General features: G+C 45.0%; 1 protein-coding gene and 2 long non-coding RNA genes across 3 annotated transcripts in view; 1 reads left to right on the top strand and 2 right to left on the bottom strand.

Annotated features, from left to right (window-relative positions):
* Nucleotides 1-5,184, bottom strand: part of LOC117511885 — an 18,989-nt gene extending 13,805 nt beyond the window's left edge. The window contains exon 1 of the long non-coding RNA XR_004561118.1: nucleotides 4,960-5,184. This is a non-coding gene — a long non-coding RNA (uncharacterized LOC117511885). The remainder of the gene's footprint in view (nucleotides 1-4,959) is intronic.
* A 29,136-nt stretch (nucleotides 5,185-34,320) lies between these two features.
* ccm2l (CCM2 like scaffold protein) lies at nucleotides 34,321-59,704 on the top strand. Its single transcript, XM_034171805.1, has 11 exons — nucleotides 34,321-34,634; nucleotides 39,665-39,832; nucleotides 39,902-39,985; nucleotides 41,762-41,945; nucleotides 46,336-46,931; nucleotides 54,172-54,301; nucleotides 54,500-54,563; nucleotides 55,275-55,431; nucleotides 56,936-57,074; nucleotides 58,267-58,414; nucleotides 59,410-59,704. Exons 1-11 carry the CDS (start codon nucleotides 34,605-34,607, stop codon nucleotides 59,540-59,542), a joined length of 1,833 nt encoding a protein of 610 aa, XP_034027696.1. The 5' UTR covers nucleotides 34,321-34,604; the 3' UTR covers nucleotides 59,543-59,704.
* LOC117511887 lies at nucleotides 36,829-55,866 on the bottom strand. The gene is made up of 3 exons (XR_004561119.1): nucleotides 55,856-55,866; nucleotides 47,910-47,915; nucleotides 36,829-37,186 (listed from the first exon to the last, which is right to left on the bottom strand). It is a non-coding gene; the product is annotated as an uncharacterized LOC117511887 (long non-coding RNA).
* Nucleotides 59,705-60,948: the final 1,244 nt, after the last annotated feature.

Here is a 60,948-nt window from a genome sequence, read left to right on the forward strand (position 1 = left end):
TGCATGCACATGCTCTCACGGATGTTGAGCGCCACTGGTGCGGCTGAAATGACGGCACATTCTGCACACAACGTTCAGGACGGATGTGGACTCCTACAGTGTTATTATGTGAAAGAGGCTATGGAAATTCCCTGACTTCAGGCAGAAAAAGCACTGAAAATAATAATAAAATAATAAATAAATAATTTTTTAAAACAAGAAGAAAAGTGTGGACAGCCACTTACGGACTTACAAAATGATGTCCAGGAGCTGCGTCTCTCAGCTTCTATTGATGTCACACAGACAGTGAAAATAAAAACAATAAATCCAGGTCCACACGTTCACACAGGTGAAGCCTGCTGTCCCCGCATGCACGTGGGTTGCCACCGCCTGGCAGCATTACACTTATTCCCACTGCCGTCCTCAGAAAAATAAACAGAAAAACAATATGTCCGGTTCCGTGGCCGGTCATGATACGTCCACCCGGCTGGCGTGTGTGCGTAGCCGGTTGGTGCCAACCAACAAAATTAAACTTATTTCCACTTCGGTTCTCAAAAAAATAAATTAAGAAAAAGAAGAAAACACAATAATTCCAAACAGTCCGCCCTTCCTTCACTGCGCATGCATCATTTAGGAGCGTCAGCATTGATTCACTGATTATCACCTTGTTTCTGCTTCACACTGCAGTCCAGTCATCATCTGTCTCAGAGACAGATGTCTGAAGCTTTTGGACAACAATCACTTCCACATAACGTCAGCATTATTTCATCATAAAAGATTGAGGAAGTGATCACAGCGCAGCAGCCATGACAAGTTGCTCCTGCTGCGTTCACTGCGCCTCCGTCATTTCAAAGCATCAGTAACAACTCACTGATTATCGCCTTGTTTCTGCTTAAAACTGACTTTAGAATGATTTAAGAGGTTTTACTTTGTCATCTGATGGTTAATAATCACATTATTACCTTTGATCACTTTGGGTGAAGAGACTCAGAAGAGCTGCTGCGGTCCCAAATGGCGCATGCGCATTGAAGGCAGGGAGGATTTTTAGGGGGGGGGGCTGTTCAGTCTGCGACACCAGTTCATGCAGGGCCCTTGGGCAAAGCCTTTAATCCCCTATTGCTCCCGGTGTGTAGTGAGTGCCTTGTATGGCAGCACCCTGACATTGGGGTGAATGTGAGGCATAATTGTAAAGCGCTTTGAGTGTCTGATGCAGATGGAAAGGCGCTATATAAATGCAGTCCATTTACCATTTAAAACTTGCATTTTCTAACCTACATTGTTTATAAATGTAACTATTCAATTCTTTCTAACATTTTTCTAACATTTAAATTCTCTCTAATCATTTTACTTGTCGAAATTATTGTTATTATAAGTAATATTAGTAGTTGTAGTTAAAAAAGGCTTCAAAACTGGACCTTTAATCTAGGTGTTGTGGGGGGGCACATCCTTGTCCCACGCCCCCATTCCACCTGGATTCGCCCCTGCTTTGGCGTTTGAGCACAAAGAATGGATAACATTTATTTATGCAGAAAACATGACCAGATTTACAGGTAAGAAAGTTTTATTGCGTTTTCACATCATGTGGTTCTCAGAAAGAGAGTTTAGGTGCATTTGAGTGGAAAATAGTGTTAGTTGTTGATGCGTCGCAGAGGATCAGCTGTTTTTAGCGAGCAGATACAGAGCGGCTCAGCTCAGAATTCTAAATAAAGGAGAAAAAAAGCATAAAAATGTCTTTGTAAAGCTCAGTGCAGGTGTGCTGTTGTCACCACGCTTTAAGAGGTGAGGACGAGTCGTAGCTGCTGCAGAAAACCGCGGATGAAAAGCTCACAGCTCGCTTAAAGTGGGCAGTTCAGACGAACCCCCTGCCCACGGACCAAGTTTAATGCTGCTATCGACCCACAATTCAAAAATAATAGTAACGCACAGTGACTTGGAGAAGTAACTTTAATCTGATTACTGAATTGGAAAGATTAACGCGTTAGATTACTCGTTACTGAAAAAAGTGGTTAGATTAGAGTTAGTAAGTAACGCGTTACCGGCATCACTGGATACTAGCCTAAGGACTTGAAATGTATGGTGGCCATCCAGGGTGGTAGCTGTAGGGGTTAATGAAGAATTGCACCGAGATAAAAATGCTCCAGTCATATAGAAAACTATACAACACTATTTATCTGATCATAAATATTCCAAAAAGGTATAGTTTGGACTATCTGTGACTGAATGTTCTGGAGTTATGGGCTAAAAACAGCAAGAATGGTGTCAAAGGTCAATTTCAGTTTGTACAGAGATCAAAGATTAAAGTTGCTCCAATTTTGGTAAAAAAGTGATGCAAATTATTGGTTGAGTTAATGTGGTTTTTAAAAGGACTAGTTTGCACCATGTGTCATGCTTACGTGGGCTGTCCGTAAAGTATCAATCCTTTTTATTTTTTTAAAAACTATATGGATTTCATTCATATGTTTTTACGTCAGGCAAGTTTGAACCCTCGTGCGCATGCGTGAGTTTTTCCACGCCTGTCGGTGACGTCATTCGCCTGTGAGCACGCCTTGGGAAGGAGTGGTCCCGCCCCCTCGTCGGAATTTCATTGTCTGGAAATGGCGGAATGAAAGGGACTTTTTTTCCATCAGAATTTTTTCAGAAGCTGTTAGAAACTGGCACCTGGAAACCATTTGAAAAATTTATCTGGCTTTCGGTGAAAATTTTGCGGGCTTCACAGAGAATAAGGACTGTTAACTGTCACTTTAAGGACCCCTTTAAGGACGCTTGGCGCGCCGCGCCCCGAGCTGCGACAACGCGGCACAAAACACCGTATCATTTCTAAACGGATAGCTCTGTGGGTACGAGACGTCGTGTGCTCTTTCTCCGGTTATCACAAGAGCTGGACATCAGCCATTTTCTGGCAGATTTCACTTTTAAACAGAGATTTTGTCGTGGAACGCCGCACGGAGGCTTCGCGCGTCACGACCGATTCGCTTGATGAGCGAGACAAAGAACACCTCCGTTTCAGCGTGTCAGTGGACAAGTTTGGACATGTCCAGCTATCCACAATTTCTATGATACTTACTGGACTGGTAAGCAATGAAAGCCGAGATAGGCATGTCCTAACTTGTCCTCTGACACGCCGAAACGGAGGCGTTCTTTGTCTCGCTCATCAAGCGAATCGGTCGTGACGTGCAAAGCCTCCGCGCGGCGCTCCATGACAAAATCTCTTGTTAAAAGTGAAATCTGCCAGAAAATGACTGATGTCCAGCTCTTGTGATTACCGGAGAAAGAGCACACGACGTCTCGTATCCACAGAGCCATCCGTTTAGAAATGATACGGTGTTTTGTGCCACGTTGTCACAGCTCGGAGCGCAGCGCGCCAAGCGTCCTTAAAGGGGTCCTTAAAGCGACAGTTAACAGCCCTTATTCTCTGTGAAGCCCGCAAAAGTTTCACCGAAAGCCAGATAAATTATTCGAATGGTTTCCAGGTGCCAGTTTCTAACAGCTTCTGAAAAAAATCTGATAGAAAAAAGTCCTTTTTATTCCGCCATTTCCAGACAATGAAATTCCGACGAGGGGGCGGGACCACTCCTTCCCAAGGCGTGCTCACAGGCGAATGACGTCACCGACAGGAGTGGAAAAACTCACGCATGCGCACGAGGGTTCAAACTTGCCTGACGTAAAAACATATGAATGAAATCCATATAGTTTTTAAAAAAATAAAAAGGGCCGATACTTTACGGACAGCCCACGTAGATATCATGTTACAGGGTAACATATGTCACGTCATAGAATCCAATGTAAATTATGGGTAATGGTATTAGTGACACGCCCACTTTCAGGGGTCTGGCCAAAAGGCATCTCGTGGAAGATGGTTGGAACCCGTCAATGCCTCTGCCCTTGCTGACAAGGACAGAGGCAAGAAGAAAATACTTCCTGTAGCTTTGAGCAGCGTACTGTTTAGTGACATCATAAGAACTCATTGTAGTAAGCAATTCCATCCGGCTACCACTAGGGGGCACCAAAGCCCATTCCTCCCATACGCAGTTTTAATCACGGGTTACAAATGTGTCACGCTCCTTCAACTGCACTTTAGCGCGAGTCGAACTAAAGCCATTTTCAGCTAAAAATGTTTTCCGTACATGTGGATAACGGTGCTTTGAAGAAGGAACTAACTCATTCCTACATAGCGATGAGGAACTGGGAATTTATAGTTACTGCTGATGAAGGAAGAACAGTTGTTTCTGCAGAACGGTGTTGGTCTGAAAGCTGGGACTCTGGGACCTGCTGATGATATTTGTGTATATTTTCTGTCATTGCTGGGGTTGGCAGTGCCAATCCCATGAGGACCTTAGCTCAGTAGCTAGAGCAAAGGCATCAATGTCTGGGTTTGGGGTTGTATTCCCAACGAAGACGCCACGGTTAGACGCACTTTGGACATATTGTATGTATACAACTTCACTACGAGTTAGTCATTTTAACTGATGGATTTAGCACAAAAAGGGGGTGTGGTCAGTCATAAAAACTGATATTGGTAATAATTTGGAGTGTATGCGATGTTAATGGTGCTGAAAATAATTCCTCATGTCAGGCCTCTCCTGATAGGCCGGTGTACAGACAATGCACAGACTGACTGTCCAATCACGTGCAAGGGTGAATCATCTCTGACTGGGCAGCAAATTATGTTGTTAAATTGAAACTTAGAGTAAAAGTGGTGTGTTGATCATATATCAACTTGAAAAAAAAATGTGTAAAAAATGTGACTGTGAGATCAAGAACTCAAATCATCTTTTATTGATTAATGCAAGTAGTTATGTTTATTTATTTTTGTATTTGTTTTATATCTATTTATCTTGTTTACTCACTCAGTGGCCATGTCTTTGGTATGATTCTTATATTAAGATGTAAAAAGTGAAAATGCTTTTTTTTACTCATTCTCTATATCTGTATATACCAGAGTGTGAGTGTGTGTGTATTGTTTGTACAGTGTGTAAGAACTTTTTTTTTAGATCATGTTCCTGAAATATCTTCTGAGTGAGTGAGCAGAAAAATAAACCAGTGGTGAAAATATCTATGACGATGTTAAAAGAATTCCACAAGCTGTGCTGATAACTGTAGATGGGAATAAAAACTGTAGTAAACGCGGTCAAAATGCCACCAAAATCGCCTGCAGGGACGTCTTTGTCTTTTATTTCACACCACATTCAACACAATCTGCTAATAACTCTGTCTGTCTGTCTAGCAGAGGTTTTGGGGCTACCTCTCAGCAGTTGCTGGGCCGATGTACTCAAAACTTGGCATGCAGGTTCAGCTGGCGGTGGAGCAGTGCATACGTCAATTTTTTTTACAGTTGGCCCTAAAAGTTATTGGGGTCTGGAAAAAAAAATGTTTCCTGTGAGACACAGCTTAGCCAAATTTGGTACGTGGATTTGGCTGTGTGTTGCCAGGTACATGCTTGAATTGCAACCCCAATTCCAGTGAAGATGGGATGTTGTGTAAAATGTAAATAAAACAGAATACAATGATTTGAAAATCCTCTTCAACCAATATTCAATTAAATACACCACAAAGACGACATTTAATGTTCAAACTGATAGACTTTTTTTGTTTTTGTGCAGATATTTGCTCATTTTGAAATGGATGCCTGCAACATGTTTCAAAAAAGCTGGGACGGGCAACAAAACACTGGGAAAGTTGATGAATGCTCAAAGAACACCTAATTGGAAAAAGGTGAGTGTCATGATTGGGTATAAAGGAGCATCCCCAAAAGGTTCAGCCGTTCACAAGCAAAGATGGGGTGAGGATCACTACTTTGTGAACAACTGCTTGAAAAAATAGTCCAACAGTTTAAGAACAATGTTTCTCAACATTCAATTGCAAGGAATTTAGGGATTCCATCATCTACAGTCCATAATCAGAAGATTCAGAGAATTTGGAGAACGTTTGACAGGCAGCACTGCATTAAAAACAGACATCAATGTGTAAAGGATCTTACTCCGTGGGCGGAGGAACACTTTAGAAGCCATTGTCAGTTAACACAGTTCGTCGCTACATCAACAAGTGCAAGTTAAAACTCTACCATGCAAATTGGAAGCCATACATCAACAACATCCAGACACGCCGCCGCCTTCTCTGAGCCTGAGCTCATTTGAAATGGACAGACACAAAGTGGAAAAGGGTGCTGTGGTCTGATGAGTCCACATTTCAAATTGTTTTTGGAAATCATGGATGTCGTGTCCTCCGGACAAAAGAGGAAAAAGACCATCCAGATTGTTACCAGTGCAAAGTTCAAAAGCCAGCATCTGTGATGGTATGGGGGTGTGTTAGTGCCCATGAAATGGGCAACTTACTATGGCGTCTATGGCATTTTCAATGTTAAAGTTAGCATTAAGCTGTTCGCATCTCAGCAGTATAATGGCTCAGCATTTGTTGTCATAAAAGAGTCAAATGTATTACAAATTGTAATTTTTTATTTATTTTTTGTTTATATGTTAATAATAATAGCAACAATAACAGTAATAGTGATAATAACTAATAATGCTACAATACAATTTTAGAGAAAGAGACAAAAAGAACTGATTAAAAACACACAAGAAAAGATAAACCCAACTAACAATGAACACATGTTCATTGCTTTCCATTTCAATCATACTCACCGGTAAAACGTTCGTTCACAACCTCTGAACTGGCGATTTGCACAGTTTATAGCTTCACATGAAGGCTTTTTTTTTTTTTTAACAAAATCAAAAAGAATAAAGTTATGTGCTGTTGTGTGGGCCGCTGAAGAGGAGGTACTGCTGGCCCACCACCTGTCACCACTCATCTGATCTGCATCGGTATATCAGCAAGACGTCATCTCCACCTCTTTGCCGAGATATCGTTCTACCTGAAAGGTAATATCCTCAGCCTGACTGCTTGATAGAAAGCCCTTTTTGTGATTTTTGTGAGTGATAACAGACTTTTTCTCCAACGAGAGGTGGAGGTAGCTTCCCTGCCGTGCAGATTGCTGGGTGCAGACGCACCCACGTTTAATTGTGTTTTTGTTCCTCGCCAGCAGTACCAGGTCCGACACGCGGAGGCAGTGGCCACCTGGGAGTTCGGGACTTCGCGGCTCCAGTATTCCCGGGGTCTGGTGGCTGAGGAAATCGTGTGGTTCCGGTTCTGCTTTGGACAGGCGCCTCCTATCTTCGAGCCTGCCCACACGACACCTTGTAATTTGACCTCTGATCTATTGTGTAATCTGTTGTGTTTGTTGTGCACGTTCGCAACAGTAAAGTGTTGTTATTTGACCTATTCCATTGTCCGTTCATTTGCGCCCCCTGTTGTGGGTCCGTGTACTTACACTTTCCCAACAGGATATCTCGGCCAACGTCATGGATCCCGAGGGGCGTCAACCGGCTGTTGAACGGCCAATGGAAGAACAGGGTGCACAGGCGCCCGCAGGAGGAATGATCGGTGAGTTGCAGCGGATCCTCACCGTTTTCACGGCTCGGTTGGATTTAATGACCGAGCAGAACGTCCTCCTTAACCGCAGGGTGGAGGCTCTCGCCGCGCAGGTGGAGGCGCGCCCTCAGGGCGCTGCTGCGGCTCTCCCTCCTGTCGACCCTGTGCGTAACAGTGACGTTCCACTGGTCGTTCAACGACCCCTCCCACCTTCCCCGGAAGCATACATAAGCCCTCCAGAGCCGTATGGAGGTTGTGTGGAGACGTGCGCGGACTTCCTTATGCAGTGTTCGCTCGTCTTCGCACAACGTCCTGTCATGTACGCGACTGATGCTAGTAAGATAGCTTATGTAATTAATCTGCTTCGCGGCAAGGCACGCGCTTGGGCTACAGCACTTTGGGAGCAAAATTCACGGCTCCTTCTGACATATGATGGGTTTGTGAGGGAGTTCAGAACAGTGTTCGATCACCCAAATAGAGGAGAGACCGCTTCAGCCGTGCTGCTGTCAATGAGACAGGGGCGCCGGAGCGCAGCTGCTTATGCAGTCGACTTCCGCATCGCGGCTGCGAGGTCCGGCTGGAATAACACTGCCCTCCGCGCCGCCTTCGTAAACGGACTGTCGTTGGTCCTAAAGGAGCTCCTGGTGGCTAAGGACGAACCGCGGGATTTAGACGGGCTTATTGATCTCGTTATACGATTAGACAATCGGTTAGAGGAACGCCGTCGGGAGCGAGGCGAAGGACGTGACCGGATACGCGCCGCCCCTCTCCCTTCCGGGTTCGAAAAGGGGCTGCCCTCCCCACGCTCCACAGCCGCAGCGCTTTGTGGGGCAACAGCTCCCCCTGTTGACGTTGTTAGGGAGACGCACAGGGCCAAAATGGGAAGGCTGATCCGTGGAGAGTGTTTTCTCTGCAGCTCAACAGAGCACACACAGAGAGACTGCCCCAAACGGCCAAAACGTCAACACTCGCCCTTAGAGACTGGGCTAAGGGGGGGGTCAAGACATTCAAGTGAGACACACACAAATTGCCACACGACTCCCAGTCACAATCCTGAGCGGGGATTTAACCCTTCAAGCCCGAGCACTGGTGGACACGGGGTCAGAAGGGAATCTGCTAGACAGCAGATGGGCAAAGGAGGTAGGGCTCCCTCTGGTGGCGCTTCCTACGCCATTGCAGGTGCGGGCACTAGATGGCACCCTCCTCCCTTTACTCACACACAAGACAGACACCACCAGTAACTCTGGTGGTGTCTGGAAACCACCGGGAGGAGATTGAGTTTTTTGTAACTCCTGCCACCTCCCGCGTGATTTTGGGCATCCCATGGATGTTAAAACACAATCCCCGGATCGATTGGCCGTCTGGGGTGGTGGTTCAGTGGAGCGAAACCTGCCATCGGGTGTGTTTAGGATCCTCGGTTCCTCCCGGTTCCCAGGCTAAGGAGGAGGTCAAAGTCCCGCCCAATCTGATGGCAGTGCCAGTTGAGTACCACGATCTTGCTGACATCTTCAGCAAGGATCTGGCACTCACCCTTCCCCCGCACCGTCCGTACGGTTGTGCCATTGATTTGGTTCCAGGCGCTGAGTTCCCGTCCAGCAGGCTGTACAACCTCTCACAACCTGAGCGCGAATCAATGGAGACCTACATCCGGGACTCATTAGCCCCACTAGCCATAGGAAGCTGCAACAGTTCCTCGGCTTTGCTACTTTCTACAGGAGGTTCATTAAGGGCTACAGTCAGGTAGTTAGCCCCCTGACAGCCCTGACCTCACCAAAAGGTCCCTTCACCTGGTCGGATCGTTGCGATGCCGCGTTCAAGGAGTTGAAACGGCGCTTCTCGTCTGCACCCGTTCTGGTGCAGCCCGATCCTAGTCGCCAGTTAGTGGTTGAAGTGGACGCCTCGGACTCAGGGATAGGAGCTGTGCTTTCCCAGAGCGGGAAGACCGATAAGGTCCTTCACCCGTGTGCCTATTTTTCCCGCAGGTTGACCCCGGCCGAACGGAACTATGACGTCGGCAATCGAGAACTCCTTGCGGTGAAAGAGGCTCTTGAAGAGTGGAGACATCTGTTGGAGGGAACGTCCGTGCCATTCACGGTTTTCACTGACCACCGGAACCTGGAGTATATCAGGACCGCCAAGCGGCTGAATCCCAGGCAAGCCCGCTGGTCACTGTTCTTCGGCCGTTTTGACTTCCGGATCACCTACCGTCCCGGGACCAAGAACCAGAGATCGGATGTCTTGTCCCGGGTACATGAAGATGAAGTCAAAACGGAGTTGTCGGATCCACCGGAACCCATCATCCCGGAGTCCACTATCGTGGCCACCCTCACCTGGGACGTAGAGAGAACCGTCCGGGAGGCCCTGGCACGAAGCCTGGACCCCGGAACTGGGCCGAAGAACAGACTTTACGTCCCACCAGAAGCTAGGGCTGCAGTCCTGGACTTCTGTCACGGCTCTAAGCTCTCCTGTCATCCAGGGGTGCGAAGAACCGTGGCAGTTGTCCGGCAGCGCTTCTGGTGGGCGTCCCTAGAGGCCGACGTCCGGGATTATATCCAGGCCTGCACCACCTGCGCCAGGGGCAAGGCTGACCATCGTAGGGCTTCGGGTCTGCTCCAGCCGCTGCCCGTGCCCCATCGCCCCTGGTCCCACATCGGCCTGGATTTTGTCACGGGTCTAACGCCGTCCCAGGGCAACACCACCATCTTCACGATAGTGGACCGATTCTCCAAGGCGGCCCACTTCGTGGCCCTCCCGAAGCTCCCGACGGCCCAGGAGACAGCGGACCTCCTGGTTCACCACGTCGTCCGGCTGCATGGGATCCCAACAGACATTGTCTCAGATCGCGGTCCCCAGTTCTCCTCGCACGTCTGGAGGAGCTTCTGCCGGGAACTGGGGGCCACGGTGAGTCTCTCATCCGGGTACCATCCCCAGACTAACGGGCAAGCAGAACGGGCCAATCAGGAGATGGAGCAGGCCCTGCGTTGCGTGACAGCCGCACACCCGGCGGCCTGGAGTACCCATCTGGCCTGGATCGAGTATGCCCATAACAGCCAGGTGTCGTCAGCCACCAGCCTCTCCCCTTTCGAGGTATGTCTGGGGTACCAACCGCCTTTGTTTCCAGTGGTTGAGGGAGAGGTCGGTGTGCCCTCGGTCCAGGCCCACCTACGGAAGTGCCGTCGAGTGTGGCGTGCCGCCCGTTCTGCCTTGCTGAGGGCCCGGATGAGGTCAAAGGCCCATGCAGACCGTCGGCGGACCCCGGCCCCTGCGTATCGGCCAGGGCAGGAGGTGTGGTTGTCGACAAAGGACATCCCCCTCAAAGTGGACTCCCCCAAGTTACAGGACCGTTACATCGGTCCCTTCAAAATCCAGAAGGTCATCAGTCCAGCCGCAGTGAGGCTTCAGCTGCCAGCCTCACTGCGGATCCATCCTGTATTTCACGTGTCCCGAATCAAACCACATCACACCTCACCCCTCTGTACTCCGGGTCCGGCACCGCCTCCTGCCCGGATCATCGATGGCGAGCCGGCTTGGACTGTGCGCCGGCTTTTGGATGTCCGTAGGATGGGCCGGGGCTTCCAGTATTTGGTGGACTGGGAGGGGTACGGACCTGAAGAACGCTCCTGGGTGAAGAGGAGCTTCATTCTGGACCCGGCCCTCCTGGCCGATTTCTACCGCCGCCACCCGGACAAGCCTGGTCGGGCGCCAGGAGGTGCCCGTTGAGGGGGGGGTCCTGTTGTGTGGGCCGCTGAAGAGGAGGCACTGCTGGCCCACCACCACCAGAGGGCACCCTGCCTGGAGTGCGGGCTCCAGGCACCAGAGGGCGCTGCCGCCTCACAGGAGCAGCCGGGGTGACAGCTGACACTCATCACCTGTGACAGCTGTCACCACTCATCTGATCTGCATCGGTATATCAGCAAGACGTCATCTCCACCTCTTTGCCGAGATATCGTTCTACCTGAAAGGTAATATCCTCAGCCTGACTGCTTGATAGAAAGCCCTTTTTGTGATTTTTGTGAGTGATAACAGACTTTTTCTCCAACGAGAGGTGGAGGTAGCTTCCCTGCCATGCAGATTGCTGGGTGCAGACGCACCCACGTTTAATTGTGTTTTTGTTCCTCGCCAGCAGTACCAGGTCCGACACGCGGAGGCAGTGGCCACCTGGGAGTTCGGGACTTGGCGGCTCCAGTATTCCCGGGGTCTGGTGGCGGAGGAAATCGTGTGGTTCCGGTTCTGCTTTGGACAGGCGTCTCCTATCTTCGAGCCTGCCCACACGACACCTTGTAATTTGACCTCTGATCTATTGTGTAATCTGTTGTGTTTGTTGTGCACGTTCGCAACAGTAAAGTGTTGTTATTTGACCTATTCCATTGTCCGTTCATTTGCGCCCCCTGTTGTGGGTCCGTGTACTTACACTTTCCCAACAATGTGCACCTGGTTAAAGATCAATAGAAAAGAGCGTTCAGGAACTGCACATGCAAGTGGTAATATGATGGCCGGTTTGCTTCAAAAATATTGGCCAGTGTTATATACAGATCAGGGGTGTTGCCGACCGAAGGGTCCCCCCATGCCGCCTCCACTGTGCATGTGTCATTTTGGAACACAGCTGCTCTGTGAACAGACTTGTCTTCACCCAAAGCGATCAAATGGATTAATGGGAATATTAACCATCAGATGACAAAGTAAAACCTCTTAAATCATTCTAAAATCAGTTTTTGGCAGAATGGAGGTAATTTTAAGCAGGAACGAGGCATTAATCCATGACGCTTTGAAATGGCGGACAGTTGGTGAACGCAACAGCTAGAAGCCAATGTAGCTGTGGCACTCTGGTCGCTTCCTCCATCTTTTATGGTGAAATAATGCTGTATTTATTTGGAAATGATTATTGCCCAAACGCTTCAGATATCTGTCACTGAGACAGATTAACTCTATTTAGACTGGGACCAGATGTTATCACAGCAGAGTAAATTTTACTCAGCAAAATTTCCTGTGTACAAAATACAGCTGCCTGCTTTGTTGAAAAGGCAGTTTGAAAGCAAACATATGCTAACGTCGTTGAGCTAATGACAGTGCTAGTGCTAGCAATGTTTAGCAACACATGGAAGAAAGAAGATAGGGTATCACCACCTCCAGTTCTGTGTTGGTAAAGATCTGTAAAGGCCCCTTCACACGTAGAGCGAAGTTTTGACGACGTTTGGACAAATATGTCGAAACAGCGCGAAACACTTCGAATTTGCACACCACAAAACATCACGCGGACGCGCAGGCGTGCACGATGCCAGCGCAACAATTTGTGCACACGACGGTGTCTGTCGAGCAGGAACAGCAGCTTGTGCTGCTGCAGCTGCTCGCATTGTGTTCCATGGGACGAGCTGCACCACATCACGCTGCTGATATGGAGGAAAATGAACTAAAAACCAGCTGTACAATTAGTGAATATCACTAGGTTGATATAAATAATACATAAAGGGGGATGTAATACAGAACCCCACGGTTAAACAACCCTGGTATAAAAAAACACCACTCACAAGATTTGAACCCACAGCACCTGATTATCAGACTGACACTCTACCACTGCACCACAATCACTGTCTCATAACAGGGGCATGAAATGGCTCTAATCAACAAGCAGACAAACATATTTTCTAAAAAAAGAAGAAAGGCGCTGTATGTTTGATGTGACTGAAAGTGGCGTATGTGTCGTACTGTTGGTCTGTCATAGGGTCCTGCCACGCGCCGCTCACTGTCCTGTCACACAGACGTGATGTTCGCCTGCTGCGTGTCCACATAAACTGATGGTTTGGTCCAGCTGGACCTGTCAGTGTGCACGCTGTCCAACCCGTCACAAGCAATATATGTTTTTATGTTTTCGATGTGAGTACAGCAAGCGCACACACGGGTGTGTCCATCAAAACAGGGTGCGTGTTCTGCAGCTCTGATGTCCAGGACCAGCCATGTCAATAACTGCAACGCCCCGGTCTGTTCAGAGCACAGACCAAAGTATCACTCTCTGATCAGATGAGATGTGCCTCACCTGGGGGGGGAACCGTGACACACACACACACATGTTGTGGGGGGAGCCAACAGCACGCCACATCTCGGCAACTCCACAGTCGTTGGGAACTTAGATGAATTTCCTGTAATTTGGCTGACAACTGCCACGAGAGGGTGCAATGGGTTCATACAGTGCACACTCTGTCTTTCTGGTGCTGGTGTGCACAAACAGGTGTATGAGGCTTTTGAGGCAGGGATGATTTCACACGGTTTGCACACGATTCCTGCATCATGCGCACTAAGTGCGCACTTCGTTCAAACTTCGCACTATGCAAAGGAGCCCTAAAGATCAATGCGATGTGCAGAGCACAAACTGCAATTGTGAACTCGCCTCAAGTGCACATTTTATACAGTCCATGAGCATGAAGCCAACTTATGACCTAATCAGAACCACTTAAGGGGACTAAACACTTACAGTCCAGCCTCAGTGGACCATGACATACACAATAGTATGGTGGCCATCCAGGGTGGCAGCTGTAGCCAGGTAGGGGTCAGAATTTAAAAATGTTCCAATCATATTGTAAAATATACCACATTATTTATCTGATCATAAAGATTCAAGATTCAAAAAAGGCATACAACCCCAATTTCAATGAAGTTGGGACATTGTGTAAAATGTAAATAAAAACAGAATACAATGATAAATTGATAACTTTATTGTTTTTGTGCAAATATTTGTTCATTTTGAAATGGATGCCTGCAACACATTTCAAAACAGTTGGGACGGGGCAACAAAAGACTGGGAAAGTTGATGAATGCTCAAAGAACACCTAATTGGAAACAGGTGAGTGTCATGACGGGGAATAAAAGGAGCATCCCCAAAAGGCTCAACCGTTCACAAGCAAAGATGGGGCGAGGATCACCACTTTGTGAACAGCTGCGTGAAAACAATAGTCCAACAGTTTAAGAACAATGCTTGTCAACGTTCAATTGCAAGGAATTTAGGGATTCCATCATCTACAGTCCATAATATAATCAGAAGATTCAGAGAATTTGGAGAACTTTTGACACGTAAGCGGCAAGGCCGAAAACCAACATTGAATGCCCATGACCTCCGATTCCCTCAGGCGGCACTGCATTAAAAACAGATATCATTGTGTAAAGGATCTTACTCCGTGGGCAGAGGAACACTTCAGAAAACCATTGTCAGTTAACACAGTTTGTCACTACAGCTACAAGTGCAAGTTAAAACTTCTCTGGGCCCAAGCTCATTTGAAATGGACAGACGTAAAGTGGAAAAGTGTGCTGTGGTCTGATGAGTCCACATTTCAAATTGTTTTTGGAAATCATGGATGTCGTGTCCTCTGGAGACCATCCAGATTGTTACCAGTGCAAAGTTCAAAAGCCAGCATCTGTGATGGTATGGGGGTGTGTTAGTGCCCATGGCATGGGCAACTTCCACATCTGTGATGGCACCATCAATGCTGAAAGGTACATCCAGGTTTAGGAGCAACACATGCTGTCATCCAAGCAACGTCTTTTTCAGGGACGTCCCTGCTTATTTCAGCAAGACAACACCAAGCCACATTCTGCATGTGTTACAACAGCGTGGCTTTGTAGTAAAAGAGTGCAGGTACTAGACTGGCCTGCCTGCAGTCCAAACCTGTCACCCATTGAAAATGTGTGGTGCATTATGAAGCGCAAAATATGACAACGGAGACTCTGGACTGTTGAACAACTGAAGTCATACATCAAGCAAGAATGGGAAAGAATTCCACCTAAGTATGGTTTAGTCCCCTTAAGTAGTACCGAAAACCACCTTGGTCCATGGACTAATAATGTTAACTAAAACATAACAGTTAGAGGGGTGAAAAAAAATTAAACTCTGTCTAAGAAAAGTTTGATGTTCACCAAACTCACCTGATTATGGTCCAAAGAGATGTGTGGGCCTCAAACACATCACATGACTACAGGATGTGCAGCAGGTGTTCATCAAATCAGAACATGTTGGTGTTACTGAAGCAGGAAACCAGCACGGATCCACTCGGGACATCCGGGTGTATTTTATGGTTTTTGTTCCACTGCAACACAAAAAAGAAAAGCACAAATTGTGAGGCAGAGGCATCGAGACGTCTGCTGCAGATTTCAGTCCTCACATTGATATCATCCCTTTAAAGTGAAAAAATCTTGAACTTATTATAACTTCTCTGTTTAAAATAAAGCAGAGTTAACTAAAACCCAACTGCAGCAGTTGATTTTTAATACTCATCTAATGACAGAAATAAACAAGTTAAATAGTTTTCAAATACACGTGCACAAAAAAATATAATTCCTTTGATGTGGGAGCTCCGCCCACAGTTTTTAAACTTGTACAATTTCTCATTTTAAAACAAAATAGCTGAAATATTTTGGAAAATTGACATATAAGCCAAACACTGGAGGTTTCAATATGATTCCATTTTATGTAAATTTTCAGGCGTGAACGTGGATTGAAACCAAAGCTGGAGCTCCACTGGTCCTCCCGCCGTGTTCCTGTTTCTTCTCGCTGCTCCTCCATCTCTCCTCCCGAGGTGACAGCAGAATCTCTGCTGGGATCGGATTCCCATCAGCATCTTTCCATCCCGAAGACAACGACTTTGTTTAGTCTCTCAGCCACCAAATATTAATCCCTCCCATCTCATCTGCTTTCACCTCACATTCAGACCAGAAGCTCCACGTCCATGTTTTCTTCTGCAGCTTCACTCTCACTGATGAACATTTTCTTTTGTCAGTTTTCTATCTTGTTTTTCTCTCCTTCCTTCATTCCCACCGTCCCAATTTTTTTGATTCCATGTAGACACTCATGATCAAGGTCAAAGGTCTCTTTTTGAACTTGACCTCCAGAGCAGGACCCAGCTGATAATATCGGCTGATTGGAGCCTTTCACAAACACTGGCGTCTGCGTTATTTCTGCAGATATGAAAACTTTTATTTCACCAAATAAACAATGCAGAAAAACTGGCTGCTGGAAACAGTGTCATTACATAGTATGTCCAGCAGAAAGTGTTCCAATTACAGTCAAGCATGTCTGCGACCCCCATCACTCCTTCGTCACATTAGGTGAAAGAGACAGCAGCAAAGCGACCAGTTGCCAATCATTTTCAATCAGAGTGGACGTTTTACAAGGAAAAGAGACAATTCATCACTACACCACCAGCTGGGTGGAGCCAAAATAGACGAGAAGTGTATTTTATGCAAATGTTGACTGACGCAGCACAGCGACTGCCAATCTGAGTGATGTCAGCGTGACCTATGTTGGCTGCTTGTTGGCTATATTTGTAGTAATTTATAATAAAGCTGATGTTTAAACTGTAAAACATCAAACTTCAATGTTACAGGAGTTTAACCAGGAAATTTATGTATATATCGGCAGATATACTCGTATCGTAAATTTTGTACTCACTAATGTTATATCAGCCCCCAAAAAGTCCGTATGAGTTGGTCTCTGCTCCAGGGATTATTAGGAGGTTTGCAGCCAAACATCTCAACATATGAGGTCATGATATCTGCAAGAAACTGCTGAATTGCTCCAACCAAAATGTTCAAAACAGAGACTGACAGGTGGGTGGAGGCGGAGTCAGCTGTGATGCAAGCGTCACTCTGGACTGTGGGGGTGAAGAACGTCCAGAGGCAAAAGATGAAGCCATCAGAGGATCTGTGATCTGACAGATGGTCAAGACTCACAGTCTGTGTCTGTCTGAGGAACCACGATGACCTGTGGACATCTTATTCTTCAGGTCTTCATTGTTTGACAAAAAGTTTGTGCTCACTGGATTAAAATTTTCATACAAACATATGGAACCCTGAAGGATCATGGGAATAAAGTGAGGCATTATGTTGGGGTCCAGTTCGGTTTGGTTATATTTGGGGTTCGTTTATGTGTTTGTTGTCTCTTTTTCCTTTTTTTTTTGTCTGTGACACTTGTTCTGCTCTATCCTCCAGTTGGGTGTTGGTGCGTGTGTGTGAGAATGTATGTGATACGTGCATGCGGTGGGGTCCACTCTGCCTCTCCACTCCCGTGTCCTTCATGTGGATGCGTATGTGTGTGTCGTACGCAGGTCTATCCCTCGGAGTCTGTCTGTGAGAGAGAATGCGCAGGTGTAAGGGTGATTCTTAGACTACGGGAACTTATTATGTCCTTTGATCATATTGTATGAAAACCAGAAAAAAGGGGAAATTTCACACTTTTATAGTTATCTTTACAATGAAAGTGTGTTAAGAAATTTGTTCTAGTAGTCTATGATGACTTTTTCACCTTTTTTCAGCATCATTATATGCAAATATTGCCGTTTTGTGCTTGTCTCACACCCAGACTTTTGATCTTCAATGATAATAATGAATGGTAAAGAAATGTTTTTTCTAATGTTTTAAAATATCTCTGAATAAAATATCAGTAAAATAATCAAAACATAATTGGGGTATTCAATGTCATACAACTGTTGTGATTTTTTTTAAACAAAATGTAGCTGTCCCACACTATTGCCGTAATTTCCACCACAACACTGTAATGTCCCTAAACAGTTTGTATGAAAGATTGTTTGGGTAGTTTCTATGGAGATAAACAGTGACATCAGAGCACATGTATATAGCGCCAAATCACAACAAACAGTTGCCCTAAGGTGCTTTATATTGTAAGGCAATGGTGTGGTGGAAATTACATTTACAAGGCCAATTGTGCCCGTAGTTAAAGAATCACCTGTAAATGGATTGCATTTATATAGCGCTTTTACATCTGCATCAGATGCTCAAAGCACTTTACAATAATGCCTCACATTCACCCCGATGTCAGGGTGCTGCCATACAAGGTACTCACTACACACCGGGAGCAACTAGGGGATTAAGGAAGTTGCCCAAGGGCCCTTAGTGATTTTCCATTCAGACTGGGATTTGAACCCATTTGAACCAAGGATCCTCTGGTCTCAAGCCCAACGCTTTAACCATCACCTCCTCTATAAAGTGTTTGTTGGTGTGTTTGCGAGAGTGTGGTGAGATTCTTACCCTTCTCACCTCCTGTCCCCCCGTCGCGTACGTTGCCCTTTGTTGCCAGCCAGCTGTGCGCAAAAACCGTCTGTTGTTCTCATGTCTTTTGAGGGTCTTATGTTCGGCCCAGTTCTTGTTTTCTTTTATGTTTTTCCAGGGTTTCAGTTTGTCTTGTGTTTGTTTTCATATGTTGCTCCGATCTGACAGCAATCATGTGAGGACCCCGCCCCTCGTGCACGTAGTGCATGTCATCCTGGTGTTTCTTTGTATTTTTTTCTCCCAGCATTTTTGTATTTCTGTGGTTTGTGTCATTTTTTTGTTGGTTCAGTGTTTCAAGGTTGGGATTTTAGTTTTCCTTTGTGTAGTCTGTTCTTTTTTCATCTTTGTCCATTTATTGATTTCTCCCACGTGCCCCCTCTGTTCCATTCATCACTCCACACCTGTTAGTCATAAGTTATCTTGGTATTTAAGTCACACCTTTGTTTTGCCAGTTGCCAGTCGATAACTTCCACTTAGACTCCCTGTGTAGACGTCCCAGTGCGATTCTGGTATCACTCACCTAACCCAGTGTCACCTGTTGTTCATCGTAGCCGTGTTTTCTCACAGTCAGTTTTTGACAGTTGTTTCTGTTTGTTTGTTTATCACCTCATGTGTTTGTTTCACCTTGAGTGTTGTAGCATGTTGGATTTTTGGTCATCCTGGATTTTTGATGTCACTTTTTCCTATCGACTTTGAAAGTATTTTTGATTTTGCCAATTTGGAATTTTGAGTCACATTTGCCTTCAGACTTTGATCGCATTTTGGATTTTGCACTCAGTCCTCATGTGTCTAGCTGCCTGCATCCCAGGGTCCCATCCACTTGTGTAGTGGTGCCAAACCATAACACATTATGGCAAAAGGGTCAAATCAGAACTTCCTTATTTTATCACTGTGATAAACACTGAAAATCAATGATATCAGTGGCGGATCTATAGGGGAGGTTGAAATGGTTGACACCCACCGATCTGCTGATCACAGGGTCGAGCATAAACAAAAGCCAAGTGATGAACTCTGATCTGAGTGAACTCTGTCCTCAGAAGAATACTGGTGTTTAAAATAAAAATGGATTATAATAAAAAACTGTGATATGAGAGAATCTGTGTTTACCTTCCCAAAGAGCTTCAGAATGCAAGAAAAGGTTATGTGTTTTAAAAACATTCAACATTGGAAGAATTCTTTGGCCACACACACACACACACACACAAACCACTTCCCTCCTCTTCTCCTCCTTCTGTCTCCTCTGTTTTGTTCTTCTCCTCAAAGTGTGTTGTTTTTTTTGAGGGGGGGGGGGTGGTTGGATGTTACTTTGTCTCACACACACACAAACTTACACATTTCGACACTTTGAAATTCAGGGATCTTCACATCACATGCATGATGTGAGCACTGTCTGTGGTCCATAAATATTTGGACACGATGCTGTCCATTGCAGCCTATCAGAGCTGAAGACAGATAATCAAATAATCAATAAGAGCTTGGGGTGCTGATTATCGGCATTACTGATCCACATTGAGTGTCACTGATACAAACCACAATTCAGTGCAGAACTTTTGATTTATTCTCAGAGAGGGCAGACGGGAGGACAAAGCATTCAAAAGATAAATACCCCACCTTTGCCTGTGTGTGTGTGTGTGTGTGTGTGTGTGTGTGTGTGTGTGTGTGTGTGTGTGTGTGTGTGTGTGTGTGTGTGTGTGTGTGTGTGTGTGTGTGTGTGTGTGTGTGTGTGTCCTCCTCACTCTTATGCTGCCTCCCTGTGGCCAAAGATGCTTACTGCAAAAAAAACCCACCTCCTCAGCCTTCACTAAAGTCAGTGTTCTGTCGAGACGTGCGGTCTTGTCGAGTTTTGCGCCTCGTCGCATAAAGCAAACTTTCATTCACTGAATGATTCTTGACCAAGATAGTTTATATTGACAGCAAATAAAGGTATAAATTGTTCATCTGAACACAGTAATCTTTAAAATGTACTCGCGAGTAAAAGATAAGTTTACCTTAACCTGGAGATTATTTTTTGTTCTTGTGATAATCGTTCTTCAATCCTCACTTATTTGCGCCTCAGTGTCATTTGGACTTGATTGGACAGAAAAAATTTTCTAATTAAACTTCAGTTGATACTGACCCATAGGAAAAACTTGTACAATAAAAATATTTTTTTCACACAGTGCTCAGACTCAGATCCGCAGCCTGGACAAGCATCGTTTAAAACCAGAGTGAAATTGGTTACCAGTTACTGGTTACTTATTAAGACACTTATTCATTTTTTTTTTTTTATCATAACAGTTGTTGTCTTCTACCAAGCTGCTTGCCTGTTGTCCTGTAGTCCATCCCAGCCTTGTGCAGGTCTACAGTTTTGTCCCTGGTGTCCTTAGACAGCTCTTTGGTCTTGGCTATGGTGGACAGGTTGGAGTGTGATTGATTGAGTGTGTGAACAGGTGTCTTTTATACAGATAAGTTCAAACAGGTGCAATTAATACAGGTAAAGAGTGCAGAATAAGAGGACTTCTTAAAGAAAAATGAACAGGTCTGTGTGAGCCAGAATTCTTGCTGGTTGGTAGGTGTTCAAATACTTATTTGCAGCAGTAACATACAAATAAATTATTAAAAAATCATACATTGTGATTAACGTTTTTTTTTTTTTTTTATATTATGTCTCTCACAGTGGACATGCACCTAAGATGAAAATTTCAGACCCCTCCATGATTTCTAAGTGGGAGACCTTGCAAAATCACAGGGTGTTCAAATACTTATTTTCCTCACTGTATCTGCATCCGTGTCATGGTGCTATAGATAATGATTATTGTTATTGTTCCTTTATTGTCATAATTAAACCAACATAATTTAGGTCATGATGTGTAGTTAGTTTATCATTTACAAGACAACAAATGGTGATGCCATCTGAGTCTCCAGCTGGAAGGTAGGAGGTTTCTTCATTGTATAAGCTAAAATATTTGTGTTTTTAAAACACTAGTTTATTCATTCATTCATTCATTCATTCATTCATTGGAAATACAACACCTGACTGATCATCTGTCCAAAAACAACATCAGTGTGTATATCTGTGACCAATTTCTCTTAATATCCAGTTTCATTATTTTATCCATATAACTACTGCATTAAAAAATTGACCTTGACCTTGACCTTGAATCTTTTTTTCCCTCCATCAATCAAATGAGTTTGTCCTTGGTAGAACCTCAGTCATTACAATGAGTTTAGTCCAAAGTGGATCGAAGCTTAGACAGAAAAGACTAAAAACTACAAATAATTTAATGCTGGTATCTGTCTGTCTCTTTTCAGTTGTCATCACTGATGAACACCAAAAATAACCACACAATGAACAAAAGCCAGAACACTGTGAAAAAATGAAATCATAAAATAATAAGATGAACTTTATTATCAAGAAGTTCATCTTATGTAAAATAACCACAACACTGTGAAAAAATGAAATCATAAAATAATAAGATGAACTTTATTATCAAGAAGTTCATCTTATCTAAAATAACTACACAATGAACAAAAGCCAGAACATCCATCATCCATCCATTTTCTTCCGCTTTATCAGGAGTCAGGTCACGGGGGCAGCAGCTCAAGCAAAGCCGCCCAGACCTCCCGATCCACACACACCTCCCCCAGCTCCTTCGGGGGAACCCCAAGGCATTCCCCAGCCAAGAGATGTAGTCCCTCCAGCGTGTCCTGGGTCTTCCCCGGGGCCTCCTCCCGATGGGACGTGCCCGGAATCTCTCCAGCGAGGTGTCCAGGGGGCATCTGGAAAAGATGCCCGAGCCACCTCAACTGGCTCCTTTTGACGTGGAGGAACAGCGGCTAGACTCCAAGCTCCTCCCGAGTGACCGAGCTCCTCACACTATCTCTAAGGGAGTGCCCAGCAACCCTGCAGAGCAAACTCATCTCGGCCGCTTGTACTCACAATCTTGTTCTTTCGGTCTTGAGCCAAATCTCATGACCATAGGTGAGGATCGGAACGTAGATCAATCGGTAAATCGAGAGCTTTGCTCCCCTACTCAGCTCTCTCTTCACCACGACGGTCAGATACAGCAACCGCATCACTGCAGATGCTGCACTGATCCGTCTGTCGATCCCACGCTCCATCCATCCCTCACTCGTAAACAAGACCCCAAGATACTTAAACTCCTCCACTTGAGGCAAGGACACTCCACCGACCTGAAGAGGGCAAAGCACCTTTTTCTGGTCGAGAACCATGGCCTCGGATTTGGAGGTGCTGATTTTCATCCCGGACGCTTCACACTCGGCTGCAAACTGCCCCAGTGCACGCTGAAGGTCCTGATTTGACGAAGCCAACAGAACCACATCATCCGCAAACAGCAGAGATGAGATTCTGTGGTTCCCAAACCAGACCCCCTCTACACCCTGGCTGCGCCTAGAAATTCTGTCCATAAAGATAATGAACAGAACCGGTGACAAAGGGCAGCCCTGGCGGAGGCCAACATGCACTGGAAACAGGTTTGACTTACTACCAGCAATGTGAACCAAGCTCCTGCTGCGGTCGTACAGGGACCGGATAGCCCTTAGCAAAGGACCCCGGACCCCGTACTCCTGGAGCACCCCCCCACAGGGTGCCCCAAGGGACACAGTCGAATGCCTTCTCCAGATCCACAAAGCACATGTGGACTGGTTGGGCGAACTCCCATGAACCCTCGAGCACCCGATGGAGCGTGTAGAGCTGGTCCAGTGTGCCACGACCAGGACGAAAACTACACTGCTCCTCCTGAATCCGAGGTTCAACTATCGGTCGAATTCTACTCTCCAGCACTCTGGAATAGACCTTACCGGGGAGGCTGAGGAGTGTGATCCCCCTGTAGTTGGAAAACACCCTCTGGTCCCCCTTCTTAAACAGAGGGACCACCACCCTGGTCTGCCAATCCAGAGGCACTGTCTCTGACCACCACGTGATGTTGCAGAGGCGTGTCAGCCAAGAAAGTCCTACAACATCCAGAGACTTAAGGTACTCAGGACAGATTTCATCCACCCCAGGAGCCTTGCCATCTAGGAGCTTTCTAACCACCTCGGTGACTTCGGCCTGGGTAATGGATGAGTCTGCCTCTGAGTCCCCAGTCTCTGCTTCCTCTTCGGAAGACTTGACGATGGGATTGAGGAGATCCTCGAAGTATTTCTTCCACCGCCCGACAACATCCCCAGTCAGGGTCAACAGCTCCCCATCCACACCGTAGACAGTGCTGGTGGAGAGCTGCTTCCGCCTCCTGAGGTGTTGGATGGTTTGCCATAATTTCTTCAAGGCCGACCAATAGTCCTCCTCCATGGCCTCCCCGAACTCCTCCCAGACCCAAGTTTTTGCCTCTGCGACCGCACGGGCTGTGGCACACTTGGCCTGCCGGTACCTGTCAGCTGCCTCCGGGGTCCCACCTTCCAACAAAGACAAGTAGGACTCCTTCTTCAGCTTGACGGCATCCACCACCAGGTTCGGGGATTGCCGCCGCAACAGGCACCAGAGACCTTGTGACCACAGCTAGGAGTGGCCGCATCGACAGTGGAGGTGGAGAACATGGTCCACTCGGACTCCATGTCTCCAACCTCCCCCGGGATCTGGGAGAAGCTCTCCCGGAGGTGAGAGTTGAAGACCTCGCTGACAGAGGGTTCTGCCAGTCATTTCCAGCAGACCCTCATGATACGTTTGGGCCTGCCAGGTCTGACCGGCTTCCTCCCCTCCCAGCGGATCCAACTCACCACCAGGTGGTGATCGGTCGACAGCTCAGCCCCTCTCTTCACTCGAGTGTCTGAGACATGTGGCCGAAGGTCAGATGATACAACTATAAAGTCGATCATTGACCTCCGGCTCAGGGTGTCCTGGTGCCACATGCATTTAAGGACACCCTTGTGCTCAAACATGGTGTTTGTGATGGACAAACTGTGACTAGCACAGAAGTCCAACAACTGAACACCACTCGGGTTCAGATCGGGGAGGCCATGCTTCCCAATCACCCCCCTCCAGGTCTCACTGTCGCCGCCCACGTGGGCGTTGAAATCCCCCAGGAGAACGATGGAGTCACCAGTCGGAGTGCTATCTAATACCCCTCCCAGGGACTCCAAGAAGGTAGGGTACTCTGCACTGCCGCTCGGCCCATAGGCCAAGACAACAGTTAGAGACCTGTCCCCGACCAGAAGGCGTAGGGACGCGACCCTCTCGTTCACCGGAGTGAACTCCAACACATGGCGACTGAGCTGGGGAGCAATAAGCAATGCGACCCCAGCTCTCCACCTCTCCCCATGGGCAATGCCAGAAAAGTGGATCGTCCAGCCCCTCTCCAGGAGTTGGGTACCAGAGCCCAAGCTGTGTGTGGAGGTGAGCCCGACTATCTCTAGTCGGTATCTCTCTACCTCCCACACAAGCTCAGGCTCCTTCCCCACCAGCAAGGTGACATTCCATGTCCCAACAGCCAGGGGCTGTAAGCGCGGACCGGGCCACCGGGCCACCTGCCCTCGACCGCCACCCAATCCTCTCTGCACCCGACCCCCATGGCTCCCTCTGCAGGTGGTGAACCCCCAGGAGGGCAGGCCCACATCGCTCTTTCGGGCTGAGCCCGGCCGGGCCCCATGGGCTAAGGCCCAACCAACCCCAGGCCTGGCTCCAGGGTGGGGCCCCGGTTCCGCCATACAGGCGACATCTCGGTCCTTGATTTTTTACTGGTCATGGGAGCTTCTGAACTGCCCTTAGTCTGATCCGTCACCTAGGACCTGTTTGCCTTGGGAAACCCTACAAGGGGCACAAAGCCTCCGACAACATAGCTCCTAGGATCATCCGGGTACGCAAACTCCCCCACCACGATAAGGTGGCAGCTAGAGGGGGAGAAAAGCCAGAACACTGAAAAAATGAAATCATAAAATAATATGAACTTTATTATCAAGAAGTTCATCTTATCTAAAAAAAAAAAAAAAAATAACCACACAATGAACAAAAGCCAGAACACTGTGAAAAAATGAAATCATACAATAATAAGATGAACTTTATTGTCAAGAAGTTCATCTTGTTGGGAAAGTGTAGTGACACGGACCCACAACAGGGGGCGTAAATGAACGGACAATGAAAGAGTCGAATATGAACACTTTACTGTCGTGAATGAGCACAACCACAATACAGAGGAATATAAGATTTTGCAAACAGTCACTCACAAAGGTGACGTGTGGGTAGGCTTGAGGATAGAAGACATCTGTCCTGAAAAGAACCGGAACTACACGATTTCCTCCGCCACCGAACCTGGAGAATACTGGAGCCGCCAAGTTCCGAGTCCTCAGGTGGCCACCATCTCCGAGTGTCGGATCTGGTACTGCTGGCGAGGAGCAGAGACAATAAGATGTGAGTGTGTGTACACCCAGTAACAACAAAGATGGAGATTCCACCTCCACCTCTAACACAGTAAGAGACTGAGGGCTACTTAGTCTGACGTGCGTCACTTGTCACGTTTCCCCAAACTTAGCGCCCCGTTAACAGGAACTCCTGCGACAACTCAGAGAATTCTGTGCTTTAGCACAACAACGGCTGAGAGTATTACCTTCACAGGTCGAAGATATCTCGGCAACGAGGTGGAGATGACGTCCGGGTTTTATGGAGTAGCATGATGAAGTGTTGATGGGTGACAGCTGTCATGAGATGATGAGTGACAGCTGTCATCCCCAGTTGTGTCCGTGGTGGCAGCGCCCTCTCGTGCCTGAAGCCCGCACTCCAGGCAGGGCGCCATCTGGTGGTGGTGGGCCAGCAGTACCTCCTCTTCTGGAGGCCCACACAACAGGACGCCCCCCTCAACGGGCGCCTCCTGGCGCCCGACCAGGTTTATCGGGGTGTCGGCGGTAGAAATCGGCCAGGAGGGCCGGATCCAGGATGAAGCTCCTCTTCACCCAGGAGCGTTCTTCAGGTCCATACCCCTCCCAGTCCACCAAATACTGGAACCCCCGGCCCATTCGACGGACATCCAGGAGCCGGCGTACTGTCCAGGCCGGCTCCCCGTCAATGATCCGGGCAGGAGGCGGCGCCGGACCGGGAGCACAGAGGGGTGAGGTGTGGTGTGGTTTCAATCTGGACACGTGGAAAACAGGATGGATCCGCAGTGAAGCTGGGAGTTGGAGCTTCACTGCGGCAGGGCTGAGGATCTTGAGGATTTTGAAGGGTCCGATGAACCTGTCCATCAACTTAGGGGAGTCCATTTGGAGGGGGATGTCCCTCGTCGATAACAACACCTCCTGCCCAGCCTGGTATGCAGGGGCTGGGGACCGCCGGCGGTCTGCATGGGCCTTAGCCCTCGTCCGGGCCTTCAACAAGGCAGAACGGGCGGTGCGCCACACCCAACGGCACCTCCGCAGGTGGGCCCGGACCGAGGGCACACCGACCTCTCCCTCCACCACGGGAAACAACGGGGGCTGGTACCCCAGACACACCTCAAATGGGGAGAGGCCGGTGGCAGAAGACACCTGGCTGTTATGTGCATACTCGATCCAGGCCAGATGGTCACGCCAGGCCGTCGGGTGCGCGGATGTCACACAGCAGAGGGTCTGTTCCAACTCTTGGTTGGCCCATTCTGCCTGTCCGTTTGTCTGTGGGTGGTACCCGGACGAGAGGCTCACGGTGGCCCCCAGTTCCCTGCAGAAACTCCTACAGACTTGAGAGGAAAACTGGGGACCACGATCCGAGACTACGTCAGTTGGTATCCCATGCAGACGGACGACGTGGTGGACCAGGAGGTCCGCTGTCTCCTGGGCCGTTGGGAGCTTCGGGAGGGCCACGAAGTGGGCCGCCTTGGAGAATCGGTCCACTATCGTGAGGATGGTGGTGTTGCCCTGTGATGGTGGGAGGCCCGTGACGAAATCCAGGCCGATGTGGGACCAGGGGCGATGAGGCACAGGAAGCGGCTGGAGCAGTCCTTGGGACCTCCTGTGGTCTGCCTTGCCCCTGGCACAGGTGGTGCAGGCCTGGATGTACTCCCGGACGTCGGCCTCCATAGACGCCCACCAGAAGCGCTGCCGGACAACCGCCACGGTCCTTCGCACCCCTGGATGACAGGAGAGCTTGGAACTGTGACAGAAGTCTAGGACCGCAGCCCTGGCCTCTGGTGGGACGTACAACTTGTTGTTTGGACCTGTCCCCGGGTCCGGGCTCCATGTCAGGGCCTCCCGGACGGTCTTCTCCACGTCCCAGGTGAGGGTGGCCACGACAGTGGACTCCGGAATGATGGGCTCCGGTGGATCCGACAGCACAGTTTTGACTTCGTCTTCGTGTACCCGGGACAAGGCATCCGATCTCTGGTTCTTGGTCCTGGGGAGGTAGGTGATCCGGAAGTCAAAACGTCCGAAGAACAGTGGCCAGCGGGCTTGCCTGGGGTTCAGCCGCTTGGCGGTCCTGATATACTCCAGGTTCCGATGGTCGGTGAAAACCGTGAACAGCACAGACGCTCCCTCCAACAGGTGTCTCCACTCCTCAAGAGCCTCTTTCACCGCAAGGAGTTCTCGATTGCCGACGTCATAGTTCCATTTGGCCGGGGTCAACCTGCGAGAAAAGTAGGCACACGGGTGAAGAACCTTATCGGTCTCTCCGCTCTGGGATAGCACGGCTCCTATCCCTGAGTCAGAGGCATCCACTTCAACCACAAACTGGCGGCTAGGGTCGGGCTGCACCAGAACTGGTGCAGTCGAGAACCGTTGTTTCAACTCCTTGACTGCGGCTTCGCACCGATCCAACCAGGTGAAGGGGACTTTTGGAGAGGTCAGGGCTGTCAGGGGGCTAACTACCTGACTGTAGTCCTTAATGAACCTCCTGTAGAAATTTGCAAAGCCGAGGAACTGTTGCAGCTTCCTACGGCTTGTTGGTTGGGGCCAATCTCTCACCGCCGCAACCTTGGCCGGATCAGGGGCGATGGAGTTGGAGGAGATGATAAACCCCAGGAAGGACAAAGAAGATGGTGGAACTCGCACTTCTCGCCCTTCACAAACAGCCGGTTCTCCAACAACCGCTGCAGGACCTGACGTACATGCTGGACATGAGTCTCAGGGTCCGGAGAAAAGATGAGTATATCGTCCAGATATACGAAGACGAATCGGTGCAGGATGTCCCGCAAGACGGCATTTACCAAAGCTTGGAACGTCGCGGGGGCGTTAGTGAGGCCGAACGGCATGACCAGGTACTCGAAGTGACCTAACGGGGTGTTAAATGCCGTCTTCCATTCATCTCCCTTCCGGACCCAAACCAGGGGGGTGAACACGGAATCTAACAACGGCAACGGGTATCGGTTGCGAACCATAATCTCATTCAGCCCCCTGTAATCGATGCATGGACGGAGTCCGCCATCTTTCTTGCCCACAAAAAAGAAACCTGCACCCATCGGGGAGGTGGAATTCCGGATTAGCCCAGCAGCTAATGAGTCCCGGATGTAGGTCTCCATTGATTCGCACTCAGGTCGTGAGAGGTTGTACAGCCTGCTGGACGGAAACTCCATGCCTGGAATCAAATCAATGGCACAATCATATGGACGGTGCGGGGGAAGGGTGAGTGCCAGATCCTTGCTGAAGACGTCAGCAAGATCGTGGTACTCAACCGGCACCGCTGTCAGATTGGGAGGGACTTTGACCTCCTCCTTAGCATGTAAACCGGGAGGAACCGAGGATCCTAAACACACCCGATGGCAGGTTTCGCTCCACTGAACCACCACCCCAGACGGCCAATCAATCCGGGGATTGTGCTTCAGCATCCATGGGAAGCCCAAAATCACGCGGGAGGTAGAAGGAGTCACAAAAAACTCGATCTCCTCCCGATGATTTCCAGACACCACCAGAGTTACTGGTTGTGTCTTGTGCGTGATTAAAGGGAGAAGGGTGCCATCTAGTGCCCGCACCTGCAATGGCAAAGGGAGCGCCACCAGAGGGAGCCCTACCTCCCTAGCCCATCTGCTGTCTAGCAGATTCCCTTCCGACCCCGTGTCCACCAGTGCTGGGGCTTGAAGGGTTAAATCTCCGCTCAGGATTGTAACTGGGAGTCGTGTGGCAATATGTGTGTGTCCCACGTGAATGTTATGACCACCCCTTAGCCCAGTCTCTAAGGGCGAGTGTTGTCGTTTTGGCCGTTTGGGGCAGTTTTTCTGTATGTGCTCTTTTGAGCTGCAGGGAAAACACTCCCCGCGGACCAGCCTCCTCATTCTGTCATCTGTTTTCATTTTGGCCCTGTGCGTTTCCCTAGCAACGTCAGCAGGGGGAGCTGTTGCCACACGGAGCGCTGCGGCTGTGGAGCGTGGGGAGGGCGGAACCCTTTCGGAACCGGAAGGGAGAGGGACGGCGTGTACCCGGCCACGTCCTTCGTCTCGCTCCCGACGGCGTTCCTCCAACCGATTGTCTAACCATATAACGAGATCAATAAGCCCATCTAAATCCCGCGGTTCTTCCTTCGCTACCAGGTGCTCCTTCAGGACCCATGACAGTCCGTTTATGAAGGCGGTGCGGAGCACAACATTATTCCAGCCGGACCTCGCAGCCGCGATGCGGAAGTCGACTGCATATTCGGCTGCACTCCGGCGCCCCTGTCTCATTGACAGCAGCACTGTTGAAGCAGTCTCTCCTCTGTTAGGGTGATCAAAAACTGTTCTGAACTCCCTCACAAACCCAGTATAAGTGGTAAGGAGCTGTGAATTTTGCTCCCAAAGCGCCGTAGCCCAAGCGCTTGCCTCACCACGAAGCAAGTTAATTACATAAGCCACCTTACTGGCGTCAGACGCGTACATTACGGGACGTTGTGCAAAGACGAGCAAACACTGCATAAGAAAGTCCGCACACATCTCCACACAACCTCCGTACGGCTCTGGGGGACTTATGTATGCTTCAGGGGATGGTGGTGGGGTTCGTTGAACGACCAGTGGAACGTTTATATCCTGCACCGGGTCGGCAGGAGGAGGAGCCGCAGCAGCGCCCTGAGTGCGTGCTTCCACCTGTGCGGTGAGAGCCTCCATCCTGCGATTAAGGATGACGTTTTGCTCGGTCATCAGATCCAACCGAGCGGTAAAGGCAGTGAGGATTTGCTGCAACTCACCAATCACGCCTCCTGCAGACGCCTGTGCACCCTGCTCTTCCATTGGCTGTTCAACAGATGGGTGATGCCCCTCGGGATCCATGACGTTGGCCGAGATATCCTGTTGGGAAAGTATAATGACACGGACCCACAACAGGGGGCGTAAATGAACGGACAATGAAAGAGTCGAATATGAACACTTTTCGTGAATGAGCACAACCACAATACAGAGGAATATAAGATTTTGCAAACAGTCAATCACAAAGGTGACGTGTGGGTAGGCTCGAGGACAGAAGATGTCTGTCCTGAGAAGAACCGGAACTACACGATTTCCTCCGCCACCGAACCTGGAGAATACTGGAGTCCCCAGGTGGCCACCGTCTCTGAGTGTCGGATCTGGTACTGCTGGCGAGGAGCAGAGACAATAAGATGTGAGTGTGTATACACCCAGTAACAACAAAGGTGGAGATTCCACCTCCATCTCTAACACAGTAAGAGACTGAGGGCTACTTAGTCTGACGTGCGTCACTTGTCACGTTTCCCCAAACTTAGCGTCCCGTTAACAGTAGGCTCCTCAGGAACTCCTGCAACAACTCAGAGAATTCTGTGTTTTAGCACAACAACGGCTGAGAGTATTACCTTCACAGGTCAAAGATATCTCGGCAACGAGGTGGAGATGACGTTCCGGGTTTTATGGAGTAGCATGATGAAGTGTTGATGGGTGACAGCTGTCATGAGATGATGAGTGACAGCTGTCACCCCCGGCTGTGTCCGTGGCGGCAGCGCCCTCTCGTGCCTGAAGCCCGCACTCCAGGCAGGGCGCCATCTGGTGGTGGTGGGCCAGCAGTACCTCCTCTTCTGGCGGCCCACACAACACATCTTATCTAAAATAACCACACAATGAACAAAAGCCAGAACACTGTGAAAAAATTAAATCATGAAATCAAATCAAAATCAATTTTATTTATATAGCACCAAATCACAACCAACAGTTGCCCCAAGGCACTTTATATTGTAAGGCAAAAGCCATACAATAATTACAGAAAAAAATCATAAAATAACCACATAACGAACAAAAGCCAGAACGCTGAGTGAAAAAAAAAATCATAAAATAATATAATCTGTTCTAAACTTCCACAAATAACAAAACAACAATATATAAAATAATCCTGGTGTGTTAAAGTAAAGCTTTAACTTTGTGTAACAGCCATGTAATAGTTAGCTAACTAGCTAATGTTAGTTTAATATTAACTGTGACGTCTGCTGACCAGAGTGAAGCTGGTTATCTGTTACTAGCTACTTATCCAAACACTTCTGCAGTTTTTAAAATTGTATTAATTTTATTATTATTATTTTATTATTATTATGCATAATAGAGGAAATTTGCCTGAAATTGTGAATATCTGTCTGAATATCTGTCCAGTCCAGTCCAGACACTTATTCAGCCAAAAAAAAAAAAAAAAAACAACTTTATTTTTTGGTCAGAATGGCATTAATTTGGTCCAAGGAGATGATTAATATAGGTTTTGACTAGAGCCCGACCGATATAAGCCCTTTTCAAAGTTCTCACTATTGCCCGAAATTTTGCCAATAGAACGCCGATAATTTCTCATAAACAGAACAGTTACTGAAATAATGTTTGTGTCGGCAATGTAAAATGTCCTTGCACCGTTTGTCCAGTAGATGGAGCTCTGACTCCATTCAACTGAGAGCTGCTTACACCCCTGCTTAAATGTGTTCATCACCGGCCCCCGTAGTTCCCCGTCACACAGCACTGATCGGCTGACAAAAGCATACAAGTAAGTTTATAAGGATGTTGTTTGCAATAACTTTGCGATTACATTCACCCCACATTTCTCCCATTTCAGTTCAACTCAGTTTGATTAACTCAGTTTATGTAGTAATGTGTCAAATGTGCTTCATTGCATCTGTCACGCTTTTTATTAAGCCCACGTTGTGTAGACCTTATTTCTAGCATGAAAAACCTTAGTTTCCTGCTAAGAGGTTGAAGCATTCAGATTCACTGGTCGTCCGGAAGGGTTCTGGGAATTACTGCCATTCACTGTTAAGCCTCTGGGGCCCACGCCGTCGTATACGAAGGCTGGGACCAAGCTTTACTAAATTGTAAATAACTTTTTAATGATATGACATAGAAACTTACTTTTTTTTTTGCTGAAAAGTTAACTCCATGAACTTTCGATCCACCGTCGGCCATCTTGGTACTCCTCACAGAAGCTGTGTGATGACGTGCGCAATGTGAGTGTCCAATCGGAATTGGTTCTCCGTCACATGGTTTTCCAAAATCCAATCGTAGGGCAGATTTCCCTCACGTGATATGGCAAAGATGTTTTCAGGAGTGATATCTTACTAGTTGGCCCTTTTGAATAGCCCCCTAACTGCTCCAGTTGCATTTTTGCATTTTTTTGAACTTGAAAATTCTTCTCTTATAAAGTTAATCAATATGAGGACAAAGCTTCAGCTTTTAGCTCATACCTTTTTTGTTAAGGGTCCAAAAAAGAACATTTTATTCATTAACAAAAAAATATCGGCTGATTTATCGGCTATCGGCAAATCAGCCGATTTATCGATTATCTGCATTTTTTTCATCCAAATATCATTTCGGTATCGGCCTCAAAAAAATCCATATCGGTCGGGCTCTAGTTTTGACTGAAAAAAAAAATTGGGTTACAACTGCGAATCGTGTTGGAATTGCAAGTATCTGTCTGAATATCTGTCCAGTCCAGTCCAGACACTTATTCAGCTGAAAAAAGTGTTTTTTGTTTTTTTTTGGGGGGGGGGGGGGTCAGAATGGCATTGTTTGGTCCAAGAAGATGATTAATATAGGTTTTGACTGAAAAAATTGGGTGTGCAACTGTAAATTGGGCTGTAATTGTGAATATCTGTCTGAATATATGTCCAGACACTGTCCAGTTACCAGTTATTTATTCAGACACTTATTCATTTATTTATTTATTTATTTGGTATGAATGACATCCAGTGAATCCACAGAAATGCATAATATAGGGAATCGAACTGAAATTATATATATGTATTATATATTAATATATGTCTGAATATCTGTCCAGTCCAGTCCAGACACTTATTTGGCCAGGAAAAAAAAAAAAACTTTTATTTTTTGGTCAGTATGCCATTAACCTGGTCCAAGGAGATAATTAATATAGGTTTTGACTGAAAAACATTGGGCTATAACTGCAAATTGGGCTGAATTGCAAATATCTGTCTGAATATCTGTCCAGACACTTATGCAACATTTTTTTTATTATTATTTTTGGCATGAATGACATCCAGTGGATCCCAGGTGCTTTGCGGACAACGTCATATTACCAAGGGAAAATTCTAAGAAATGTCTAAGAATTCAAGAAATTCTAAGATTTTTCTTAGACTAACATCACTAGGAGCTGTTTTTAGCCTTAAGCTGCTTCGTGCATACGGCCCAGTTTTCTGTCAGTGAATAATGATATTTAATTATGAAGGTAAACACGAAGGTTTAGTTGTTTTCTTTGAAAGTTGGACCATCACCAAAATTTAACAAGCCCTTCCTCAGATTAAAAAAAAAAGATCTTTGTGCCAGATTTCAGACAAATCGGTTATTAATGTTTCAAGTAATCCTGCAAAAACTAGACTGGCACTCTGTCGAATGCATGCCTGTTTCCAGGAGAGCTTCTTGTGCAAACAAAATATGTTCTTTTTAATTCCACGACCCTCATCTTTGTCCTGATCCAATTAGACTCTAACAGTTCTTATTACTCCGGGGGTTCAGAATGGTCTGAGTAATCCTGTAGCTCTTACTAAGCGTGTGGTGTCGTAGTGAAGGGCCACGCTGTGGGTTTAGTATGTTATCGGTGCAGAGAGCAGGTCTTATCAGGTTGTGGTGGAGTTTCCTCTTGGACAGGAATTGGACTTCCTGTGATTCTGTGCGTCTGTTCCCAGGAGACGTCTGAAAGAACAATCAGAAAGAGAAGAAGAAAAAGAACGAAAGCTCCAAAACTCCAAAACTGATAGAAAAGAAAGATGGAACGCCATAATAAAGGACAAAGCTTTAAAAAATAAATAGTGAGAGGGTGAGCGGGACACAGCTGGAACAGGACCGGACCGGCCCAGTATGGACTATGAGCCCAAGAAGCCCAGGAAGGTACAGTTCTTGCTGCTTTAACAATTTTCATCTGGTTTAATCACTTTTATCAGTTTATTTTGAGCTGCAGCACTTTGCATAATTTACTTACATCATTTACTATATATATATATATATATATATATATATATATAGTATATATAATTTAATTGAACTGAAGAAGATTTATTTTGAACATAACAAAAGAAAAAATAAAACAACAGACAACGTAAAATTAAAGTTAGTTCAAAAAGGAGTGAGAAGAAGTCGAAATTTATCTAATCCCACCCCTTCTCCCTGTATAATGATTTACATATCAATCCCTGTTTCCTTAAAAATACTATTGACAATCATGATGATAATAATAATAATAATAATAGCAACAACTAATAGTAACAATAATGATACAATACAATATTAGAAAAAAGACAAAGACATAAGGAACCCGACAAAACAAATCACAACAGAAAAGACAGACCCAACTAACATTGAGCATAAATAAATCCATAAACAAATATAGAAATAAATAATCAATAACGGTTTCCCGTGAACACCTAGTAACTCTCACACTTCATCCCTGTATCCCATGAAAACACATTCCTTATATTTTGTTTTAAACTGTTGAATGTTTGGACACTGCTTTAACTCCTCATTCATACCATTCCACAGTCTCACCCCACAGAATGAAATTCAGAATTGTTTCCTGTTTGGGCGGATTTTGTTAATTTTGAAATTGTATTTCCCTTGTAATTGATATCCCCCCTCTCTATCCTTAAGCATTTTTTTTTTTTTTTTTGGTAAAAGGTTATTTTTTGCCTTGTACAAGATCTGTACTGTTTGGAATTTTACTATGTCTCTTAATTTTAATAGTTCTGATTTTAAGAAGAGTGAGTGAGTATGACCTTAATAGCCAGCATTATGAATGAAACGTATTGCCCTTTTTTGAAGAATACTTAGTGATTTCATTGAACTCATATTGTTATTACCCCACAGTTATTCTTACACAGTAATTGAAATATGGTAAGACAATGGAACAGTATAAGATGTGGAGTGATTTATAATCCAGAACATGTTTTGCTTTGTTTAACAGTGAAATGCTTCTTGATACTTTGGTTTGTATATATTTGATGTGTGGTTTCCAACTGATTTTATCATCTATTATTGCCCCAAGGAATTTGTTTTCATCAACCCTTTCAATCTGCACCCCATCTATCTGTATTCATACTTGCTCATTGGTTCTGCAGTTCCCAAATAACAGTTTTGTTTTATTTAAGTTCAATGACAGTTTGTTTCGGTCAAACCATATTTTCAATTTGTTCATTTCTTCAGTGATTTCCTCTACCATTTCTTTTAAATTGTCCCCAGAACAGAAAAAAAATTGTGTCATCAGCAAACAACACCAGTTCGAGTAACTGTGACACCTTACAAATATCATTAATATACAATATAAATAGTTTGGGCCCCAACACTGGCCCCTGTGGTACACCACAAATAATGTCCAAACATTCAGAACTGACATCACCCATCTTAACAAACTGCCGTGTCTGTTGTAAATAGCTTCTAACCCAGTCTGATACAATACCTCTGATGCCATATCTTTCCAGTTTTTAATTAATATTTCATGGTTGATTGTGTCAAAGGCTTTCTTAATGTCAATAAATATTCCAACTGCATATTTCTTATGTTCAATGGCATTTGTGATTTCTTCAATTGCTTGTATTATAACTAATGATGTTGTACTGTTTGATCTAAAACCATATTGGTTATCAGAGAGTAGTTTGTGCTTTTCAATGAATATATCCAATGTATTATTAAAGACTTTTTCCAGTATTTTGGAAATTGTGAAAGTAAAGAAACAGGAATTTTTGTACAGTGGTTTTGTACAGTGGAATGACTTTGGCTATTTTCATCTTGTTTGGGAATGAACCAGTTTGAAATGGTAAATTACACATGTATGTTAAAGGTTTTGAGATACCTTCAATGATCTCTTTTACTGTTGTCATATCAATGTCATTATAATCAGTTGGTGTTTTGTTTTGACTTTTTTTAACAATATCTAATATTTCTTTCTCCTCCATCGCTTTGAGAAACATTGAATTATAATTTAATTCTATCAATGCATCCATGTTTTTCCCAACCGTCCCAGGATCAGAGCTTTTTCCTGCAAGATCAGGTCCCACATTTACAAAAAATTTATTTAGATTGTCAACCACATCATTTTTATTACAAATTACATTACCCTCATCAATAGAATACTCACGATATTGTAACTGTTTAGAAATACTTCTTATAATGCTGTTTAGTATACCCCACATTCCCTTTATATTATGTTTGTTATTATCTAATAATGTCCTATAATAATCTTTTTTGCTAGACCTTATGATATTTGTTAATTTATTTCTATATCGTTTATATTTATTTTCTGCCTCTTTAGCTCTCAGTCTTATGAATTCTCTGTATAGCACATTTTTCTTCTTGCAGGCATTTTGTAAACCTTTTGTGATCCATGGACAATTGCCATACTTCAGTTTTCTTGTGTATTCTTTAAGTGGACAGCATTTGTCATATAATTGCTTAAATACCTTCAGAAATATTTCATATGCATTGTCCACATTCTTTTCTTGGTGTACCACTTTCCAGTTTTCTGCCAATAATTCATTCCTGAATGCGTTTATTGATTCCCCTGACCTCATTCTTTGATATTCTTTTTGATTACCTTTCTCTCTATTGGTGTGGTTGTAATCATAGGTGATGAAGACTGGTAGATGATCAGTGATGCCATTAATTAGAATACCACTTATTTTTTATCATCAAGTTTATTACTGTATATCTTGTCAATCAAGGTGGCACAATTGAGGGTGATTCTGCTTGGTCTGTTGATTTTTGGAAATAGACTCATACTATACATTGCACTGATAAAATCATCTGTTGTACTATGCTTATATGGATTTAATATATCAATGTTGAAATCACCACATATGAAAACTACGTTGTTGCTTTGTTTTGCAAAGCGTTTGTTTTGTGTGTGTGTGTGTGTGTGTGTGTGTGTGTGTGTGTGTGTGTGTGTGTGTGTGTGTGTGTGTGTGTGTGTGTGTGTGTGTATACAGTAGCGTTCAGAATAATAGTAGTGCTATGTGACTAAAAAGATTAATCCAGGTTTTGAGTATATTTCTTATTGTTACATGGGAAACAAGGTACCAGTAGATTCAGTAGATTCTCACAAATCCAACAAGACCAAGCATTCATGATATGCACACTCTTAAGGCTATGAAATTGGGCTATTAGTAAAAAAAAGTAGAAAAGGGGGTGTTCACAATAATAGTAGCATCTGCTGTTGACGCAACAAACTCAAAACTATTATGTTGAAACTGCTTTTTTAGCAATCCTGTGAATCACTAAACTAGTATTTAGTTGTATAACCACAGCATCGCGGTGGAGCCACATGGCGCAAAGCAACGCCATGATGAAGCCTCACAGGACATGTTGGGGCATGTCCAGCTCATGCACAATCACAATCGGATAATCAAACGACTGAAAAGCAACCGGAATCCATCTGAAAGCCATCTCAATGCCATCCTGTGAGACCGCGTAATGAACGGCTCCGTGGCGCGTCCCTCCGCTTTTCTTTCCATGAAAAAAACTCCTGTAACAGTGGAATGTGCCAAAAAAGTGCTGATGTCCACGCCTTCTGCCTTTTTGTGAAAGTCAGACGAGGTCCCAGATCAACAAAGCCTTCACGTTGGAAATGATCTGGTTGTTTCAGCGGGGTCTGAGCATGTCGATCGGCGCTGGGAGCGTGCCACGCTCTCAGCAGTTGTGGCCCGTCCTTAAAGCGGCAGTAACACTCCTTAATCTGTATAATCCCCATAAAATTGTCCCTGAAAGCCATATTAACGAGCCTCTAATGAGGTCTGTTAGAGCCTTCCAAAAGCTCTGATTATCTGTCAGCAAATTTACCACTGAGCTACAGAGCTGTTCTTTGAAAGCTGCAGGAATCTGCCTCATATCTGGAAGGACATGGAAGTACAAAAAAATACAAAAAAAAATTAAATCCCACACCATATAAAAAACTGCATTTATCAAGTGAGCAGAGGTCATTCCTCTGGTGATGACCCATGGCCATTGACATACAGTCATGAAATGACATGAATGCGAAGCAGTGTGCTCTGATCATGTCCACATCTACTAGTCAGGTGCGTGATGTGACAGTCAGATCGCCCGCTGCGTGTTCTGATCTGACAGTCCATTTCAACCTGGGGGGCTGTCAGAGTCCACTCCGTGCGTGCACTCCCTTGCTGCAACTTGTCACCACTGTGGTGATATATGTTTTTATTTATGTCCATGTAAATATGGCAATCAGACACACGCGCCTCACAGTGGACAGTTGTCTGTCCATAACTGTCCAAACACAGTAGGTGTTGTCTTGCTGGAATGTCCATAGATTCTCACAGCTGCTTCTGTCGGAATCCACACCTCCTGTGAGTGGAGTGCATACACCCACATGTCAGTGCGTGCGTGCATGTCACCTGGAATTTGGCCGAAACCTGCCGTGAGATGGTGCGATGGGTTCACACAGCGCACACTCTGTCTGTCAGCCGGTGGTGTGTGCAAATAGTTGTAGCAACAGGTGTACAAGGTGTTAGAGGCAGGGACGATTCCACACATTTTGCATAAAATTCCTGCTTCGTGCGCATGTCGACCAAACTTTGCACTATGTGTGAAAGGGCCCTAAGATATCTTGAAAAGAAACAAGTCAGACCCGGCAGTGTGCACTGACACCACACGTCATCACGGAACCACCGAGAGTCTCTACGTCCCAAAATAATCATCTGCCTGCTGCAGCCGGGTGAACTGTGGGCGTGTCCCTGGCCTACTTGATTTCCACTGCATACTGGATCATGTCCAGAGAAACACAACACACCACCGCACCAGGACCACCAGACAAATGGGGTGAAACTAAAACCTCACTGGTGGAGGTGCCCTGAATTAGATTAATTCTCTCTCTCTCTCTCTCTCTGTCTCTCTCTCTCTCTCTCTCTTTCTCACTCCAGGCCTTTGTGTCACCGATTAAACGTCTGGTGTGGTCAAAATCCAGTCGCAAGCCAGTGGATCGAGGCAGTATTTACCGACGCCCACTACACACTGTGCCCCTCTACCCCCCGGACTACCTCATTCACCCCGAGCGTCTCATCTTCGACTACGTGGAGAAGGAGGTCAAGGTAGAATAGAATAGAATAGAATAGAATAGAGATTTTAAACTGATCTTGACCTCTGACCTCTCACCTTAGTTCCTTGGACACCTGACGTGGGTGTCAGTTTCACTGAACCCCTCGAGCCGAGATGAGCTGCTTCAACTCCTGGACACAGCCAGGGTTAGTAATTAATAACAAATATTCAATAATCCCAGGGATAGTAATCAGTAGTCTATTACTAACTAATCATAGACATAATAGTCAATAGTCTGTTATTAACTAATCACAAAGATAGTAACCAATAGTCTATTAGTAATTAATCCCAGGGATAATAATCAATAGTTTATTACTAACTAATCATAGACATAATAGTCAATAGTCTGTTATTAACTAATCACAGAGATAGTAACTAATAGTCTATTAGTAATTAATCCCAGGGATAATAATCAATAGTTTATTACTAACTAATCACAGACATAATAGTCAATAGTCTGTTATTAACTAATCACAGAGATAGTAACCAATAGTCTATTAGTAATTAATCATAGACATAATATAGTCAATAGTCTGTTATTAACTAATCACAGAGATAGTAACTAATAGTCTATTAGTAATTAATCCCAGGGATAATAATCAATAGTTTATTACTAACTAATCACAGACATAACAGTCAAAAGTCTGTTATTAACTAATCACAGAGATAGTAACCAATAGTCTATTAGTAATTAATCATAGACATAATGTAGTCAATAGTCTGTTATTAACTAATCACAGAGATAGTAACCAGTAGTCTATTAGTAATTAATCCCAGGGAAAATAATCAATAGTCTATTACTAACTAATTACAGGCTTATTAATCAATAGTTTATCAACTAATCACAGGGTTAGTAATAAATAGTTTGTTACTAACTTATCACAGAGTTTGTAAGAAGGTTCCGGGTTCAAATCCCACCCCTGCCACATTTCTCCATGTAATGTGGAGTTGCGTCAGGAAGGGCATCTGGCATAAAACTTGTGCCAATTCAACATGCAGATCCACCTTGGATTTTCTGTGGCGACCCCGAGTGCAAACAAGGGAGCAGCCGAAGAGACTTACTTACATTAACTAATCACAGGTGATCAATTTATTATTAACTAATCGCATCAGGATTAATAATCAATAATCTATTATTAAATAATCACAGAGTTAGTAATCAAAAACATATTTAGAACTAACAGTGTAGGAGTTCATGGTCATCAACAAATTTGTAAACAATCACAGGATTAGTAATCAGTACTGTTATTAACTAATCACAGGGTTAGTAATCAATAGCATATTTGTAACTAATCAGTGTTATGATTAGTATTATCCCTTATCAAGGTATATTGGGTCTAATCGAAGCTGGTTTATAAAACATTATTTCTGCTGCTGTGTCTTCGGGTTTAATAATCAATAACCTAAAAGTTCAGTTTACTAATAATTAGAATCCCATAGTTAATCTCTAATCCAAAACCAATCTGTAAATGCTTATAATCAGCTCCTGGTGTTGGGATAGAATCACTGTTGAGATTTGTAATCAGTATATTTATAACTGATGGCTGTTATTGGGCCAGTAATCAATCAGTGTTGGGGATTTAATCAGTGCAGTGTAATTAATACACTGTTGACATTTGTAAATTATACTGACATTTGTAAATTATAAACTGTTTCTCAGGTTATAATTTAATACTTAATAACCAGTATCAGGTTTGCTATCAATACTATCTCGGGTTTTTGTAATAAAAATGTGTGCAGTATACAATCAATTCTCAGAAGAAAGAGCAATAACCTTTTTATAACTAATGATGTTTGCAGTAGTTAATAACTCATTTAAAAATCTGTTTTCATTTGAACAGGGCCGAGAACAGCAATTAATATATCAATAATCAGTAAACATCAACAATAATCAATAATCAGGTGCATGTGTTGGCCAGCAGCAGTTGAAGGTGTTGCCGTTGAAGACCAGCGTGGATCAGGACTGTATTCTCAGTCTGTCTGCTCGCTGTCTGCTGCTTACCTGGAGGGACAATGAGAAACTGCTGATGAGGATCCCCACGCACGAGATCGCTGCTGCCTCATACCTGAGAGATGACGCACTGCACCTGCTCATCCTGAAGACAGGTAATAACGCACCTGAACAGTGAGTGACAAACAAGACACACCTGAGCAATGAAATACATCTGAGGCACACCTGAGCACAGTGAGATGCACCTAAGACACACCTGAGCAGAGACAGACCTGAGACACATTTGAGTAGTGAGACACACATCAGACACACCTGAGACACATCTGAGTAGTGAGACACACATCAGACACACCTGAGACACATCTGAGTAGTGAGACACACATGAGAAACACCTGAGACACACCTGAGTAGTGAGACACATCTGAGACACATCTGAGTACTGAAACACACCTGAGACACACCTGAGTAGTGAGATATATCTGAGTAGTGAGACACACCTGAGACACACCTGAGGCACACCTGAGCAGTGAGGCGCACCTGAGACACACCTGAGACACACTTGAGTAGTGAGACACACATGAGACACACCTGAGACACACATGAGTAGTGAGACACACCTGGGCAGTGAGACACACCTGAGTAGTGAGACACACCTGAGACACATCTGAGCAGTGAGACACACCTGAGACACACGAGTAGTGAGATACACCTGAACACACACCTAAGACACACCTGAGACACATCTGAGCAGTGAGACACACCTGAGAAACATCTGAGTAGTGAGACACACATGAGTAGTGAGACACACCTGAGACACACATGAGACACATCTGAGTAGTGAGACACACCTGAGACACACCTGAGTAGTGAGATACACCTGAAACACACCTAAGACACACCTGAGACACATCTGAGTAGTGAGATACACCTGAAACACACCTAAGACACACCTGAGACACACCTAAGTAGTGAGATACACCTGAAACACACCTAAGACACACCTGAGACACACCTGAGTAGTGAGATACACCTGAAACACACCTAAGACACACCTGAGACACATCTGAGTAGTGAGATACACCTGAAACACACCTAAGACACACCTGAGACACATCTGAGTAGTGAGATACACCTGAAACACACCTAAGACACACCTGAGACACACCTAAGTAGTGAGATACACCTGAAACACACCTATGACACACCTGAGACACACCTGAGTAGTGAGATACACCTGAAACACACCTAAGACACACCTGAGACACATCTGAGTAGTGAGATACACCTGAAACACACCTAAGACACACCTGAGACACATCTGAGTAGTGAGACACACCTGAGACACACCTGAGGCACACCTGAGCAGTGAGGTGCACCTGAGACACACCTGAGACACACTTGACTAGTGAGACACACATGAGACACACCTGAGACACACATGAGTAGTGAGACACACCTGGGCAGTGAGACACACCTGAGTAGTGAGACACACCTGAGACACATCTGAGCAGTGAGACACACCTGAGACACACGAGTAGTGAGATACACCTGAACACACACCTAAGACACACCTGAGACACATCTGAGCAGTGAGACACACCTGAGAAACACCTGAGACACATCTGAGTAGTGAGACACACATGAGTAGTGAGACACACCTGAGACACACATGAGACACATCTGAGTAGTGAGACACACCTGAGACACACCTGAGTAGTGAGATACACCTGAAACACACCTAAGACACACCTGAGACACATCTGAGTAGTGAGATACACCTGAAACACACCTAAGACACACCTGAGACACACCTAAGTAGTGAGATACACCTGAAACACACCTAAGACACACCTGAGACACACCTGAGTAGTGAGATACACCTGAAACACACCTAAGACACACCTGAGACACATCTGAGTAGTGAGATACACCTGAAACACACCTAAGACACACCTGAGACACATCTGAGTAGTGAGATACACCTGAGACACACCTGAGTAGAGACACACTTGAGACACATCTGAGTAGGGGAGACACACCTGAGACACACCTGAGAAGTGAGATACACCTGAGATACATCTGAGTAGTGAGATACACCTGAGGCACACCTGAGATACACCTGAGGCACACCTGAGCATGAGCAGCCCAGTCTCATGTTTTTTTTTTTTTTTTCATGCTCCCGTGACGAAATGAGACACATTTTTGTGACGGGGTGTTTTTTAACTCACTATTCCCGACCCTACTCCTACCCCGACCCTAACCTTAACCATAACCTAATCTTACTCTTTCCCCCCACCCTAACCATAACCATAACCACCCAGACGCTTCACTTTTAATTTCATGCAGCCATCACGGAATGAATTACAATGAATTTGTGCTACCGTGACGAAAATGAGGCACTTCTTGTCAAAATATCATGAACCAATTGATTACTGCATATTTCGTGCTGCTGGATCACGACTTGTCGTGAGACCAGGTTGGCATGAGACATACCTGAGACACACTTGAGGCACACCTGAGCAGTGAGACACACCTGGGGTACACCTGAGACACACGTGAGGCACACCTGAGCAGTGAGACACACCTGAGATACACCTGAGACACACTTGAGGCACACCTGAGCAGTGAGGCACAAATGAGATACACCTGAGACACACGTGAGGCACACCTGAGCACCGAGACACACCTGGGGTACACCCGAGACACATGTGAGGCACACCTGAGCAGTGAGACACACCTGAGGTACACCTGAGACACACGTGAGGCACACCTGAGCAGTGAGACACACCTGAGGTACACCTGAGACACACGTGAGGCACACCTGAGCAGTGAGACACACCTGAGATACACCTGAGACACACTTGAGGCACACCTGAGCAGTGAGACACACCTGAGATACACCTGAGACACACTTGAGGCACACCTGAGCAGTGAGACACACCTGAGATACACCTGAGACACACGTGAGGCACACCTGAGCACTGAGACACACCTGGGGTACACCTGAGACACACATGAGGCACACCTGAGCACTGAGACACACCTGAGATACACCTGAGACACACTTGAGGCACACCTGAGCAGTGAGACACACCTGAGATACACCTGAGACACAAGTGGGGCACACCTGAGCAGTGAGACACACCTGAGGTACACCTGAGACACACATGAGGCACACCTGAGCAGTGAGACACACCTGAGATACACCTGAGACACACTTGAGGCACACCTGAGCAGTGAGACACACCTGAGATACACCTGAGACACAAAGTAGAGAAGCTTGAATCTTCGACTGGACTGGGTTGCTTGACGCAAGGATGTTTCGCTTCAAATCGCAGAAGCTTCCTCAGCTAAAATTCTTGCTCTGGTGGTCTGACTTCTGTCTTGACTCTTGTCGAGAAGAATCGCGTCAAGCAACCCAGTCCAGTCGAAGATTCAAGCTTCTCTACTATGGAAACCACCTGGACAACTGAGAGCCTACACAGAAACCTGAGACACAAGTGAGGCATACCTGAGCACTGAAACACACCTGGGGTACACCTGAGACACACGTGAGGCACACCTGAGCAGTGAGACACACCTGAGATACACCTGAGACACACTTGAGGCACACCTCCCTTACCAAAAAAATAGTACTGATAAAACAAGTGAGGCATACCTGAGCACTGAAACACACCTGGGGTACACCTGAGACACACTTGAGGCACACCTGAGCAGTGAGACACACCTGAGATACACCTGAGACACACGTGAAGCACACCTGAGCAGTGAGACACACCTGAGATACACCTGAGACACACGTGAAGCACACCTGAGCAGTGAGACACACCTGAGATACACCTGAGACACACGTGAAGCACACCTGAGCAGTGAGACACACCTGAGGTACACCTGAGACACACGTGGGGCACACCTGAGCAGTGAGACACACCTGAGACACACGTGGGGCACACCTGAGCAGTGAGACACACCTGAGGTACACCTGAGACACACGTGAGGCACACCTGAGCAGTGAGACACACCTGAGATACACCTGAGACATACGTGAGGCACACCTGAGCAGTGAGACACACCTGAGATACACTTGAGACACACGTGGGGCACACCTGAGCAGTGAGACACACCTGAGACACACGTGGGGCAGACCTGAGCAGTGAGACACACCTGAGGTACACCTGAGACACACGTGGGGCACACCTGAGCAGTGAGACACACCTGAGACACACGTGGGGCACACCTGAGCAGTGAGACACAGCTGAGGTACACCTGAGACACATGTGGGGCACACCTGAGCAGTGAGACACACCTGAGACACATGTGAGGCACACCTGAGCAGTAAGACACACCTGAGGTACACCTGAGACACACGTGAGGCACACCTGAGAAGTGAGACACACCTGAGATACACCTGAGACACACGTGGGGCACACTTGAGCAGTGAGACACACCTGAGGTACACCTGAGACACACGTGAGGCACACCTGAGCACTGAGACACACCTGAGCACTGAGACAGACCTGCTTTTCAAACCCTAAATTCCCACAGGGCTGAACGTGGACACTGTTGTTGCCAGTGACGACAGTCTGGAGAGGAAAAAGCAGACAGGCATCGATGGACGACATCAAACCATGAGCGGCAATGCTGACCCAAGGCCTGCAGGGGGCACAATGGAGCGAAGACACACTATCTGTGGCGTTGACTGGAGGCCATCTTTGTCCAGAAGCAACCATGACAAAAACCAGAATGTGGAGAGAGGAGGAGAGAAAGGAGGAGGGAGTTTAGAGAGGAAGAGGGTGGGAGGGAGCTGGGAGAACAGGCAACAAACCCGGAAAGCTGGAGGAAGCTTGGAAACCCGAGGCGGAAGACCCATGAGTGGAAGTTGGGGGGTGGGAGTCGGAGGAGGTGGAGGGAGCTGGGAAAGGAGGTATGGTGCAGGAGGAGGAGGAGGAGGGAGCTGGGAGAGGAGAGGAGGAGGTGGAGGAAGTGGTGGGGGGAGCTGGGAGCGCCGGCAGGCCTGCACAGGAAGCTGGGAGCGGGGGAAAAGCTACGGAAGCTGGGAAAGGAGAAACCACAACCCGCTGGAGCCAACGCCGTGTCCGGATGCTTACTGTAACCTGGTGATCCTGGCTGTGGAGAACAGGGTACCTGCACTCCTCCAAACAGCGCCCCGTAGGAATTCAGCCCAGTGACACATGAACACAAACTCAAAGAACATGTTAATTTAATTCATAATTCAGTTAGCAATTTCCGCCGCCATTATAAACATTAACTCCTATAACCACGTGGAATGTGGATCAATCACCATTATGACACTTTGTAAAGGCTGCAGTTAGCATTAGTAGAAGAGTTCAAGCTAAACTATATATTAAAATATAATGCAATCAGCCATATGGGCATTCTCTTCTTTATAATCTGTGAGGCAACAGTGCTGACCACTGTACAGTGCATGAATATTCTTTCCTGTTTCCGATTTTGTTTTGTGTTTCTTCACCTTTGTAAAACTTTGCAAAACCTTGTAACTGTTAGAATGGAATAAGCAGAGGGTCATCCCTTAGAGTCTGGTCTGCTTGAGGTTTCTTCCTCAAATCATCAGATGGAGTTTTTCATTACCACTGTCACAATCATATTCTACTTGATAGGGTGGAAAATCATTTTGGGATTACTGGGAGTGCCCTTGCATGTCTGACGTCATACTTGACCAGTCGTTCTCATTGTGTTTTGTACAGTAACACTACCTCTAACCTTAGTGACATGAAATTTGGGGTTCCACAGGGGTCCGTCTTAGGCCCGCTGCTTTTCTCCCTTTATATAGCACCCCTTGGGCACATATTATGGCGTTTTGGGATTACCTTTCACTGCTATGCTGATGATACTCAATTATACGTGCCGATAACTGCTGGTAATCTCATTCACATAAAATCCTTAGAAGATTGCCTTGCATCAGTGAGAAGTTGGATGTCTAGAAACTTCCTACTTTTAAAATCTGATAAGACTGAAATGATGGTTGTTGGTCCAGTGAGACATCTGTATCAATTTGACCAGTTAATGCACAGCCTAGGCTTGTGTGTCATACATCACACTGACAAAGTGAGGAACCTTGGGGTAATTTTTGATCCTACATTGTCCTTTGACCTCCACATTACAAAAATTATGAGGACTGCTTTCTTCCACCTGCGAAATATAGTGATTTGTCCCATCCTGTCTATGGCTGATGCTGAGACTCTGATCCATGTGTTTATCTCTTCTAGATTGGACGACTGCAATGTTCGATTTTCTGGTTTACCGCAGTCCAGCATTAGGGCTCTCCAATTGGTTCAAAATGCTGCAGCCAGAGTTTTGACATGAAGCAGAAAGTTCAACCACATTACACCCATTTTGGCATCCCTTCACTGGCTTCCTGTCCCAGTGAGAACAGATTTTAAGGTTCTGCTACTAGTCTATGAAATTGTTCACGGACTGGCACCTCCCTACTTAGCTGACCTAATTAAACCTTACGTACCGGCCGGGGCTTTACGTTCTCAGGGTGCAGGGCTACTTCCTGTCCCTAGGGTGAATAAGAAGTCTGCAGCTTGTAGAGCTTTCTCTTATCGTGCCCCTGTTCTGTGGAATGATCTCCCTGCATCAATAAAACAGTCAGATTCTGTGGAGACTTTCAAGTCCAGACTTAAGACGCAGTTATTTTCCCTTTCGTATGGCTAGCATACTGGTATAGTTTTGTTTTACACTTTTTCCTCTTTTAATACATTTTATTAGTAAACAGAGCATGCCGCGGCCTCAACTTTACCTAAATTCTGGGTCTTTTAGTGAAGCTTAGGGCTAGTGGCCGGCGATCACCTTAGTATTTCTTCTGTTTTTCTTGTTGATTTATGCTGGCAAATTATACAGTGTTTCTTGTCTTTCTCATGCCTGATTCTGTTTTTTTTTCTCTCTGTTTAAGGTGCAGCTCCATCCAGAGATGGGAGTTGTATTTGTGCTGGAGACCCTCCTGTCCTGTGCACCAACAGCATTTCCTGTATATTCATTTTGTGAATTTTTCTGTGAATCACTCTATAATTTATGTCTGTCGCATGGCCCAAGCAGAGAGTCACCCCTTTGAGTCTAGTCTGCTTAAGGTTTCTTCCTCAGAGGGAGTTTTTCCTTACCACTGTTGCTCTGGGGGTTAGTAAGGTTAGACCTTACTTGTGTGAAGCACCTTCAGGCAACTCTGTTGTGATTTGGCGCTATATAAATTAAAGTAAATTGAAAATTAAAAATTGAAATTCACCTGTGTGCTGCTGTAGGAATTGATAACGTTAGCTCTTACTTGTGAGAAGCGCCTTGAGGCACCTGATTTGGTGCTACATAAATTAAATTGAATTGAAAGTGTGTATATATATATATATATTTGTTATTTAATTATTCAGATCCTATTGTCTTATGTACACTTTGTACATATTCAGTAAAACCAGTGGTGGGCACAGTTCCGATAAACCGATAACCATTGAAGATAATGTTTCATTATCGGATTATCTTTTCAGATAACTTTGAAAACCATTATCGGACTAATCATCTTCTGATAAATTTATGACCATTAATGCGGTAAACAAAGTTGAACAGCTATAAACTCTTGTAAAATTTAAAATCAGTTGAACACCTACCTGTTAAACATTTTGTAGTAGATGTGTAGCCCTATCCTCTGCAAAAAGAGAAGAGCTGTTTCTAGAAGAAGCCACTCTATCCTCTGCAGGCAAAGGGAAACTGGTCACCAAAAAAATAAAAACTCATTTCTTTTAACCCATACGGATATCATTGCAATATCACCCAAGTCATCCAGAGGCATACATTTTTAACTTATGGTTCAAATTTTAACCAAACTAAACTAATTTTGGACAAGTTATTTAAATTAATGTCACGTCTGAAGTTTTATAAAGTGAAAATATCAGCTATATGTTTTAGTTTTAAAGTAATGCGCTAATTTTTAAGGTTTTAGTGTAGACATGCTGTGTCCAGGTGCATTATGGGTATAGGATAATCTCAGTACATTCACGACATGAAAAATGCATTTGAGACACTCTGATCAGACTCCACAGATAATAGCATTAAACTCTAGTGCCTAAAACTCTTGTGAATATATTCTCTGGGTTTATAGATGTTATTGTGTTTGCATTTATTAAATTCCACACATCTTAAATGTAGCAGAGTAGCAGCAGACACAGATTATCTGGGATTTTGTTTTGGCAAGTCTCTACTGCCATCTACTGGCTAGTAGTGTTCATGGCAGTATTCAAACTGAAGCTGGGCTGATATTTTCAATCAGTGTACTCGATTCCAGCTCAAACTTTACCACAGAACTGTACCCCCGCACAGTGTAAAAGTTCAGAGCGCACGAATTATGTTCTCACACACATTGTATGTTCAAAAACCACACCTCAAACTCATTTTTCCAGAAGCAAAACGTAAACAGAAGCTTTTTTTCAAACTTAATTTGCAAAAACTCTTGATGGGAGACATCAAAGTTTAAAAACAAAACAAAACAAACAAACAAAAAAAACATTACAAGACAGGTCTGCGGTGTTTGTACAGGCACAGTGCGAGAGGTGGTCATGAGATGTTAAACGCAGCTCGTTATTCCATGTATCCTAAACGATGCAGGACGCATGATTAACCTGAAAACTCGGTGAGATCCAAAAAATTCTCGCACAAATGAAAAATCTGATGAAAAAGGGCCAAAACTCGCACAGTGTAAACCCAGCTTAAGTATAGAACGTCTGGCACCAGTAGATCATGGCAGTGTTTTATTTATTTTTGACACCGGTTATATCAGACGGTTATCTAATTACAACTTGGCTTTTTTTTTTTTTTTTGAAAATGCCTCTTTTTACAAATAAAAAAATGAAATATTTTACAAAAGCACATTTATCTGTAAACACCAACACATGACACATGCCACATTAACATGTTGGTTTACATACTGAATGACTCAACCAATCAGTGTTTAGTGGAGGCACATTTTACCCAGAATCCTTTGCGATCTGTCTGTGTTTGTTACAGAACTTCAGAATTAGTGCATTATTCAACATTAAAAGATATATGTTATATTTTAACTTTTAATGACAGAATTGACACTAATGGAGTTATTCTATCAGTATTCATTTTATTTATACACCAAACCATAACTCAGCATTGCTTTATTTTCCAAGACCTCGGCCTGACAGAAGCATTGTGATCGAGTAGAATTGAGTTTCATGGCTCCTTTCAGCTTGCTTCTGTGCTGGAAGCCATGTAGTAAACAGGAGCTTCCAGCAGGGGGCAGGATGTTCAAAGACTGAAGTGCTGGTTTATTGTTTGGGTCTGTTGTTGCTTTTGATGCTATCAGAAGAAATCGTGTTGTTAAAACTCAAAATCAGCTTGTTAGTAGTTGCAAGTGTAACAGAGACAATAATGGAATTTATCGGTTATCTGTAACTTCTGATACATTTTTGGGTGGTTTATTGTTTTATCCTTATCAACGATAACTTTTCAGTTATCTGATTATCTGTTATCAAAGTCAATTTTTAAGTTATCTGTGCCCACCACTGAGTAAAACCCCTCTATCAATCAATCAATCATTTATAAACAATGTTTACTTTTATGTGCTTGAGTTAGCGGAAGTTAGCATATATGCTGACGTCTGCGAAATGTCTTATAAATCACTCCAGAGTTGTTGTCAGGTTACAAATCAGTGTTTTCGGTATAAGACGTTAAGACGTGTTTATTTCTCGCTAGCTTTTACATAATATATTGTATCATATGAGAAATAAGTTATATTTACACACAAACAAAGGTTTTGGAGCACCAGAGAGAGACCAGCCGGTGCTACTCTACTCTGATTGGCTGTCATCCCCACCCCACCCGCCTGCATGATTCATATTATAAATATAACACAATGCTAAAATACCCTCAGCCGTAGGAGCAGTGTCTTCTTTATGATTTTTGGTTGTTTAATTGGTATCTCAGTGTCAAGTATATAAATATAAGAGGCTAAGAGGTTATATTTACACACAAATAAAACGTTTGCAGCTAGCCTGTGATGTCACCACGCTAATGTCCTCTTCAGAGGTGTTATTAGATTCCAAAAACAGCATTTTCAGTTTTAAAAGTGTTTCTTGCTAACATTTATAGAATGTGTGAGAAACATGTTATATAAACATAAATGGAGCAGTTTTGGAGAAAGCAGCCACTTATGTCATGGTGGCGCTTTGCTCTGATTGGTTGTCACCCCGCCAGTCAAAAAAAAAAAATGTTTACTGTGAATTTGAAGTCTGGCAGTAATAGGACTGGACTTAAGCTGAACACAGACAGACGAACAGACGGACAGACACAAAGCCTTCGCAATACCCGATGGCCATATTTTGATGGCCTCCGGTCAAAATGTATATAATCACATTGTGACTTTTCAAGTTTCACCTCCTTCAAATAAAACAACATGTGCAGTAATGCGCGTTAACAATTCAGCATATAAGCATAAAAGGGCTGGAAATTCGAACACAATTTCTGGATGTTTTGTGCAGCATCAGAATTCCAACATGGTCCAGGTCCACCCATTCTGACACTGTGTGGAACGTCTGTGTGTAACAGAAAATCCAACAGAGATAACGCAGCTGTGACTTCCTGTTTTCCTGTATAATCAATAAGCTCACTCACTCTTGTGTGAAATTGTTTATATCGCCCCCTAAAGGACAATGGAGCCATTGTTGCTTCAAAATATATTTTGTCTTGATGCCCAAAAACCAGCTAGTAATTCACTATGGTGCTAGCATGTACTCAGGCCATGTGATGATGATGACAACGACGACGATGATGATGATGATGATAATGATGATGATGATGACGACAATGATAATGATGACGACGATCATGGTGATGATGATGATGATAATGATGATGATGACAACGATAATGATAACGACGATGATGATGACGACGACAGTGATGACAACAATGATAATGACGACAATGACGATGATGATAATGACAATGATGATGACGATGACGACAATGATGATGATGACAGTGATGATGAGGATAATGATGATGATGACGATGATGATGATTATGACAATGATTACGATGATGATCATAATGATGATGACAATGATGATAATGACAACAATGATGATGATGACGATGATAATGACTACGATGATGACTACGATGATGATGATGACGACGACGATGATGATGATGATGATGATGATAATGATAATTATGACAATGATGATGACGATGATAATGATGCCGATGACGATGATGACTACGATGATGATGATGATGACGATGATGATAATGACAATGATGATGATAACAATGATAATGATGACAATGACGATGATGATGACTACGATGATGACTACGATGATAATGATGATGACGATGATGACAACGATGATGATGATAATGATAATTATGACAATGATGATGACGATGATAATGATGCTGATGACGATGATGACTACGATGATGATGATGATGACGATGATGATAATGACAATGATGATGATAACAATGATAATGATGACAATGACGATGATGATGACTACGATGATGACTACGATGATAATGATGATGACGATGATGACAACGATGATGATGATAATGGCAATGATGATGATGATGTTGATAATCAATCAATCAATCAATCAATCAATTTTTTTATATAGCGCCAAATCACAACAAACAGTTGCCCCAAGGCGCTTTATATTGTAAGGCAAGGCCATACAATAATTATGTAAAACCCCAACGGTCAAAACGACCCCCTGTGAGCAAGCACTTGGCTACAGTGGGAAGGAAAAACTCCCTTTTAACAGGAAGAAACCTCCAGCAGAACCAGGCTCAGGGAGGGGCAGTCTTCTGCTGGGACTGGTTGGGGCTGAGGGAGAGAACCAGGAAAAAGACATGCTGTGGAGGGGAGCAGAGATCGATCACTAATGATTAAATGCAGAGTGGTGCATACAGAGCAAAAAGAGAAAGAAACAGTGCATCATGGGAACCCCCCAGCAGTCTACGTCTATAGCAGCATAACTAAGGGATGGTTCAGGGTCACCCCGGTCACCCATAACCACCCCGGACCCCCCCGTCCGGGGTGGTTATGGTTAGGGTGGGGGGAAAGAGTAAGATTAGGTTATGGTTAAGGTTAGGGTCGGGTAGGAGTAGGGTTAGGAATAGTGAGTTTAAAAAAAAAACAGTCACAAAAATTTGACTCATATTGTCACAGGAGCACGAAAAAAAAACGTGAGACTGGGCTGCGATGATAATGACGGTTGATGATGATGATGATGATGACAATAATTATGATAATGATGGCGATGCAGATGATGATGATGATGATGATGATACCTACAATAACGATGTCTTTGCGTGCAGGACGCTGCAGAGGAGTACTGCTCTCTGATCTGTCAGATGTTCCAGATGATTTACGGCCATCACACCATTGAGTGTGTGGACAGGGCGGGGTTTCACCACACCATGCCAGACCGCTATTGGCTGCAGAGGAGTGAGTGACACAGTGTTTCTGTATGACATCATCAGAGCATAAAAATTCATTTTTGTTCATGAATAATAGCAATAAAATACACATCACAGTTGATTAAAGGGAAAACATTCAGAGAAGTATTAGTTCTGCTGTGTGCTGTAATGCACAGTAGAGGCAGCAGGGGGCGCTAGCTGTAATGGGTGTGCTCCATCTCTGCAGGTGACAGCTGTCTCACTGACACGTCCTACAGTTACGATCCCGAGTTCAGCTGCTGCAGCTCATAGTGAGTCGAGTTCTGGTCACATGATCAATTTATTCTGCACATTTCCTGTGGGCGTGTCCTCGTGAATGGACCCAGTTCCTTTGGTGGTACACTGAGTTACGCTGTCCTGGGTTGTCTGATTTGGGCACAGGCCAATCCAGTGCACGAGGACTCTGAGCGAGGTCTTGGGGAACAAAAAGACAGGTGTTTTATCTCTTCAGAAAGACTTGGTGCTCAACACCGCAACCTGAGAGCTGCTTGGGGAACCAGCAGAGGCGCGGCGAGCTGCTAATCAGCCCGTTATGGTCCAAAACAGTGCCACACCTGGCCAGAACTTCTTCAGTAAAACCATGTTCTCCGCTTCATTTTCATTGCTTTCAACTGAGACAACAGGAGCTTTTCTATGCTAAAACAAATTAGCAATAAACAGTACATCATCAGGCCTGTGGGGGGCGCTACAGAACCAGATCAGTCAGTGAATGTGGGAACATGGGGCTAAAATCAGGATCTTGAAAGGCAAATGTGTTTTTCTGGTGGCGTTATGGCGGCCTGCTGAGATTTAGTTTTTTTGGGGGGGGTTACAGCCCCATCAAAGCCCACCCTAGTACCGCCTATGTCCTCAAAAAAAAAACTTTATGATCCACTTTAGTTCTGTGTGCATTACAGACAGACATGCCAGCACGCCGTCTGTAGTGTTCATGCCGTGTTTTTAATGTGCTCTGTGTGTTATAGCGACGGGTCCCAGGACGCCTTCGAACTTTACTACAGCGAGACGTACAGCGAGAGCTCATCTGTGTCTCTGCAGGAGTCCCATCGCAGCCCGACGTCAGCCGGTGATGGAGGTGACAGTAACCCCACCCTGCTGTTGATGCAGGACTACATGATCGCTGTGAGTGTTGGTGTCACCATCCAGAACAGAAGTGTCACCGACTCTGCTGTTTGAATCAGACAGAACCTGCAGGAGTCTAATGACGCATCTCAGAGGCGCTCTGGACGTCAACGCGTTTGACAACAGCAATATGTGTAACAGAGAAACAAGGCATCAAATTGGTGACCTTGTGGGATACAGGCAAAATGGTCTCACACTGGAATGAGATATGATGGAGTGCACAGGGACTTGTTGAACGTGTGCACTTCAGGACCTGTGGAAATGGGCTGCGTTTGTCTGGGTGCAGTAGTCCACACCAAATCATCACAAACCCAAGATGTTTGGGATATAAACTCACTTCATGGTCGTCTCACCAACCTTGACGTAATTTTTATTTGTCACAATCAGGTCGGTGTGTAACAGTCGGCCATCATCACACTATCACATGACACCAAATCACCACAGACTGAAGATAATGACCAACTTTTTGGGGTCAAAGTAGAGACAAATGTCAAATGTCAGTGAGGACACCTGTCAGTTTGCAGTCCTGCAGGCGCTACTGCTCGTCCTGTTGCAGAAACCATCACATAATTCAGATTTGCTATCTGAGACTTAAAAGAAATTTGGAATTTTCTTTCCAACTGCTACAAATAGATGTTATTACAGGTGTGTTTGTTTGGCTGTGAAATGTCACTGTGGTGATGATGCAGCCAAACAGTGGAGTCAACATGAACACCTTTACATGCTGATGTGTTTGCATGTGTGTGCTCCTCTAACATGTGTACGTGCTGCTCTAATGTGTGTGTGTGTGTGTGTGTGTGTGTGTGTGTGTGTGTGTGTGTGTGTGTGTGTGTGTGTGTGTGTGTGTGTGTGTGTGTGTGTGTGTGCTCCTATAATGTGTGCACATGCTGCTCTAACATCTGTGTGTGCTCCTGTAATGTGTGTATGTGTGTGTGTGCTCCTCTAATGTGTGTGTGTGTGTGTGTGCTCCTCTAACATGTGTGTGTGTGCGTGTGTGTGTGCTCCTCTAACGTGTGTGCATGCTCCTCTAATGTGTGTGTGTGTGTGTGTGCTCCTCTAACCTGTGTGTGTTTGTGCTCCTCAAATGTCTGGGGGCTCCTCTAACGTGTGTGCATGCTTCTGTAACATGTGTGTGTGTGTGTGTGTGTGTGCGCTCCTCTAACATGTGTGTGTGTGCGTGTGTGTGTGCTCCTCTAACGCGTGTGCATGCTCCTCTAATGCGTGTGTGTGTGTGTGCTCCTCTAATGTGTGTGTCTGTGTGCTCCTCTAATGTCTGTCTGTGTGTGTGTGTGTGTGTGTGCTCCTCTAATGTGTGTGTCTGTGTGCTCCTCTAATGTCTGTCTGTGTGTGTGTGTGTGTGTGTGCTCCTCTAATGTGTGTGTCTGTGTGCTCCTCTAATGTGTGTGTGTGTGTGTGCTCCTCTAATGTGTGCACACTCCGCTGACGTGTGCACACACCTCTAATGTGTGTCCATGTTTCTCTAACGTGTACATGTGTGCTGTAGCTCCGTAACAAGCTGACCCCACTGGAGCTGCAACGGTTTGCAGTGCTGCTGAGAGAGTACCGACTGGGTTCAAACATCCAACACTTCTGCAGCGAGCTGCTGCAACTGTACGGTGACAACCGCAAGTTCCTGCTGCTGGGTGAGAGACACAGACACAAAGAGGAGAGAGAGAAAGAGACAGAAAGAGAGAGAGAGAGAGAGAGAGAGAGAGAGAGAGAGAGAGAGAGAGAGAGAGAGAGAGAGAGAGAGAAAGAGACAGAAAGAGAGAGAGAGAGAGAGAGAGAGAGAGAGAGAGAGAGAGAGAGAGAGAGAGAGAGAGAGAAGGGGACCATGAAATGCCTGTGTGGATAACCACAGCCTCTCATCCACACTCATGTGGTCATATTGGAGATGACTCACAAGTTCTGACCCACTTCCACTCTGGAAACCATAACTTCCTGTTAGTGAGACAGAGTTCACACATGACATATTCCTCCACCACGACCTCATGTGTAAGGAGCAGAGCACTCAGAGAGCACAGTTCTGCCAAAGCCAGTCGTCTCTCTGGTTCAAAACCTGAGGTCCGAGACCCCCTAAAGAGGATGCCAAAGATCATGTTGAAATCTGAGGTTGTTTCTGCTCTGAGTATGTCAAAATTAAAATTGTTCACATCTAAATAGCAAAACTAATTAAAATGGTAATTGTCTTTGGAAGAATCAAATAACAATAATAACTACTGTTATATCATTAAAAAAGAGAGATTCTGAATTAATCACTTTAATATTTAAGTGCATCCATATATGTGCACGGCAAGGGGGTGCCGGGGGTGGGTTAGTGACCCCGGAAAACTGCATCTTGATTCTGATCTGCAGGAAACTTGACTGGTTTTGATGTGAAATTTATGTCTGAGAGGTTTCTTACAAATTAGCACATTATGTTTTAAGAAACTGATCAAAAGATTTTAAATGCAAAAGAATGATACAGAATCCACAGTCAAATTTCACTTACCACCAGTTTTTAATGAGTTCTTCTTTCTCATTAGATTCAGAATTCTGCCACATTTGGAGATCATGAATCCTTTGAGGAAATTGGTTAAAATTATTAAGAAAGAGCCCCAAAATAAATTAAATTAACCCAACTAAATGAATTAAAATAATGACATCCAGAGACTAATCGACAGCAGGTTCAATCAGCTGTTCTTCATGTCGATGGTTCTTTGGTTTTTTTTGGCTGCAATAGTGTTTGAGAGCAGAGAATTCACTTGTTCACCAAATTAAACAACAAGACAAACTGTTGACACAAATTACTTGACGAAAAAAAAACATCTTAAATGTGTCTGTTTTTAATGTCAGGAATGCGCCAGTTCATCCCAGACCAGGATGTCGGTGTTTTTGAGACTTTCCTGGAGAGCATTGGGATCAGAGAAGGAGGAATTCTAACCGACAGCTTTGGACGCATCAAACGCAGCATGAGCAACGTGTTGGCCACAGCCGTGAGGGGGTACGTAGACCAGGAGGACATCATCCTGATCGGACAAAATGATTTTCATTACAAGCCGTAATTCTGGTGCAGCTTTATGCAGATGACACTGTGCTGTTACAGAACAAGAACAGAGGAAAGACGGAGGAAGCTAAAAGAGTGAATAACAGTATTTGAGATTTAATGAAGCTCAGGAGTGATACATTAGCTTGCAGGGAAACATCTTTCAAGGTGATTCAAGGCACTAAACCTTTTTCAGGTGTTTCTTCATTTTTTTGGTTGCTTTTGGGGTAAAAATAAATTGGGTGAAATTTCAAGAGATTTTAAAAATATTAACCACTGCCACCCGGCCCCCGTTTTTTGTGACGTGCAAGTGACATTTTGACTTATGGACTGGATACATGAGCTCATTAGTGCCAGATTTTGTTCCATCTGCCTCAGGTGGCACTTTTGAGGCATTTCAGCATCATCATGGACATCCTCATCAAGGACCCTCAGAGTGGGAGGACGACCCGTCATTCCAGTCCTCACAGCAGGTCCGAGATAACGTTGCTACTGTCAGTGATTTTGCTGAGTGAAGAGTTGAACTTATCCAAGATTACAGTCAGATCTTAACCAAGGATGAACAGCAGCACCACCTGCTGCAAGTTATTGAGTGGCATCAGTGTCATGTCTCGGAGGCGACGTAATACTTTTTTTATCTCTCCCGTGGAGTCAGTTAAAGAAGAAAGGATTGTTGTTTCAGTTTGTATTTCAATTGTGATCAGGTACATTATTGCTGCTGGTTTGCACTAATATGCTCAACTATTGCAGTTTCCACCCTGTGTGCTACAATGATTAGAATAGTTGTATCAAAATAAAATTGAGCACAAAACGTTTTCTCATCAAGATGAACAACTCTGTCAGGAAGCACCTTAAGAAAGTCATATTTTTATTTTTGGCATACAGGACCACCCTGACATACTGTACATATAGTCTGAGGTGACCATCAGAGAACCACCTCTTTTCCTCTGCAGGTACGGCAGCTGCTCTTTGGCCTCAGGATCTCAGGAATTCAACCGTCGCATCACCGACATCACCCATGACATCCAGGCACTCGGATTCCAGGACGAGCATGGAGACATCGAGGAGGAAGACTACTATCTTTGAGCACGCATCAATCCTGCAATGATAGACAGAAAAATTCTAAATCCTAATTTAAGAACTTAAAAATGGTTTTAAAGTTACTCTGTTGATAACCTCAGCTGATGATTTGTACCATCTGTCCCTGTGAGACCAAAATCCACTGCAAAACTGAAAAAAATGAAGATTAAAAAATATTTAAATATGTATGTGTGTGTTATTGTGAGATTTAAAATAATTATTGGCAGCTGCAGTATTCTGTGTTTTATACTCCACAACATACAGAATCAATGAAAATGGCAATGGCTTTGTCATGAACATAACTTTTTGTCAGTTGTCACAGCACCAATCAGATGCCACCATTTCTTCTGTGGTAACAGTCACAGTGTTTGTTGCCACGGCACCAGTGGGTGACTCTGCTACCCGCTTTGTTATCACTCTGCCTAATTTGCTGTGGTCTTTCTCCTGACACGGTACTGGTAAAAAAAAGGAAAAGGAAAGAATCCAAGACTGTTGGAGAAACTGAAGCTTTTTGAACCTCTGAATCAACATGAAGCAATTGTGTTGAAATGGTTCAGTGTTTCAAAGCATTTGATACAGTTAAATATGGCAACATCTGCAAGCCAATATTAAACATAGCATTTGCATGGAACTATAAAGGGCAAGATGGCGTAAAACGGTATAGGTGCCTTGACACTTGCATGAATTTGATTGGTGAACCGGTACGCAGTCTGCCGTGTCAGAGAGTTAAGTCATAAACTCATTGAAAACCATTGTAAACTGTGAACGGCATCGTGCAAGGGCGCAAAGAAAATTTTGAAAAGTTCAAAATCTCTGACATACATAATAATAATACACATAATAATTATGTGAACTTATCCATTGCACAAGCAATTAAAAACACTGAGTGTCGATGCGAGTCACTGCATCAGCACACTGCATCAAAAAGCAGCTCATCTGAACGATTGTGAGATTTTAAATCTATCATAAACATACAACCCCAAATTCCAATGAAGTTGGGACATTGTGTGAACATAGTCCTCTGACATGAACAGACAGGTGTGTAATCCCACTGTAAAAGATGCAGTACTCTGACACAAACAGACAGGTGTGTAATCCCACTGTAAAAGACGCAGTTCTGTGACAGGAAGAGACAGGTGTGTAATCACACTGTAAATGACATAGTCCTCTGACAGGACCAGACAGGTATGTAATCCCACTGTAAATGGCACAGGACTGTGGCAGGACCAGACAGGTATGTAATCCCACTGCAAACGATACAGTCCTGTATCAGACAGGTGTGTAATCCCACTGTAAACAACACAGTACTGTGACAGGACCAGACAGGTGTGTAATCCCACTGTAAATGACACAGTACTGTGACAGGACCAGACAGGTGTGTAATCCCACTGTAAATGACACAGTACTGTGAC

The sequence above is a fragment of the Thalassophryne amazonica genome, chromosome 6, assembly GCF_902500255.1.
Source record: "Thalassophryne amazonica chromosome 6, fThaAma1.1, whole genome shotgun sequence".
Lineage (NCBI taxonomy): Eukaryota > Metazoa > Chordata > Actinopteri > Batrachoidiformes > Batrachoididae > Thalassophryne > Thalassophryne amazonica.

What these genes read in the sequence shown, in the direction of transcription:
- ccm2l (XM_034171805.1), top strand. Translation starts at nt 34,605, where the DNA reads ATGGACTATGAGCCCAAGAAGCCCAGGAAG. An exon ending in ACGTGGAGAAGGAGGTCAAG is followed by an intron (nt 39,833 to 39,901) that starts GTAGAATAGAAT and finishes CTCTCACCTTAG; the next exon opens with TTCCTTGGACACCTGACGTG. An exon ending in TGCAGGACTACATGATCGCT is followed by an intron (nt 55,432 to 56,935) that starts GTGAGTGTTGGT and finishes TGTGTGCTGTAG; the next exon opens with CTCCGTAACAAGCTGACCCC.